This window comes from Staurois parvus, unplaced genomic scaffold, assembly GCF_062004578.1.
Source record: "Staurois parvus isolate SC_StPar_1 unplaced genomic scaffold, SC_StPar_1.0 ptg000014l, whole genome shotgun sequence".
Taxonomy (NCBI): Eukaryota; Metazoa; Chordata; class Amphibia; order Anura; family Ranidae; genus Staurois; species Staurois parvus.
Window position 1 is genome coordinate 2,072,265 of NW_028317810.1, and position 72,089 is coordinate 2,144,353.

Below are 72,089 nucleotides of genomic sequence, written 5' to 3' on the forward strand. Positions count from 1 at the left end.
AGGGATGGCTTGGGTAGATTCTCAGGGCAGTTATTATCTCCCAATTTCCCCTTCCTTTTACCCCCCTTTTTCCTCATCCTTCTCTTTCCCTTCACCCTTCCTTTTCCCTATCAGCCCTCCTGCTCCCTCTCCCTCTCTTCCCCTTTCTTTCCCCTCCACTCCCCTCCTTTCTTTCCATTTTTCCCCTTTTTTCCCTCCCCTCCAGCTCCTTTGTCGATCCATCAGAGGGTTTTTTTTTTTGGGTGGGAAGGAACTTTGGGGAACTTCTGGTTTCTTCTTTTGATACATTGGGGTCAATTCACTAAGAGATAAATACCGCATGAATTTTTGAGTTAAAATAACTAATGCTGTATTTATGTCAAAAGTAGTCAATTCACTAAAAACATGCATTATCAATTTTCACACTGATATTGTATACTTTTCACTTTCTGGCCAGTGCAGAGTTCCTCTAATTGGTATTTTGTACATTTCTAAAATACCGCCAGCAAACACCAGGTGATAAATAATGAATATGTGTGTTTTTTAATGAATTAACTTTAATGATTTAGCTTGTGGTTTTATTGCGGTATTTATCTCACTATTTTAACAAATGTGTGGTATTTACCTCACATTCAATATTTTACTTTGATGAATTGACTCTTATATTATCTCATGTGATATTTCTGAAAAATTAGTCACATGACCTTCATATCGCATGCGGTAACCTTTAGTGAATTTATCCCATTCTGTGATGTGATGTCACTGCTCACTGCATGCATTTATTTGCCTTCTGTATCCTACTTCTGACAACTAAATGCTCATTTAGAATTGTCATGTACAAATGTAATCACCAAACGCACTGTACTGATTGATCTACCGTGCTGGTTATTGTTCTTTTGCTAGTAAACTGCTCATGATGTATTGTCCTTTTTATATAATAAACCTTATTCTATTTAAAAAAAAGTGAGGGTTGGTTACTTCCCTCGGAGAGGTGGTTTCTGTAGAGTAGTGCAGATCGTAATTAATACACTGATGATCAGAGTGTACAAGTGTAAATATGCCAAGTCTTTATTGGGATGGAGGCTTTTGTTTCCCTGACAGAACAGCATAGAAAAGAACTGAATAATTCTTCACATCCTCACTACAAAGATAAAAAGAAACCTCAGAATCTGGAACATCTTAATGTGATCATAGACTGGTAAAATTGCTTGCCAAAACAAAAAGAATGCTGAATAACAACCTCTACCATTCAAGACTGCATTCCAAAGCTCTTCTGTCAGGCACCTTGTCCTACATGGGTGCCAGAATCTTGCCAGTTCGCTTCTCCCCATTACACAAAGAGGGAGGGAAAACTACATGGAGTTGCATTCAATTAGCTGTGCTGGCATGTTAATTGGGGATCAGGCATTCAACTAAGCGCCATCTCCTCCCAACACATTTTGTTCCATCAAGCTGAAAGTGTTACTAAACCCACAACAGTACAAACAGTCTGTATATGCAGTAAAGCATGCTTGTTAGACTCACTGTGGAACCTAAGGGGTTAATCCTCTGCATTGTGTAAAAAGGCTGTTTGATCCTGTCTTCTCTAATCCTCCCTTTCTTCTAATGTCAACAGTCCATATACTGATAGTACAGAGCCCTAGGAGACACTCTGCACATGCTCAGTTTGGTGTGTATTGCTAGAGAGGTTTTTTTTTTTTGGGGGGGGGGGAGGGTGCATATGATCAGCACAAGGCCAATCAGCACTGTCCAGACAGAGGTCAGGAGTTCTGCATCCTCCTACAAGAGTAACCAGTGCTCAGCTGGACACTGACAGAAGTCACAAGACTGCTATATACTGCTGATGAGGAAAGGTATCTAGCAGTTTGTATTTACTAAAATAATTTCCATGTTGTGTGTACTGTGGAAGTTCGAATATAGTGAATGCAGGGTGCTGGGTTTAGTAACACTTTAACCCCATTCTATTTGTTAAGTATAACCCCATTCACAAAACATGCCTATAAACATTTTATTTTTACATATGTCTTGGGCTGTCCATGCATGGACCAATGTTTTTGACCAGTCAGTGGGGAGATCGAAAAACAAACAAATGATTTCCTCCATTCATAAGGCTCCATGAGGCTGTACAAAGTCGCATTAGAAAAACAAGTTTTTTAGCGTTTTTGCATTAGCGTTTAGCAGCGTTTTTCTGCCTTTGGATTTTTTAGACAAAATAAAATACAATTTTGCTGAAAAAACCACCAGAGAATGCCGTTTTTCCGCGGTCTACCACATTTTTCTGTGTTTACCAGCATTAGAGCGTTTACAGCTAAAGTACTCCTCTAGAAACCCACTAGTTCTGGGTTTGTTTTTTTCAGCCAAAAAACATTGATTAAAGCCTATGTGTGCATGGGCACAATAGATAACATGCTGGGGAGCTTAAAAGTAGAAGAAAAAATGCCAAAAACTGCAGCTGTAAAAATGTCCAGTGTGTACAGTTGCAAGAAAAAGTATGTGAACCCCTTGGTTATGTGGAGTTTTGCATGAATTGGGCATAAAACGTGCTCTGAACATCATCTAAGTCACAACAATAGAAGAACACAGTCTGCTGAACATAATACTACACAAACATTAGATGTTGCCATGGTTTAATTGCACATAACATGTAAACATTCACAGTGCAGGGAGGAAAAAGTATGTGAACCTTTGGACTTAATAACTGGTTGACCCTCCTTTGGCAGCAATAACCTCAACCAAACGTTTCCTGTAGTTGCAGATCAGACCTGCACAACGATCTGGAGTCATTTTGGACCACTCCTCTTCACAAAACTGTTTCAGTGTAGCAATATTCTTGGGATGTCTGGTGTGAATCGCTCTCTTAAAGTCATGCCACAGCATTTCAATCGGGTTGAGGTCAGGACTCTGACTGGGCCACTCCAGAAGGTGTATTCTGTGCTGTTGCAGCCATTGTTTTGTTGAATTACTTGTATGCTTTGGGTCATTGTCCTGTTGCATCACCCATCCTCTGCGGAGCTTCAGTTGGCGGACAGATGGTCGTACGTTTTCCTGCAAAATGTCTTGATAAACTCTGGAATTCATTTTCCCATCAATGACAACAATCCGTCCAGGCCCTGAGGCAGCAAAGCAGCCCCAAACCATGATGCTCCCTCCGCCATGTTTTACAGTGGGGATGAGGTTTTGATGTTGGTGTGCTGTGCCTTTTTTTCTCCACACATAGTGTTGTGTGTTCTTCCAAACAACTCAATCTTGGTTTCATCTGTCCACAGTATATTTTGCCAGTAGTGCTGTGGAACATCCAGGTGCTCTTTTGCAAACTTCAAACGTGCTGCAATATTCTTTTTGGACAGCAATGGCTTCCTCCGTGGTGTCCTCCCATGTACTCCATTCTTGTTTAATGTTTTCCTTATTTTAGATGTGTCAACAAAAATGTTAGCATGTGCCAGAGATTTCTGTAGGTCTTTAGCTGACACTCTGGGATTCTTCTTTACCTCATGCAGAATCTGTGCTGTGCTCTTGCAGTCATTTTTACAGGACGACCATGCCTAGGGAGAGTAGCAACAGTGCTAAACTTTCTCCATTTGTAGACAGTCTGTCTTACCGTGGACACATGAACATCAAGGCTTTTGGAGATACTTTTGTAACCCTTTCCAGCTTCATGCAAGTCAACAATTCTTGATCATCGGTCTTCTGAGAGCTCTTTTCTGCGAGGCATGGTTCACATCAGACAGTGCTTCTTGAAACCAGTAAACCCAAAACAGGTGTGTGTTTTTTAAGGGCAGGACAGCTGTCAGCAACACATCCAATATCATCACACTGATTGGAGTCAAGGTTGGCTTACTCCTGGCTCCAATTAGCTCTGGGAGAAGTCATTAAGCTAGGGCCTCACACACTTTTTCCTCCCTGCACTGTGAATGTTTACATGTTATATGCAATTAAACCATGGCAACATCTAATGTTTGTGTAGTATTATGTTCAGCAGACTGTGTTCTTCTATTGTTGTGACTTAGATGACGTTCTGAGCACATTTTATGCCCAATTCATGCAAAACTCCACGTAATCCCAAGGGGTTCACATACTTTTTCTTGCAACTGTATGAGGACTAAAAGCAAGGTGGATGGAAGAATCCTCCCCACTGTGTTATTGTATTCTGACAGTGGGGACTCCTCTGATGTCAGAATACACTGATCATCGTTGCAGCTAATTGCAGCACTGATCTAAGAAAAATTATTCAACAAGTTCAAGAGAAGTTGATCTTTAGACTGACGTATCTGGAACACGAATAGCCTTAGATGGTGTGAAATTTGTCTGGTCCTTGCTGAACTGGCTGAATTTCGATCCATCAATGGTCAGCTTTAGCTTTTGAACAATGTTGAACAGTGAGCCTGTCCCAAGTCTGTCCTCATTAACATACAGTGCAAGAAGCTCAGCCCCTGCACCTTTACATTTTGCTCTTCAAATCTAGTTACAATTACTAATGAAAAACTGCCTGGACAATACAGACATTGAACTATTTATGACATGCACAACTGCCTAGCCCCCTCATAAACAAAGAAAACTGCCTAAGATTTTCCTTGAAAAGGAAACCTTAAGCTGCAATTTTTTTCTTTTTTTAAGTTATGCTATATGAATGGGGACATGTAACAAATATAAAGTACACTATTTTGCCAAAAGAATTGGGACAGGTTCCCAATGCTTCCTAAGATTCAGGTGTTCCAATCACCTCCATGGCCACGGGTGTATAAAATCAAACACATAGGCATGCAGACTGCTTCTACAAACATTTGTGAAAGAATGGGTCGCTCTCAGGAGCTCAGTGAATCCAAGCGTGGTACCATGATAGGTTGCACCTGTGCAATAAGTCCATCCGTGAAATTTCCTTGCTACCAAATATTCCACGGTCAACTGTTAGTGGTATTATAACAAACTGGAAGTGATTGGGAACAGCGACTCAGCCACCAAGTGGTAGGCCGTGTAGAATGACAGAGTGGGGTCAGTGCATGCTGAAGCGCACAGTAGTCGCCAACTGTCTGCAGAGTCAATAGCTAAAGACCTCCAAACTTCATGTGGCCTTCAGATTAGCACAACAACAGCACGTAGAGAGCTTCATGGAATGGGTTTCCATGGCTGAGCAGCTACATCCAAGCATCGCATTGCTAAGTGCAATGCAGAGCGTCCGAAGCAGTGGTGTAAAGCACGCCGCCACTGGACTCTAGAGCAGTGGAGATGTGTTCTCTGGAGTGATGAATCCCGCCTCTCTGGCAATCCAATGGACGTGTCTGGGTTTGGCAGTTGCCAGGAGAACAGTAGTTGCCTGACTGCATTGTGCCAAGTGTAAAGTTTGGTGGAGGGGGGATTATGGTGTGGGGTAGTTTTTCAGGGGTTGGGCTTGGCCCCTTAGTTCCAGTGAAGGGAAATCTTAAGGTGTCAGCATACCAAGACATTTTGGACAATTTCATGCTCCCAACTTTGTGGGAACAGTTTAGGGATGGCCCCTTCCTGTTTCAACATGACTACGCACCAGTGCATAAATCAAGGTCCATAAAGACATGGAGGAGCCAGTTTGGGGCGGAGTAACTTGACTGGCCTGTACAGAGTCCTGACATCAACCCGACAGAACACCTTTGGGATGAATTAGAGTGGAGACTGTGAGCCAGGCCTTCTCGTCCAACATCAGTGCCTGACCTCACAAATGCACTTCTGGAAGAATGGTCAAACATTCCCATAGACACACTCCTAAACCTTGTGGACAGCCTTCCCAGAAGAGTTGAAGCTGTTATAGTTGCAAAGGGTGGGCCAACTCAATATTGAACCCTACGGACTAAGGGATGCCATTAAAGTTCATGTGCGTGTAAAGGCAGGTGTCCCAATACTTTTGGCATTAGTATACTTTCCTTTTCCTGCTGTACTTTTGTCATAGAAATGATCTCTTATTTTGTCTTGGTGCCTCCTAGTGGTTTTTACTATATCCTTCAGGTCCAGCAAGACAGGCTAGGTTCACATCTGAGCGGCTCTGCGAGCCTCGGTTTGTGCGGGCAAGGCAGCTTATTCATTTGAATGGGCTGCCATGCCTCCTGAATAGCAGGGAAAAGGTACCTGCAACATTTTAGAAATCACAGGTCACACGTGGAACCGCAAGTGGTTCCCAGTGCAGCAGCAATTTCCAGTGCATGTGGAGTGCCATTAACATTAATGTCACCCGCACACAGCTCCTATATTTTTCTGTGTGGGTGGTTGCGGTGGTAATCACCTGCACTGATGTGAACCTAGTCTTAATAGTTACATTTCAGTATCTGAGTGTTCAAAAAGTTAACTGTAAGTCTCTTTCCAATCCTCATAGCTTGAAAAAGTATATCAATATATGGTTTTCATCTACATCTATTCAAACCACATCTAACAATAGCCCATACACACTTCCTTTATTATATACACATGCTAAAATCTACATTATTAAGCACTTCAAGTCCGGACACTTTCACCCCCTTCCTGTCCAGGTCAATTTTCAGCTTTCAGCGCTATCACGCTTTGAATGACAATTGCGCGTTCATGCAACACTGTACTCATATGAATTTTTTTAGCATTTTTTTGAGACAGATAAAGATATTTTGGTGGTATTTATTCACCACTGGGAATTTTTTTTTTTGCTATATAAATGAAAACGTCCAAACATTTTGAAAAAAAAGTGTTTTTCTTATAAAATTTTGCAAATAAATAATCTTTCTTTATAAATCTTGGCCAAAATGTATTCAGCTATTTATTTAGTAAAAGAAATAATAACCCAAATTAGTTTATACTTTTTATATTTTTATATTTTTTTTTATATTATTATTTTTGTTTTTTTTAAACATACTGTCACCCTAGCAGTATGTTGTCACCATAGTGCAACTGTAATACTTGTGGGGGGTGATGAAGATTTTTTTGTTTTGTTTTTAAATCTGATTGCTTTTACATCCATAAAGACTGCAAAAGCAATCATTTCTCCTCTCTGGCTGCATTCTTGCAGCCATTGAGAACTTCTTCCTGTCCAAGCCAATTTTCAGCTTTCAGTGCACTTTGAATGACAATTGCACGTTTATGCAACACTGTACCCATATGAATTTTTTAGCATTTTTTGAGACAGATAAAACTTTATTTTGGTGGTATTTATTCACCACTGGGATTTTTTTTTTCTATATAAATTAAAACGTCCAAACATTTTGAAAAAAAAGTGTTTTTCTTATAAAATTTTGCAAATAAATAATCTTTCTTCATAAATCTTGGCCAAAATGTATTTTTTTTTTAACTCTGATTGCTTTTACATCCATAAAGACTCTAAAAGCAATAATTTCTCCTCTCTGGCTGCATTCTTGCAGCCATTGAGAACTACTGCGTGAGCTGTGATTGATCTTGATCATTCACAGATTTCACTAGTAGTAAGCAATGATGTCAGGAAGTGACATTTTGCTTACTACTATTCATGTGATTACTGCTTGGCCAATCAGGGATCACATGATTGGGACCTCACACAGAGGTCCCGTACAGCGATCAGTGTTCTGTGTCCTCTGGACGCAGCAGGCACTGGATCACGGTGCCACGCGCTCCCAGGGAGCACGCACAGGCAGGGAAGCGGGAGGACGTTTATAAACGGCTACCCGCCCATGCACTGGTCCCGTCCGGCCATTTATGTACATGGGCCGGACGAGAAGTGGTTAAAGAATAATTCCAGGCATCAGTATATGATACATAGCTATATTGGTCCAGCTTGGTCCATTGTAAATATGTATAAACCATTCTTGGCCGATACCCTTGGAAGCTGGAAATCATTGAAGCAGACACTGCTACTTCAGTGATCTTCACGTGGTTCTGGATTGCCGTGCTGAGTGATTGGCCTGCTGTATTCTGAACACAGGTGGTCGGCGGCTCAGCAGGGGAACCATTCAGAGAATACTGCATTTTGTGAATGCATGCAAAGCATTTTCTGATTGGATGAGGTAGATAGTGTGATATCACCGCTCTGCTTCTCCATCTCTTATTTGAATGTTACCCATGCCAAGTGGCCAGACACCAGTGTTCACAATGCAGGAGAGCAGTCACTTGGCAGAAGATCCAAAAGCAAGTGGAGATCACTGGAGTAGTGGTGTCTACTTCAATGATTTCCATCTTCCGGGGCATCGGTAAGGTATGGTTAATTCATAGTTACATTGGTCCAAGCTAGACCAATGTAACTATGTATAACATGTCTGGCATTCATATTTAACTTTTTCTCTAGTTACTACAGAACAAAAACTGATAGGAATTTACTAAGACTGGACCAACCAGAATTTGCAGCAGCTGTACATGGCAACCAGCTTCTAAATTTTCAAAGCTTAAAATATTAAAGCAGAACTTCACTCTCTTAATCAACGTTGACTATTTCTAATTCTTATGCTGCTAACATTCGTAAATAGATAGTAAATTATATTATATTTACTTGTTTTACCTTTTTTTTTTGCATTTCTTCATTTACTTCCTGGTTTTCATGCCTAGGCAAATGTTATGCATCCCAGGAGTCTTCAGAAGAGGAAGAGAGGTTTTCAGCTCAGCCAATGCCTGAGCTCAGGGCAGATGGATTCCAGGAAGTAACTGCTACATGAATCATCTGCCTTTACTCAAGATGGCCACGGCCAGACATGATAGGGGCTGTTTTTCAAAATGATTGCTAAGCAAAATAAAGCATGGAGACATGGATGGATGGAGGAGTTTGCTTTGAATATTAACAATGAATTCTTTAGCATTTTTGGTTTGTGGTGCGCAAATCCTGTGTAGTTCCACTTCCAAGCAATACTAAAGATTCACTTTTTTTTTGGAAAATAACAAACATGTTATACTCACTTGCTCCGTGCAGTGGTTGTGCACTGTGCAGCCAAGATCCTCCTCTTCTCGGGTGCCCTGCAGGCGCTCCTGGCTCCTCCTTTCTGCGGGTATCCCCATAGCAAGCGGCTTATGATGGGGGCACCTGAGCAGGCGTATTCTCAATGCTGCTCCGTGTGTCCAGTCACACACGGAGCTGTGGCTTGGCTCCACCCCCTCTCTCCTCATTGGCTGACTGGCTGTGACTGACAGCAGCTGGAGCCAATGGCTCCCGCTTGCTGTCTCAGCCGATGAGGAGGCAGAGACCTGGGACAGCTGAGGCTGTTGTACACATCGATGGATTGTGATGTGGATCAGGTAAGTATTGAGGGGGGGGGGGGGGGGGTGCTGCACACAGTAGTTTCTATGCATGAATGTGAAAAAAAAAAAACTTGATCCTTTACAACCACTTTAAATTTTATATTTTTTTAAAGAGGTTTTAGCAGCTGATTTACAGTAAAGTAGCACTAAAAGCAAAACTTTTTGGAAAGAATTATGCAAACCATACATGGGTCAAATTCCGAACAATTTTTCATCCAAAAATCGAAAATGTTCGCTTGGTAATCCGGTGCCATCAATGATTTTGAAAATCAGCCGACTAAGTCATAAAGTTTACCCCATATAACAGGTGAACCTTCTGTTCTTTCCAGGTCACAGCTCATGCGCATATTCTTTTTGGAAAACAGATTGTACAATTTGACAATTGAGTCGAAAAATTGGTCATTTTTCACAAATTTTCCAACATGTCCAGTCAACAAAAAGGGGAGGAACCATCAAAAACAGCCAGTGTCATTGACCCACTAGCAAAGCGAAAATTGGCCGATTATTCTTCGGTCCGATTTTCAGATGAAAAAATCGGTCGAATTTCGACCCATGTATGGCCAGCATAAGGGAGGGTTATAACCCCTGTCAAATGTTTTATTTATGACAAAACCATTGCACAGGGTGGGCATTTTCTCTGAACAACTTGCATTACATCACTTATGCATTACATAGTCCTCACTCCCACATGGTGCTGCACTCTGTGATGTTGTACACTACCTAATCATGCCCACCGCACTGAAAAAAATTATGTTTCGTGTTTTAAAGTCCTAAGCATCCTGTTCATTGTTGCAATAGTTGGTGGTTTCAATGATGTTGCTTTGGGTAGACTCAGACAAAGCGTCAGCTTTCTAAATGCAGATAAGTATATGTCATGGGAAAGTTTAATATTCTTTAATAATTATTCTTTCACTTGCAGTTAATAAGTGTTTGGGACCCTGGCTCATTAATTAGGGACACTGTGCCATAGTGACAGTGGTATGGGTGTAATGTGTTCAGCAAGCAGGCACAGGTTCTGTTTGTTCGCTCTTCTTTAAAGTATTGCTAAAGGCAATTTTTTCCCCATTTTGAATAGAGTAAGGGCGTGTTATAACCGCTGTAATTTTTTTTCTTTTTTTAATTTGGTCATCTGTGTCCTGTTGGGGAAATTTCCCTTAATTTCCTGTTCCAAACAGGAAGTATGATGAAATCCCTGGTTGTCATCAGAACTAGTGTCCACATTGGAAGATTTTCCCTCTATTCCTGTTCTGGGGAAAACTCAAAATCTGGCATTGTTACCTTCACTTTTGCTGATAACAGTAAACAGGACAAATAGGGTGATTCTCCCTAACAGGCTCACAGACTGCAGTAAAAACTGACAGGTGTTCTAATCTGCCAGCAGTTGATCCACATTTTGCCTTTAGTTATACATGGTCATTCATGTTAGGTGCAACTTGGCAATGCCCACCATTCACCGTAGTGCACTACATGTGCCTAAGAACAATTTTACTTATCCCACATGGTGCCCCAAGTCTACCACAGTCCTAGCGTCACCCCAGCGTACATAATCCCATGTTTTATCGCTTTAAATACACTGCAGAGACAGAAAAATACCATTTGCCCTACCATAAATGCACTCAGCTCAAATATCCACCTTATAAAGGCTAATCATTCTATAGTCCACGAGAACTAAAGCCAGCCATATGGTTCAGCAGCCAATAGATCAGCTTCTGTACATCAAGCCTGTTGTGTTTTTGTTTTCTTACGATCACTGTTGCTAGTTATAGCCACCAGCAGTAATCATTGTAATTAGACAATGGGAGGAATTCTCCCATTAACACTTCCTCTGTTGATGGGGAAATAAAGCAAATTTTCTTTCAAGAGCAAAGAAAGTGTGCAGAGGGCACAGGACAGCTCTGAATTTCTGAAAAGATTACTTTTTTTTTTTAATACACTTATCCAACAAAATGCTTCCCATTGTAGATTAAATAGACCAAAAAAGGGAGCAGCACATATATGAAGTTCATCGATACGGTTTACATAACCTTTAACCGCCTCCCACCCTATAAGGCAGATCTCTTGTTCTGCGAGGACGTCTATGACATCCTCCCACTCTAACCAAAAATGGGCACTGAGCAGTGATGGGCTGTGTCCCTTGGACACGGCAGATCACCGATCCGCAGAAAGAGCCAATGACTTCGGCTCTGTCCTGTGATCAGCTGTGTCCAATCACAGCTGATTGCATGTAAATAAGGAAATGCCAGTGATCAGCGTTTCTCTCCTCATAATCTATCATGGACTAGAGGCGGTAATTGGCATTCCTCAGAGGGGAAATCTACACTTATCAGGGTACAGATGATCAGTGTAGTCCCATCAGTGCCACCTGTCAGTGTTTAACAATGCCACATATCAGTGCCTACCCATGCACATCAATGCTGCAGTGCCCATCAGTGCCACTAATCTGTTCATCAGTGCCATAAATGAGTACTGCCTTTCACTGCCCACAAGTGATGTCTGTAAATGCCCATCAGTGCAGCCTCAATAGCACACATTGGTGAAGGAGAAAAATTACTCATTTACAAAAATTTTATAACCGAAACCAAGGGGGGTGGAGAAGGGGGAAGAAAAAAAAAAATTTACACAAAATCGGGCCTATGGACAAGGAAAGATCTCACAATCATGCACATCACAAATGATTTGGTGCAGACAAAACCCTGTGCATCTCCAGCCAAAAGATGGCATATTCTGGCTTTAGGCATTCATGGTGTGACCCTACTAATTGTCATATGATTTTTAGAGTTTTTTTCCTCCAATGTAAGAGAGCTGTAGAATAGCCAGAGTCAGCCACAGAAAACCAAAACAAAAAAAAGCGGCTTTACAATTTAAACAAAAAAAAAAAAAAAAAAAATTATATAGACATACACCACATTGCCAAAAGTATTGGGACACCCCTCCAAATCATTGGATTCAGCTCTTCCAATCACCTCCATGGCCACAAATTTCTAAACTATCAAGCACCTAGGCATGCAGACTGCTTCTACAAAGAATGGGCTGCTCACAGCTCAGCGAAGTCAAGTGTGGTACCGTGATAGGTTGCCACCTGTAAAATAAGTCCATCTGTGACATTTCCTTGCTAAATATTTCAGTCAATGGTTAGTGGTATTATAACAAAGTGGAAGCGACTGGGAACAGCAACTCAGCCACCAAGTGGTAGGCCACATAAAATAACAGAGTGGGGCCAGTGCATGCAGAAGTCACCAAATGCAGAATCAATAGCTAAAGACCTCCAAAAACTGTGTGGGCTTCAGTTTAGCACAACAATGCATAGAGAGCTTCATGGATTGGGTTTCCATGGCCAAGCAGCTGCATCCAAGCCTTACATCACCAAGTGCAATGCAAAGCATCGGTGTAAAGCATGCCACCACTGTACTAAAGCAGTGGAGATGTGTTTCCTGGAGCGATGAATCACGCTTCTCTGTTTGGCAATCTGATGGCTGTGTCTGGCAGTTACCAGGAGACCAGTACTTGCTGGAGTGCATTGTGCAAAATTTGGTGGAGGATTGTGATGTGGTGTTTTTCAGGGGTTGGGCTTGGCCCTTTAGTTCCAATGAAGGGAACGCTTAAGGCGTCAGTGTACCAATACATTTTGGACAATTTCATGCTCCCAACTTTGTGGGAACCGTTTGGGGATGTCCTACACACTGTTGTAGTAATCTGAAGGTCACACTAAATTTGGAGGTCTTTGACTCTGCAAACAGTTGGTGACTTCTGCACACTGTGTGCTTCAGCATGCCCTGACCCCGCTTTGTCATTTTACATGGCCTATCATTTTGTGACCAAGTTGCTGTTCCCAGTTGCTTCCACTTTGTTATACCACTAACAGTTGAATGTGGAATATTTAGTAACAAGGAAAATTTAATGGATGGACTTATTACACAGGTGACAACCTATCACGGTACCACGCATGAATTCACTGAACTCCTGAGAGGGACCCATTCTTTCACAAATGTTTGTAGAAGCAGTCTGCATGCCTAGGGGCTTGATTTTATTCATCTGTGGCCATGGAGGTGATTGGAAGACCTGAATCTAATGGATTTGGAAGGGTGTCCCAATACTTTTGGCAATATAGTGTATAATGTGGGCTACTTTTAGCCATACCCAAATGTATCCTATACATGCTTCAGGATTGATGCATTCAGAGAGATAGGACCACACTACACATGGGGGCCTTGACGAGGCAGTGTGACCTCCATATATATTTGCAAAAGTTGTACTAATAAAAACACGGTTTATAAACACAATTTATACAGGGTGTTTTCCGGTTTTGGAATTTTTGTATTGCATTTGTTTGGTTATACAAAGAGAACCTATTTTCACCACAGGCTTGAACGTTAATGTTAATTTGGAGAGTGAAGTTCCACTTTTAACTATTTTTAACCCTTATGCTGCTAGAAGTAAATGATACTTCATCTATTTACAGTTTTAAATTTTAACAGTTCAGTCGCTTCCTGCTTTCCAAGCCAAGGCAAATTATGTCACAACTCAGGAGGGGGATTTCTCAGCCAAGCACACCCTCCTGCCTGAGCCAAGGGCAGATTGATACCAGGAAGAAAAAAAAGTGGGTGTGTTAACCCCCCCGTGTCTTTTTTCAAACCAGATTAACTAGAACATAAATCTGCTTTAAGTCAAGATGGTCACGATCGGAAAGGTTTAGGGGGAATGTTTTGCAAAGTGATCTCAGCAAACAAAGCATGGAGAGATGGATAGGTGAGCTTCCTCCGAATAAAAAAATAAAAAATAATACAGAGGTTAGTTTGTGGCGCTCACACAGTGTAGTTCCACTTTAAATTCTTCTCTGCCATAGGAGGCCATTCGATTTTGAGTTGTGGAATCACACTGCCACCTGGTGGGCAAAGCTTTCTTCTTGTTCCAAGGAGAACTTTTCCCATTACTTTCTAGGTTAGTGACAATAGTGCAGCAGGGAAAAAAAAATAAATTCCTGGTACAAAGCATTAAAAAAAAAAAAATAAAATAAAGTAGTGACAGTTATTTGCAAATGGGGAGAAAAAAAATTATAATATATATATATATATATATATATATATATATATATATATATATATATATATATATATAGATAAAAATAATTAAAAAAAAGGGAAGAAATGAAGTTAAAAAAAAAAAACACACAACTTCAATGTCTCAAACATGACATGGAATTTTATTGTGACAATATACTGCAAGTGCTTAGTTCACAACAGAGTAATATGTCACTTTATGCACGGAAATGCTACCTTAGTACAACTACCATAATGGGATAGATGGTGGTCTTTATTACAGTGTTCACTCTTCTACTTGGACATCATTCAATCTCTGAAAGCTATAATAAAGATTTTAGCAGTAAGGCAAATCTTTTATAGAACACAGCCAAACAAGACCATCACAAAATAGAAAACAGTAGCTTTTAGTTAAGTAAAAGGATTAGTATAGACTAGAAATTATACTGTCCTACTGAGAGAATAATTGACATAACTGCTGACTTCACATTTCTTGGTGTATAAAATCCACACTTTGAAAGCAGAACTGCAGAGAGGGTACAACGGTCAGGATTCTTAAGAATTCTTCTGTGGGATTTTAATGGTCACCTGCAAGATGGGAAAAAAAAAAAAAAAGAAAAAAAAAAAAAAAGGTTTAGTTTGGCTTTTTTGGGGCCTTTTTAAAAGCATATTTTGGGTAATTTTTTAACAAACATTTTGCTGTTTTTTTTTCAACACAATTTGAGAAAAATTTTTTTTAGCGATTTTAAAAATTTATATGTGCATTTTGATGCTTTAACATGTATTTTGGCTCATTTACCTGTTTGTGTTTCGGAAACGCATGCAAAATGCATGCCATTTTTGCAGTGCCATTATTTGTTAATGGCACCCAAAAGTGGCTAGCGGATGTGCAGTGTGCCAATATGTATAAAAACCAAAATAAAAATGCACTTTAAAAAGTGCCAAAAACATGGGCTAAGAAAAGTGCCAAAATGTGTGTTACAAACCACACACCAAAATGCATGTTAAAATAAGCAGTGCAAAAATGAGCATTAAAGCACCTAAATGTGCTTAGAAAAGCACTAAAATGCACATAAAAACCCACAGCAAAATGTGTGTTAAAAAATACAGCATGTTAAAAAGCGGCAAAATGCACATAAATGCTAAAATGAGCAATAAAAAAAAAAAAAAAAAAAATACACGTTAAAGTACCAGTGCTCAAAAAAACCATGTAATTACATGAATACAACTTTGGTTTCACAGTTTAAACTCTGATGATCTGCATGTGATCTCAGATCACATGCAGCCCTCCCCCTTCTACACAGATCTCAGCTGTAGAGGAAAAAAAACTTCTCTTCTTGTCCTCTGTCCCCCGGTTTATGAAGCGGAGAACAGAAGATTTTTTTTTTTCCTGAGAAGTGCAGAGAACTGAAATGAGATCAAATTATCGCTGCTTAATAAACATACAGCTGTCTGTCACATCATCAATAAACACCAATGACCCAGTGCCACTGGAAGCCATGCATACCTATGCCATCACACTGCCTCCACCATGTTTTACAGAAGACGTTGTGTGCTTTGGATAATTAGCTGTTACAAGCCTTCTCCACACTTTTCTTCTTTCCGTCATTCTGGTACAGATTCATCTTTTCATCCGTCCAAAGAATGCTTTTCTAGAACTGGTCCGGCTTTTTTTTTTTAAGATTTTTTTGGTGAAGTCTAACCTGGCTTTTCTATTCTTCAGGCTTATGAATGGTTTGCACCTTGTGGTGAGCCCTCTGTATTTACTCTCATGAAGTCTTCTTGATTGTAGACTTTGACAATGATACGCCCATCTTCTGGAGAGTGTCCTTCACTTGTCTGGATGTTGTGAATGGGTTTTTCTTTACCACAGAGAGGATCCTGCAATCATCCACCACCGTTGTCTTCCGTGGACCTCCATGCCATTTTATGTTGCTGAAGCTCACCAGTGTGCTCTTTCCTCAGACTGTACCAAACTGTTTATTTGGCCACTACTAATGTTGCTGCTCTGATAGATTTGTTTTTTGTTTTTGAATCCTTACAATGGCCTGTTTCACTTGCATGGACAGCTCCTTTGAATGCATGATGTAGGTTCACAGCAAGATTCCAAATACCACACTTTGAATCAACTTCAGACCTTTTACCTGCTTAATTGATGAAGAAATAATGGAATAGCACACACCTGGCCATGAAACCGCTTTTGATTCAACTGTCCAATTACTTTGGGGGGGGGGGGAATGGCTACTCTTAAGAGCTGTAATTCCTAAACCCTTCCTCCAATTTGGATGTACATACCCTCAAATTAAACCTGAGAGTGTGCACTCAGTCCATATCCATTATATAAAAAAAAACCCCCACACACTGTAGCTTGAATAGGTTTTGGTAAATACCTGAAAAAAAAAAACTAATTGTGCCAGTGTCCAAATATATATTGGACAAACTGTACATCTCTCTATCCATCAAGCTGACCGTTCTAAGTTGTTTATATCAAAACACACCCACTTTACCCCCATCTTTGCAGCTCTACCCAACACCGCAAAGAATGTCTAGGTAAGAAAAAACAGGCAGATATACAGTCATCAGAAAAGCTGCAGTTGTCAATACCAGAATGAAGTGTGGTGCCACATTAGGGAAAACCAGAGGGCCAAAGAACCACAACTGCCCTCAGGGCATCTGACACCCCCAGCATCAGCTTATCAGGGCACATAACTGGCAAGATACTGTAACCGGTCTGCCCCAATGAGAGAACACACACTTTTGTTGAGATGGTTGCATCTTTTAGATACTTCAGATTTCATGTCAATGTGTGGCATAACGCATACAAATACACCTTGATATACACCAATATATTCACCGATTTAAATTGAAAAACAGTAGGCAAATAAATGCACAAGTGTTAACTGGCCTCCTGAGCCTCGGCTGTCAATGTCTGTAGGTGACCCATAAACATTAGAAGCTCACCAAATCCAGCCAAGGTAATCTGTCTAAAAAATACCAATGGGAATATAAAAACTAGCATACTCTAACCCAAGTGATGATGGCACTACATAGGTTATTTGCCAGTGGACCAGTTAGGATGGACAGAAATCATGGTGTTCAATATTCCTTAATTTCTGAGTGGAGAAATGAGTTGAGGGGGAAAATAAAAAAAAAAAAAAAAAAAAAAAAAGTCTGCAGTGCACTTACATTCTTCACTTCTGTGTATGCCTCCAATCCATATTCTCCCAGCTCTCTACCAACTCCAGAAGCTTTGTACCCTCCAAAAGGTGCTTGGGCTCCGAAGACATCATAGCAGTTGATCCTAAAAAAGAACACATAGGATTGAGAGCAAAATTTGTGTAGCAGGAACAAAGAAATTTGTTAAAGGGAACCTGTCAGGATACATTGATTGCCATGTCTTTTTGAATAGGCAAGCTCCAGAACAGTCAGCCTCAACCTTGTTTGACTAAACTAGTTGCTGTCTTGTAACAAGACATGCAAGGCAATGTCAGGACTAAAAGCCAGCTAAAATTTTTTTTTTTTTTTTTTGAGTAACTCACTAAGCAGTTGACAGCCCATGGAACTTTCACATGTAAAAACCAAGGTGAGAATGACAAAATTACATACATCCCACAATGGAAATTAGGATCAAAAAACACAAGGAGAAACTGACCAAAAGCTGCACCAAAAATGGCGAATTACCACCAGATATGTAAAAGAAGGCAAGTGGACTTGACTAGCCTGTGCAATGTGAGCCATCTGCAGCAGGTAAACAAATTCATGCAGGCACAGCACAGCCTACCTGCTGAGTGCCATTTTCTCAACAAATTATCTTGTTTAGTTGGCTTTACAGTCACCAAATCACTAAAATATTATCTTTTTTTTAAAATGGTCGTAACCGAGTATGTCCATGGTTTCGGCACTTCTCTGCAGTTGAGAGAAAAGATGAACAGCACAGAATATTGTGACATGAGGCTACAATGCCAGCCAGTGCTCTTTTCTGTACATTAAAATTGCCATCAGTTAATTTCATATATAAACCATCCCTGAGCAAGAGTAAGCAGTCAGTTATTTGAAGGATAACTACATATGCACACCAGAGAGTGAGGAAGGCAAGTTATATGGTCCTATATAGGTTTGGCTGTATATGGACTACATGAGATACCAAAGCAGTCATCCTACAAACATCTAGCAATTATGCAATGAGAAAATTTAAACAGAATACTTGTCACCCTGTGACTAAGACCACTGCTATAAAAAAAGGTCTGGCGGATGTCCAGACATGATCATGAGTACTTTGTCAGGAAATAAGCTTGCAGGTCTGGCTCAGTTGAGACTGCCCGTGGTACCCCACTCCTCCCTCTGCATTGACAAAGTTGCACACACACCTTTCTTCAGGCCAGCATGCTAATTGGTCCAGTTATTCTAACTTTTACCAAGATTGTATCTAATGGCTCACTGCCATCACCACAGTGCCATCTGTGGGCCACAAGAAGCAAAACTCCAGCCTCATCTCTTAGGAAACCCCTTTAGCAAGTATACCATGGTTGTTGCAATGTGGCAGGTAGGCCTCCAAGGTGCTCAAAAGCTATACTGGTGGCTGGTATCACCCAACCCCTTCCTCAGGAATCAAACTGTCAAGTACACAACGCCTTGTACCTGGCCTAGCCTGAAAGTGGCATCTGTGAGACCTGTGGAATGCTACAGATGAGGTTGTGTACAGCATCAGAAAATTGCAGGTAGTGGATGCAGCTACTACTATAAAAACATAGTTAATCTGGTTGAAAAAGACAAGTCCATCCAGTTCAACCAAAAACCCATGCAATCTTCTAACATTCTAATCTGCCAGGTTAGTTCATGAATATCCCAATAGTTAAGCTTAAAATTTAATAAGCTGCAAAAGTCACAGTAGTAATCAGTAGGGGGTCTTACCACACGGTTCCAGCCCGCAAAGACTGAGATACATAGTTTGCTTTGTCAATGTCCTTTGTGAACACAGCTGCAGCCAGACCATACTCAGAGCTGTTGGCCCGTTCAATAACATCCTCAATGGTCTTGAATTTTAGGATCTGCATCACTGGTCCAAAAATCTACAAAAAAATATATTTCAGGGAAAACATGCTATAGCAAAATGGGGGGGGGGGGGGGGGAACCGCCCCACACACACACTAGTCCAGGCTGGTATATTTTAGAGTTCCTTTCCATAGTGGTTTAGGGCTCCTTCATACCTCCTCTCTGGCAATGGTCATGTTGTCAGTCACATCTCCAAACACTGTGGGCTGTATAAAGTATCCACGGTCAGCAGCAGCATTCCCACCACACAACAACTTGGCACCTTCTTGTTTTCCAGATTTTATGTAACCTAGGATTTTCTTAAACTGTTCCTCATCCACCTGAAATGAAGAAGTATTCATAAGAGCAACAGGTGCCTGCACTTTGAAAAACAATTGTGTTAGGATCTTGTGAAGGTGTGTCCTGAAAAGCAGACTCCCTTTAATGTGTTGCAGTGGAAGATTCTGGTTGACGAGCATCAGTGTTCTGTCTCCAAATACTTCTGCACAATGCATAACATATTAAGAAAATACTTCCAAATTAAAACTATACTGTTTCAATGGTTTCTTTTTACAATCATCCTCCAGCAGGAGGTCCTATACTCAACAATGGTTCATTTATATAAATGGACTATAAACCCCACCACCGATACCTTCTGCAGTATTTTAGGAAGAACGGGGGTTACCGTTTATGGCACTGGTAGGAGGGAGGAGAACAGAAAAAAAAAAAAAAAAGATTTTTTTTATAAAAGATTAAAAGCAAGCTGGCCATTATTTTCTCTTTCAAATTGTACGGCAGAGATTCTTTAAAAGTATATGTAAATCTCAAAAATGAACTTTTATTTACTCCCTTTTGGTCTCAAATACACTGGAAAAAATAAAAAGGAACACTTTGAAAAACACATCAGATCTCAATGGGGAAAATAGAATACTGGATATCTATACTGATATGGACTGGGTAATGTGTTAGGAACATAAGGACGGTCCATCGTTTGATGGAAATGAAAATCATCACCCTACAGAGGACTGAATTCAAAGACACCCCGAAAATCAAAGTGAAAAAAGATGCCGCAGGCTAGTCCATTTTGCTGAAATCTCATTGCAGCAACTCAAAAAAATGGTACTTAGTTTGTATGGCCCCCACGTGCTTGTATGCATGCCTGACAACGTCGGGGCATGCTCCTATTGAGACAACGGATGGTGTCCTGGGGTATTTCCTCCCAGATCTGGACCAGGGCATCACTGCTCTCCTGGACAGTCTGAGGTGCAACCTGGCAGCGTCGGATGGACCGAAACATATCCCAGAGGTGTTCTATTGGATTTAAGTCAGGCGAGCATGGGGGCCATTCAATGGTATCAATTCCTTCATCCTCCAGGAACTGCCTGCATACTGTCGCCACATGAGGCCGGGCATTGTCGTGCACCAGGAGGAATCTTGGACCCACTGCACCAGCATAGGGTCTGACAATGGGTCCAAGGATGTCATCCCAATACCCAATGGCAGAAGGGGCGTATTTGCCACAAGGCATTTGCCCAGGGTGGCAGTTTTTTTTTTTTTTTTTAAGGGGCAGCACCACCCCCTGGAAGAAGGGACATGTGGCATGGGGACCAGATGGGATCCAAGAGGCTGTGGGATGCTTGGTTGGGTATACAGAGCTCAACTGTCATTCCCATGGATGTCCAGAGCTTCTCCATACCCTTTCACGTCTGTCACATGTGCTCAGGGTGAACCTGCTCTCATCTCTGAAAAGCACAGGGTGCCAGAGGCAGACCAGCCAATTCTGGTGTTCAATGGCAAATGCCAATTGAGCCCTTTCGTGCCAGGCAGCGAGCACAGGGCCCACTCAAGAATGTTGGTGCCCCTGAGGCCACCCTCATGAAGTCAGTTTCTGATTGGTCAGAGACACACTATTGGCCTCCTGGAGGTCATTTTGTAGGGCTCTGGCAGTGCTCATCCTGTTCCTCCTTGCACAAAGGAGCAGATAATCCTGCTGATGGGCTAAAGACCTTCTACGGCCCTATCCAGCTCTCCTAGAGTAACTGCCTGTCTCCTGGAATCTCCTCCATGCTCTTGAGACTGTGCTGGGAGACACAGCAAACCTTCTGGCAATGGCACAGATTGATGTGCCATCCTGGAGGAGTTGGACTGCCTGTGCAACCTCTGTAGGGTCCAGGTATCATCTCATGCTACTGAAAAAAGAAGGGGGGAAGTTATGTCTGCTGACAAGTGCAAAGAAATCCAGTGCTGTTCTGTGTACCTTGCACTTTCCTCAAATGGAAGGTTATCAGAAGTGTCACAACTACAGAACACCTCAGTGTGTTATATTGGAGAAAGGGGGGGCTCTGTAGTTTTATACTAGGGATAAAGGACAGTGAGTGTGGATTATCAACCTATTGCAAGAGGTTATTACTGGCATTATCACCAGGAAATTAACGGTCAAGGAAAAAAAAAAAAGTAATACAGCCACCACATACAAGAACTGTAGTATACTGTATTTTACTGGTGGTTTTAGATACTCTAAAGAGTATAATGCAAAAAAAAAAAAAAAAATACTGCACGCTTCACTCTTTAATAGAGAAAAAAAAAACCCACACACTCATGCAGCACAGACAGGAGATTTAAAACCGGATCATGACTATTGTACCTGAGGTCCTTGTTCAGTTTTGAAATCAAAGGGGTTTCCAACAACCCTGTTTTTGGCCCGATGAACACTTCTCTCCACAAAATCCTTGTAAATATCCTCTTGAACATAGGTACGAGAGCCTGCACAGCAGCATTGTCCTTGATTGAAGAACAGAGCAAAGTGGGCCTGCTCCACAGCCCAGTCCACTGTACACAACACAAGAATGAATACAATGTAAACCAGCTGTCTCTGCAGTGTCACATTACATAAACTGTGTATAAAAGCAAACTGGCTAATGCAAACATTGAAACATCTGATACTCTGGAGCTTTGTTGCAGCCAAATGTGGTATTGCTAGATCTGCTAGCATTAATGTTAATATTCAAATTCTTTTTTTTTGGGGGGGGGGGGGTGAGATGTACTAAAAAATGGTGGACTCCGTCTGCAGCTGTGCATGGTAGCCAGTTTCGAATGTCAACTTGTTCATTTAAGCTTTGGCAATAAAACCTGGAAGCTTGTTTCTATGCACAGCTGCACTCTCCAGTTTTAGCAAAATAACACCCCCCCACTGCATACTCCGGTTTATTCAGTGATTCTGCAAACTGCACAAGGTTTTAAACCTGGCAACCTTGCGCATCATACGGTTCTTTATTCAAAAAACTCACATAACATTGTTCCAGTGGCGACACACACAGACACTAAAACAGCATTCTGTCCTACTGCACAAGGACCCAACATCTATGTACATTTTTTTTTTTTTTTTAAGCCAAGAATGTTGACCAACCAATAAAGAATGTTTTAGGAAATTAAAAAAAAAAAATGTGGCAAGGTCGGGCAGATGGCATAGTCACTGGGAACTCTGTAATGCATTACTTCCAAGAATTGCCCAATATCCAGCATAGAGGAAATATTATTCAATGAAGCATGAACTCTTGCTAAAGTAAACCACTAACTTGATAACGTGTCAAAACCAATAAGTAACCAGCCTACACCCAGAAAAATGTCATTGGAGCAGAAAAAAAAAAAAAAAATACATTACAAACAATCATGCTGTGCCATAAATATAAATACTTACAGTCTGCGTCAGAAAATATGATGTTGGGGCTCTTCCCACCAAGTTCAAGGGTGACTTTCTTCAAGTTACTCTTACCAGCTGCTTGCTGAATCAGACGACCCACCTGAGGCAAAGAGAGGACACAAGTATGCAGGTGTCTCATAGTGGGGTTATTTACTAAAACTGCAAGGTGCAAAACCTGGTGCAGCTCTGCATAGAAACCAGCTTCCAGTTTTTATTGTTAAAGCTTAATTGACCAAGCGGAAGTTAGAATCTGGTGCAGCTGTGCATGGTACCCAGTTTCAGTAAACTCTACCCCAAAACGTGTTCAGATCTTTTTGCAGGCCTAAAGTTAAAGCTCAGGGGTCATCCCTTTAGTCCTGAAGGGGAACACTCTATGCCATTAATCATATCAGACTGGTAAGCATCTGCAGGGTGAATTTTCAAGCACTGCTGCACTTAGTTGCTGTTGGAGATATCCACACTTTGAAGACTTTTTGCACTGTGAAGAGAGACTTTGGCTGCACAAATGTGTGAATCATGCAAAGCACCTTATAGAAGATTTGGATCTTAGCACGTGCACAACATCTTTAGTGTGTTATGAATTTAAGAAAAAAAAACCCACACAACCACAAGCATCCACACTTGTCTATGTGGGTGCAGCATCAGGATGATGCTGCAGCTGTCCAACATCAGCTTTATGAACATAAAATGAGCGATCACATAACGGTTGATCAGTTGGTCTTCATTTAGAAGAGAGCAACCATCACTCACTGCACTCTGCCCCTCCAGTGCTCACTGGGGCACCAAGCTGGGGAAGGGGCAGCACACAGAGGCAGAGCCAGATGCCAGTCAGGCATTTGGCTGTATCCAAATTGCTGAGATACATCCAGAGATTGGCATGGATTAATGATGTCAACCAAAAGTGGGCTATAGCCTAATTTCAGCTGAATCTGGGTCACAGGAGTGCCGAAAAGTGTACTCTTGAGACCCAGAAAACAAGTATGGTCAAAAAACTTTTTAAAAAGGTTTTCAAAGACATTTAAAAGTTAGTTTTCCTAAAGACATGGGAACAAGACTCGGATGAAATGAAGTTTCAGTCAGGTATTAAAACTTGAGGGTTCAGCAGTGTGTCTATAATGACAAGGGCAAATGATATGTTATCAGTTTGAGTTTCCATTATCAATGGACTTCCATTAGAAATCTACTGCATGTGCATAGACCATCCAAGGGACATTCTGTGATTAGGCTGTTCATAAGCTGAGTTTTTTCTTTTGATGCTGCTGAGTGCTGGACAGGTAAGTGGGAGACTTTGAGGACTTGATGGGAGCTTGTATTTAATACTTGCCTACTGGGCACTTATATGCCCTTCCTTACCAGACCAAATTTTCAGATTTCAGCACTGTTGCACTTTGAATGACAATTGTGCAGTCATGTAACATTGTACCCATAAGAAATTTCTATAAATTTTCCACACAAAGCTTTCTTTGGTGGTATTTACTTGCTGCCGAGTGGTTTTTTTTTTTTTGCGCAAAAAAATAAGAGTGTGAGGAAAGTGCAGCCTATAACCAGCAATTACATTACCCGGTGATCAGTATGTCATTGGACATGGCAGATCACGTGGTAAAAAAAAAAAAAAAAGGTCACTGTGATTAGACCATATCCCGTGATTAGCTGTGTCCGTAGGACACAATGATCATAGAGATCGCATTCTGGGAGGACGTCATGACGTCCACCTAGAACTGGCCAGCCGCAATGAAGCCATCATTCGGCTATCTGCAGTCGGCAAGTGGTTAAAGGATATATTTTTACTCATTAGATTATCCATTAAGTTAATGGGCTTAAAATGGCTATTGATTTCTGCACACTAGTTTTTGCAACCCTCACTACACAGAGCAGATCCCCAAATTACCAGTCTGATGTTCTAGCTGATTACTGGGAGAATAAACCTTTTCCTTCAAATGCCAATGAACTAATGGCACCCACAGACATGGGAAATGTGGTCAGAATTTGCAATGCATTTAGTCTTTACTTTAAGATCAGGATTGTGCAGAATTAGGCGCCTTACCTCTGTAGAGCCAGTGAAGGCAACTTTATCTACATCCATGTGAGAAGAGATGGCAGCACCTGCTGTGGGTCCCATTCCTGTAATAATGTTAACAACCCCAGGTGGGAATCCAGCCTGAAAGGAAAAAAAAAAAAAAAAAAAAAAAAAAAAAAAAATTAATATGCCGTTAATTCCCGATTTGTGGGTGGTTTGGTTAATCACCATTATCACAAGACAGCAGTGTGGCTCTGCAATGGTATTTAGACTTTGAATAAGGTCTGATTGTGAAGTGCAAGAGGGAATTCTGTTATTTAAGGAAGATCTCTTCTGCAAGAATACTGTTAGGGATCTCAAAGTCAAAAAGGTGGTCATAAGGTCTCTCCGGTTTGTACAAAGCTTGCAGACTACTGCTTTTGGAGGGTAGAATTAAGAGTCTCTGGCCAGTGTCAGAAGTCTGACTGGGGCCTGTCTCTTCACTCTATGGAGAGATCAAAGGAGGAAGGGCACAGTGGTTGCCATTTAGTCAGGTCTCAGATATGTAGCAGTCAATGTGCAGCTTTACCGACAACTTACATGAGGATCAGGAACGAACCCTTGGCACCATTAGTGACTGGAGGTAATTTTTTGGCTTTTAAACCTTCAAACACTTTAAATGCAAAACAAATACTTCTGGTGAAGAGGTGAACAGAGGATATGCACTGTAAAGGACAAAATAAATCCATGAAGTAATGCTCTGAATACCAGACTCTACCTCTTTCACTAGGCTGGCAACATGAAGAGCAGTGAGAGGAGTCTGTTCAGCCACCTTCATGACGATCACATTTCCAGTTGCCAGGGCAGGACCAAACTTCCAAGCAAGCATCAGCAATGGGAAGTTCCACTGTGACAAGACAGAATGAGTTAAATTCCAACTCTAGAGTAGAAAATTATCAATTCAAAGACCAGTACTGCGAATTACACAAATAACCGGGATGTGTTACATTTAAAAAAAAAAAAAAAAAAAAAAAAAAAAAAAAGGATAAGTTCACCTTTGACAAAAAAACTAATTTTTTTTTTTCCCCCTGCAAAAAGTACTGAATTGTTTGTCCAAAGGAGCCTGTAAAGCAATCAGATTGCTAATGCCATGCAGTTCTCCTGCAGATCTGTCAGAATATCTGCTTGATCGTACATCCTGTACGGCAAGCAGATAATCTGACAGGAAGCTTGAATGAACTACCACGCCTCTCCATAGCGCCGTGGTAGTTCATTGAAAACTACAAGCCGACAGCCGCTTGTTGCATACAACATCCCAAAACCCAAACTACCCCCCCACTTACCTGAAACATGAGGTACTTCTGTCTGCAACTTCTTGTAATTTGAAGGTCAAGGTCTGGGATCACGCGATGGAAAATACTACAAGTCCCATCTGTTACTGCAGCACAGGGACAAATGCAAAGAATGCAGAAACCCCCTTGTCAAACCACACTTCACCTGCACTTCCTACAGCATTCTAACAGGTCTGTATGGACCCAATAGTGGGGAGTACATTGCAAGAGCCTGTTCACTGCAACTGACAAGCTAAAACATGGGTTCAATGCTCTGCAGACTTCTAGTAAAATACACCTGGATCATAAAGTCAATGTTGCTGCATTTACTACTTTTTTTGCAAAAAGTAGACTTTAAAGAAAAAAAAACAAAACAAAACAAAAAAAACAAACCTTTGCCGAGATAAAAATGTACAAGTCAGCGAAACCATTTAAGGAACAAATCAATGCTATTTATAGCGTTGGCAATGTTCAGCAGGAAACTTGCCCCGTATAATTTCTCAACAGTCAAATATGACCAAGTTTGCCAAGACATACCGGGATGATCTGTCCACAGACCCCAACAGGCTCATGTCTGGTGTAGGTGAAATAATCTCCATCGATGGGAATAGTTTTGCCATGGCATTTGTCAGCCCAACCAGCATAGTATCTGAAATATAGAAGAACTGTGTCAGATTTCCAGCCATACTATAAATGTCACTAGTACAGTTCTCCATTTAAAAGAGAAGCATCTTTTACAACCTTTAAAAGTTCCTATTCATGGCAGGCTGAAGGAATTTTGGCAGTGTGGTAGCTCAGACTTAAATTATTGCTCATTAAGTTCCTGTCTGATGCAAGTTTATAAACATCCTTGGACAGGTAGGGCAATATCTCAGTCACTGCTGCAGCAATGATTGAGGGTTCATTTTGTAACCAGCCATTCTGCACAAAGTAAATGTAATCTGAGTGGCTAACGAGCCGCTGGATTACTTTTACAGGCAGCAGCAGTGGGTCCCACCCCCTCCTCCCGCTGTTGCCTTTACTGCTCTGTGAGATCAGAGAGCCTGGCAAGGATGAAACCTGCAGCATCCAGCTCTAGGCACAGTGAGGAATGGATGTCATTCCTCCCACTGTGACTTCAATAACCAGAATAGAGGATGAGATTGTCACCTTTGATGTTTCGGTCCTGTTTACCTGGCAGTTACCAGCTAAATCAAACCAACCTGTCTGAATGGCTGCATTGGGAGGTCAGGAGAGATTTGTGGTCCAATAGACCCCAGATCTCCCAATAAGAAGGAACAACATCCCATGTAATAGCATGGGCCTGTCACGGCCCATCCCATTATAAGGGATAATGTCCATTCCTTGCACTATCTATATAGCAATTTGGCACTGCTCCACATTTGCATTTAAAAAAACCCACTGTGCAAATATCGTGCAGCAAAAATATGCAATGGCCACCATTTTATTCTCTAGGGTCCCCACTTAAGGAAAAAAAAAGAAAAGAAAAAAGGAAGTGGTTAAAGTGGCTTACCTCAGACATTTGAGTACAAGGTCCAAGTCCACTGCATAGGCAATGGCATAGGGCTTCCCATTATCTAGGGTTTCCAAATTCTATTGAATAAAGTAAAAACTAAATTATTTCTAGAAGGTTTATTGAAGAAAAAAAAAAAATAATTCTATATTGCAGCTTACCAGTCCTTCAATTCAGTGGATACGTTTGCTTTTACAGCCCCCATTTTTTTTTTTTACCTGGTGATCCTGCCAGTAGCACATTTCCTGTCCTAGGATTTCAAGGCTAACTTGACTATGCTGTAATTATGGAGGAACAGCATTGTCCCTCTAGACGACTCTCCCTATATGGACTCAAGAACACCTCCTCTACATTACATTTTATAAGATTGATTTCTCCACAAGGCCTATGGTTGCAGATGTGAAGGACCACTTGTTCTCTTGACACTTAATATGTAAATAGTTTGTGTGCATATTCTGGCCTCCAGTCCACTTTTAAGCCAGTTTCCAGCTTCTGTATAGCGGATGACTATAGAGTGGTGTTTTGGTTCCATCCCATAAGGTCCCAAGGAAGGTTTCTCTATACCATCATTTCTCAAATGCATGGGGTATAGGTTTGCAAAAGGCAGCTCGTTTTTTGTGCAGAGAAGTTAACACAGGATCGCTCAGATGAACTGTACAGGGATTGATTACCCTTCCCTCATCTCCAGCCTGGACTACTCCTGTCCCAGCAGCAGAAATGGTGGTGGGGGCGGTAATCAAATCCTGTGCAATGGAAACCAGGTTAAAATTGCAAGGGGGGGGGGGGGGATTCGTTTTAGGATGTAGGACTTGCAGTGTACAGACCACTGAACTCTGCCTGGTACAGTACATTAAGGTGTGCAAAATCAATCACTCACACTGCACAAAAAATGAGCTGCCTTTGGTAGACCCGTATCCTGTGCATCTAGCAAACATGCATGCATTTGCATCTGCTGAAATGCATAGTACCATTGTAAAGATTTTGAATCATACCAACACTTTTTTTGGGCACTTGCAGCGCATAGAGCGGCAACACACACTTTCAGTTTTTTCTTTTAGGTCACTTTTTATTTCATTAAACAAAATCAAAAGCGTTTTGGGAAAAAAAAAAAAAAAAAAGTGCTGTCAATTGACTTTTCTAGAAAAGGAATGATTTATTAGGGCCCATTTATCAGGATCCAACTTCACTTTGATCACAGATGTTAGGATGGTGTATTCACAAGTTTAAAAAAAACACAAAAAAAAAAAAAACCACACCTATCAATAGGGCCAAAGCTATTTTTGGCTATACTTCTCCAGGGGAATTACAAGAGTGCACTTAGTTTCTACTTCTGTGACTAGCTTTCAGCAGAGATCTAAAGTCCGCCGTCAGCTGATGTCACTCAGTTGGTCCAGGCTCTAAAAAGATTGTGACTTTACAGTTGGGTTCCACCCAGGTACCTGGACTGGCAGATGGGAGAATGAGCCAGCCACTCCCACCCCCTTCACAGCCTGACACTCTAGACCAGGGGTGTCAAAACGGCGGCCCTCCAGGGTGTAGAAGAAACAGGTGATCCTTAGGTAGAATCTGAATAAATGAAGAAACCATGAAAGTGTGTACTTGTTATAGAGCAGGGGTGTCAAACTGGTGCCCCTACAGCTGTTGCTGACTACAAGTCCCATCATGCCTCTGCCTTCGAAAGTCATGCTTGTAACTGTCAATCCTGAAATGCCTCATGGGACTTGTAGCTGGAGGGCCACCAGTTTGACCCCTTTGCCTCTAGACTGAATATTGAGAACAGAGGCTGCATGGTTCTTTTTAGTAAATGGTGATGCTTGCACTAGACTGCTTTAGTCCTGGCAAAAGCTGGGCAAGCTTGCTGATGCTCGGTGACTCAAGTATGCATCTCAGACAGATCCCATTATCAAATTAGTTTGGGGGTTAAGGGGGATGGAAACAATGCATTTAAAAATTAAGTTGTCAAATTTCAGGAAAATTAAATTCATTGAATACTGCGACGTGTATTTTACAGATTTGTCAGTGCAGAAAAAAAATATATTGGTCAAAGTTTGGCAAAACAGCCTTATGGGAGATTTGAAGAATCACTTAGGATTCTGAAATTGACCATTTTAGCATGAAAGTTGTAACCATTTTATTTACAATCTACTTACAGCCAGAATAGCCCTGTCCCGTTCAATAAGATCAGCAAGTCTGTTCATCAAAAGTCCCCTTTGAGAGGCATCCATTCTTCTCCATGGTGATCCCAACTTGAACGCATTGTGTGCGGCTTTCACAGCTTTGTCAACATCGGCCTATAAAAAAAAATACCAGTTAAAAGTTAACCTTAGGACAATACTGTAAAAATGAAGCACTATATAACCAAGTACACGGTGCATTTACATGAAAACAATTCTGATAAGATGTTACTTTACATACTGAACAATACTGTTAAAGTCTGAGTAAACATCTTTTGTTGCCACACTATTCATGAAGGTAGCTGTACCAAGCACTGCCAGAAGGGATGGGTTATTAAATGGAATATAATTTGGAACAAATACTTCTGCATAAAAGACTATTGAAAACATGCAATAAATCAGGTTGTCTAGTTAGTTTGCCGACTGGCCAACAGGATTTCTTGCAAAAAATGTTAAGCTATCAATTTTTATATTTCTACATGAAACCACCTACATTTTATCTTTATTGTCCAAAAATAATCTGTATGCATCCACTACTTAATGGCTCCATAATCGAATTTTATAAAATGGTTTGCGTTTCTGCCTCCTTGTAAAATCCTGCATTAACTCCTGGACTTTTCCCATCTCACTTCCGTTTGCAACTAACGTGCACGGCTCCGTTACAGTTCTGTCATTGCTCTATGCACACTACAACATGGAATTTGGAGATTTGATGGAAGTCAAGAGCAATAGAAGGTACTTGGTGTTAAAAATGTACATAGTCTAATAGAAAATTAGAAACTAGAATCTAGTGTCACTTTAAAGCACAACTCGAGTAAACCTGACATTTTTTCCTGAAAAAGCGTGGGGAAATGTTACAACCAATGTCTTGGTTTTATGGTCATATACCCATTGTGGAGGAGATCTCTCAGATTTCCTCTCCAGGTAAGAAGAAAAAAAAAAAAAAAAAAAAAAAAATCTGACATTATCTCCATTTCTTAAAAATAAGTGCTAAAATCTAAATGGAGTCACAATGGCAATCTTAACTTTAACCCTTTCCAAAACTGTCTTTTTTGGAGTTTAGGTGTCAAAATAGAATTTGAGAACTACAACTCCCTCCATGCAGTGAAAGTTATATCTGTTAATGTGCGACAGATCAGGAGCCTCTTGGCCGGTCAAACTTGGACTTCTGTTATGATGGCTGGAGCAGGATGAGCATGGCAGAAAGAAAATTTACATTAGGAATTAAACAACCAGAAAATGCAGTTCTAACTTTCCATCATAACAGGCTATAAAATGTCCATTTCTTCAAGCCATCCGGGTGGGACTGCAGTCACTTGCCACAAGATAAAAAAAAAACCTATTAAAAAAGTGATGTAATGCTTGCAGTCCCTGCAAAAAAAAAAAAAAAAGAAGGAGTATGCGCACCAACTTACATTTTTAACCCAATCGTGCAAGGTGTTAAAAAGATAAATCCTGGCCAACAGTTTAATATCGCCCAACAGAACACCTGTATGCTACTCTCATCTTGCCATTCTGACAAAGATCTAGACATCAGTCATTACTTTCTAGCTACCATCTATGAAGTCTAGAGGTTCCTAGAATAGTATGCTTGAAGCTAATCCAAGCTTAGATGTGCTTTAAATAGTTGATGGAAAACAAAAGCAGCAGAAAAGATGCTTTTGCGATCTATTCACCTACACCATATGGACTGGCAGAAAGCAGATTACAATTAATCAGACACATCTGCAGGTACATTGATAAAGTCTCAGCATCCCCTGCCATTACCAGGTTATCCTGTACTGTTTCCCCATCAGCTGCCAATCCGGGGTAATAGCATTAGAAAAGGTTAACATTTTAATACATCCACTTACACTAATCCATGCTCCTGTGGAAGCCAGTTAGCAAAGCACCTAGAGATACAGATAGTCTCCCCAGTGCATAGCTAGCTGTAAAAAAGTTATTCTGCCAAATTTTCCAAGAAAAATACATCCTGTGTGAAACCAATGGGCAGCTTTTGTTTTTACCAGTGTATTATATAAATAGGGACATTATGAATTATGACCATATAAAAATAGATCACACAAGATCAATTTGGCAAAAAACACACCAAGTTCAATGACCATTTGCAGAGTGCTAAAAGACAGCTGATAGATTTCTGGTCACTGGTTCGGGTGATAATGTACATTTGTTAATTTCACCAGATACATATGTACAGTGTGCTATGGTGTTGTCACTGTCATTTTATCTTGTAGATACATACAGGGAGGGGGATTACAGTAGAAGAGCACACTTCTAGATACATAGCATTCCTGTAACGGTTTCCTTATAGGTAAATTATAAATAGAATGTGTGCCTTCAATAAACTTGCCTTCCATGAATGAAAAGTGACAGATCTTATTTGCATTTTGATAGTGCTGCCAGGGCCTCCTGATTTCCTATGCAAATGTAAACTTGTGAAACCAGGGCATGCTACCCACATCCAACTCACAAACGGCACCCCATGGATGGTGTTACATTGAAAGATGGTGCATGCCTACTCTCCCCATAGTCCAGAAGTCCACCAGCTTTGTCAAGGTGCTTTATTACATAGAAACAAGATCTAGTACTCCGCCATTGAACAGCAGCAGCCATTTTTTACCTAAATGGAAATCTTATCAGCTTTAAATTGATTTTTGTACTGAACATAGACTTTTCTCCAGTAGTGAAGGTGCAGGCTTTGAAATGAACATTTGATTCCCACACAGATGTATAGGAATGTAAAACTTGAAGGCAAATGCAGATCAAAAAGGAGGTAAACTAAAACTACATATGCCTTCTGAAATCCTTTGAAAAGTCTCAAAACAGGTCCCAAACTGACACCTCCAACACAAGCAGCCCAAATTCTAGTAATACAGGCCCCTATTTTGCTTCATTACTTGGTGACCCGATTACCCGAGGTTGTGATGTGACATTCTCTATTACCCAGCTGAACAAGTCTGAATGGAATGGGAGCTCCAGCCACCCAACCGACTATTCCAACTTAGTTGTGCCATTAAATTTAGGGAGGGAGCACAGCAACATCTGGAAGGAACAGCTCTCACTGCAATGCTAATTTCCTCCGACGTTCTGTCCCAAGAAACATTTTTTAGAGTTTTAAGTCTTGCCAGAACACGGTGGATAGCCTATAAAAAACACAAGGCCATTATGGACTTGCCCCCTGAAAGGGCATCACTAGGCACCTCGAATACAGATACAATGGATGTAGAGAACAGTTGAGGACTGCTTACCACTGCAGATAAAAAAAAAAAAAAAAAAAAAAAAAAAAAAGGGAAGAAGAGGATCCCACATTATGTGACCAGCCCGAGTAGCATATTTTGCACCGGTCTTCTGTTGCTGAGAGATTCAGAGCATAGTAATAGTACCAGACAGACCAAAGAACTTCGGATATTCACAAGGGTAACTGAACAGTTCATTCTGAATGAGGGGGTACCTCACCACCCTACAGGATGGTATGATTCTATTGATGTACACAATATAGTGTGACTCTATAGGACACCACAAGAGGAGCTACCCTGAAATAGGAACACTGGAGCAGCAGTCATGGCACCAGCTTAAACTAGAATACAGGCAGGGATTAAAAAGATAAAAAGCTGCATATGCAGAAAGTGATAAAAATCAGCTGCTTGAAGTGGGGAAAAAAAAAAAAAAAAAAAAAAAAAAAAAAGGGTGCAGAAAGAATGTTCAGTTCCTGTTTGCCCAGAGCATACTTAGAAATAAATTTCTTATTTTTATCTTGACAGCAATCAAAAACATTTTTGTTCAGTTTTTCTGCAAAATAGAGGATCACATGAGACCATTTAGAAAGACTAGTGTCTGTAGGGCCCAGAAGCTGCACATTGTTCTTTTCATGTATTCTATACTGTAATACATTTTGGCTTAATAGCAGATAGTCATAACTTAAAAGCAATTCAACTTGCACAAAATATAACATCCACCACATTAAACTAAAAAAAACAAAAAACAAATTAAATGTATTTTTCCCCATTTCCAAAACCATAGTAAGAAGTGTCAAGTTTGGGAAAGAACAGTCAAGTTGGGGGGGAGGTTTGCGTGGAAGAGTTACAGCAGTTGACCGAAACGTTACAAAAAAGGACAGAAAAGAACAAACAAGTTATTTATTCATTACAGCGCTATTAAGTAGTGGATGTGTATGGGTTATTTTTTGGAGAAGGGCAATTAGTTACTGACTGGAGATTAGTTTTTTTTTTTTTATTGTAAAACATCAAAGTTACATCCAAGCACGACATCCACCCCCCCCAAAAAAAATTGAGGCTCCTCACATTTACGCACGTACAAACTTAAAAGCACATGCTACGGTGCTTAGGCATGAAAGCCGTGATTGAGATGCATATCGCCACGCACGTCAGAATGAAAGCAATATTTCTAGCACGAGACCTCCTCCGTACACTATACTGATGACCTATAAAAAAAAGGGGGCTTTAAATGTGCTGCCTAAAGATAATACAGGGTACTGAGGTTAGTTGCCATTTCACAGGTGCATGCAAAATTTAAGATTTGACATGTTGGATATCTAGTTATGCGATGCAATCCAGTTTTAGATTTTTTTTTTTTTTGTAAAAAGGGAGTACTCATTTATGCAGAGCACTGTAGAATTACACAAAAAAAAATGGAACCAATACAGTTTTCATGTAACTGGATTAGATTACACACCTCTTTATATGAAAAAAAGGTGCTCGTCCTATGCCTTTAGGCAGTGCCAAGCTAATCACTTTTTACAAGGAAAGGGAATACAAAATTTTCTACTACTGCAAAACACCAATAAATTTACTCATCTTGTGTAATAAGAAAGTGTAAATAGCAAAACTGTCTGGCAATTGAGCCTGCAAGCTTGGCAGACAAGATAAACCTATGGCCAAAATGGTTGTACAATTCAGTTCTCTTGTACATAGCTTAAGCAAAAGAAAAAAAAAAAAAAAAAAAAGTGAATGGAGGTAGACAATCTAAAAGACATTCAGGGCTTCCATATAATAAACAGAATTGCAGACAGCTATAAGGCCTGGTGAGAAACATAAGCCTCAAACAATCTTGCACTTGACAGCTGAATGTTGCACCACAAGTTTAGAAAGATTGCACAATACTGTAGAACAGCTTGGACTGCTATTGTCTCTACAAGACGTATAGAGGATCCTGCCCGCAGGCAAGCCAGTTTTTTTTTTTTTTTTTTTTTTTTAAACCTGGGTGGGAGATAGCGCTGGAAGAAAACACGCACACGTACCTGCTCTGTGCCATGGTTTGACAGAGCAGCCCCAATCCTCTTTTTTTGGGTCCTCCGCCAGCGCTCCTGGCTCCTCAGCTGCCCAAGTGACCAGTTGGCGCACTTCAGCAGACTCTCCTGTTCACATGCAGAGCATGCCTCAGCCCTGTCCCCTCATTGGCTGTGATGAGCAGCAGGAGCCAATGAGGAGAGAGACCCAGGAAAGCCACAGCTCTCATGCACATTGCTTCATCGAGATGGGGCTCAGATAAGTGTAAAGGGGGGCTGCACACACAAGGCTTTACCTAAATGTATAAAAAAAAAAATCTCCATATAGAACCTCTGGCATGTATTTACTGCAGTCTAATTGCAGATTTAGGAATTATAGGGAAAGTTACTGTTCCTCCACCACCGGACTCCCACACTTTAACGGATCAGAACCATAGCAAAACCTAAGTTGTGGTTAATTCTAGACCTATGCTCTACCAAATACAGGCAAGATACTGGCTGCTTTAGGACAGGAAAGCATTAGACCTTTTAATGTTTAACCATTTTACTGCTGGTGCAAAATGTAATTAAATTTTCCACACGTGCAAATGCACATTTTAGGCTGGAAGATTACCTAAAACTCCCAAATTACAGATTTTCTGAAAACAAACCCTGTGAAACACAGTTTTTCCAGGTGTTTTTTTGTCTATTAAACTCAAGTTAAAAAAAAAAAAAAAAGTTTAAAAATTAAAAAGGATTATTGCCATCACAAGGGGGCTGATAAACAGTGTGGGCGAGAAGTTCTCTTTATGGAGACATAAAAAGGTCCACTAGAACCCCAATGACACCTCTGCGCTCTGTTGAAACACAGACTGACAACTCTTAACGCAGAAGAGTTGAGCACATACAAATGTTCCCTGATCTTCCACCACTCTCCATCCTGACACTTGCCATGGAGGTCCCAGACACCAAGGAGGAAGCGGCAAGCCTGGGACACAAGATGTGTTGGGGGAAATTTGTGAGACCATTCCTAATATACAGAACCAGATCACATCTGTATGAAAGCCAGAAACAAATTTAAAAATCACAGCTACTATAGCTGCTGGCCATTTGTGTACATACTGTGACATGCACCACCTGGACATGAATATTTTAGACCACATATTAAAAATGTGTAAAAATTTCTAAAATCAAGCCAACTACCTTTGTTACCATAGCAAAATGTTAGACTTTCCAGCTGCTGGAGGAACCCAATAACTATTTTTTGCTTTAGCAATTGTCTAGCTTGTTCAGAAGCAATACATTTTTTCAAGCCCCAGTTTCCTCAAAATCTTGTTTGCCGATTGTATTCTTTTTTACAATCCATTAATGTCAGTTCCCATTTTGAGTTCAGTACTAGATACACGTTTAGTTCTATGTTAATGCATGTCTATAGCAAGTCCAACGTCCCCAATATAACTTCTCTCTACTCCAAAAGATTTTATAAGAATGCTGTAAATTTGACTAAAAAAGTCCTCCATGCCTTGGGATGAATTAAAACACGAAGTTATATACAGTTCAGAAACGAAATGCAAGAGCAAAAATCGAAAATTCAGGAATGCACAGATTCTACTTACTTTATCACCCTCTGCAACATGGCAGATGACCTCTCCAGTGGATGGGTTGACTGTGGGGAAGGTTTTCTTGCTGGTTGCATCATGCCATTCATTATTTATGAAAAGCTGAAACAGAGTTGGATATAAAGATTCATCAAATTGTAACTAATCTAATCTCCAATATCCCAACATAATGAGACTCATTTAGAAAATAAATGTGAACAGCAAACATGCTGGCGAAGAAAACAATCAAACCAGCCAATTTTACATAAAGATCCATGGTGATCTCGCCATCAGGTGACTCACTGAGCTTCAGGCAAACTGCTAAAAAGTGTTATAATCTATCTACAAACACTTACCTGCAAAACAATTCTTAATCGTGTTCAGCCAGAGATCTAGGCATGCTGTAAAAAAGTGAGATCACCAATCTGCTTGTAGCCTGTAACTGGACAGATGTAGCACACTGGTCACTTCTGTTACAAGATCACACACACTTACAAAATGCTGTTGATTTTGCCTTGTAAAATGTTAATAAAACAAGACTTTACAAAAGTAGTCGAGCTCCATTTATTACAAGTTGTCACGGACTGCCAGTGACTCTCCCATCCCCCGCCATATCCCTCCACCCCTCCCTTCCCCGTTGCACATTCCGATGTCTGTGGAGCTTCCATGGACAGGGCTAGGCCAGCCGTTGCCGAGGCAACCTAGCTGCGTCCCACATGGTTTTCAAAAGACCTGCACAGGAAGCAGCCCTCCTCTCTGTTCCTGTCCATGCTGCTGGAATCATCTTGCTCCCAGAAAGATGCTGGGAAGCTCGGGTGAGGGGGACCGAGCCTCCCAAGCCATCCCCCTGTGTACTCTGCAGACCCCCAAAAGGTCAGGACCGTAACCCTCTGCAATACCCCAGGGTTGGGAGTCTCCACAGCTCTGCATGAGCTTTCCCCTCAAAGGTCAGACCCCACAGCTGAGACCCTGCCAGCCTGTCTACTGAGCACTCCTGCACCCTGTCCACTGCTGAGTGCCCTGAGAGCAGCTGCTGCGGGGCCCCGCACGCTGTCCGTGGCTGCGTGTCCCTGGAAGCTGTCTGCTGCGGAGTGCCCTGGAGGCTGCTGCTGAGGGACCCTGCACACTGTCTGTGGCTGCGTGTCCCTGGAAGCCGTCCACTGTTGAGTGCCCGGGGAGCTGCTGCTGTCTGCTCATCGCTGGTTGTCCCTGGAACGCTGACTGCTGGTCGTCCCTGTCTGGAGCCGCCTGCCGCTGAGGGTCTGCAAGCTGCTTACCGCGAGTGTCCCGAACTGCCCCCGCTGTGCGCACCGACCACCCGTGTCTCGAACTGCCCCCGCTGTGCACGCCGACCACCCGTGTCCCGAACTGCCCCCGCTGTGCGCGCCGACCACCCGTGTCCCGAACTGCCCCCGCTGTGCGCGCCGACCACCCGTGTCCCGAACTGCCCCCGCTGTGCGCGCCGACCACCCGTGTCCCGAACTGCCCCGCTGTGCGCGCCAACCACTCGTGTCCAGAACTGTCCCTGCTGTGCGCACAGACCACCTGGGTTATGCACTGCCCTACTACACACCTAGACTACCCTTACTTGAACCGCCCCATGGCGTGCCCAGAGTATAGCTTACCTGTGGTGCCCGAGTGCTTGAGCCATCGCTACCCGTTGAGTCCCCGTGAACCCAATGGCTGGGTGGGAGCTGTGCTGAGGCCAGACTCCACAGCTAGAGTCCCGTTGAGTGCCAGAGGCCCCTGCCCAGGGGTAGGTTGCCCGCCTGTTGCCAGAGGCCCCTGCCCAGGGGTAGGTTGCCCGCCTGTTGCCAGAGGCCCCTGCCCAGGGGTAGGTTGCCCGCCTGTTGCCAGAGGCCCCTGCCCAGGGGTAGGTTGCCCGCCTGTTGCCAGAGGCCCCTGCCCAGGGGTAGGTTGCCCGCCTGTTGCCAGAGGCCCCTGCCCAGGGGTAGGTTGCCCGCCTGTTGCCAGAGGCCCCTGCCCAGGGGTAGGTTGCCCGCCTGTTGCCAGAGGCCCCTGCCCAGGGGTAGGTTGCCCAAGTCCAGTCATGGAGGGAGCTCGGCTGAGGCCCCAAGCCTAGGGGGGAGATTGCCTGCCAGTCGCCGAAGACCCCCCGTGCCTGGAATCATCCCTGGTTTGCGCACACATCACCCTCCCTGCCATTTCCCCATTGAGTGTCATTTTGTTGCTTCGATAAAGCTGTGTGTTCCCCATCCTCTCCGTGTGTTATGTCCTACCTACGCTTCCGTTACACAGGAATTTATATAGCTCCATCAATTTACACATATTGTACATTCACATCAGTCCCTAACCCTCAAATGGCGTACAATCTAAAGTCCCTGACTTGCATTTATACATACACATACTAGGGCCTGTTAGGGAAGGCCTGCCCATAGTGCAGGTGACGTTCCAAGGTACACAAATATGCGGGCATGCACCTGTCAATGCTGGCACCAAAAGGGCTATTTAACCACTAGCCTACAGGGCACTTATACCCCCTTCCTGTCCAGGCCAATTTCCAGCTTTCAGTGCGGTCATGCTGTTTGAATGACAATTGCACGGTCATGCAACACTGTACCCATATGAAATTTTTATAATTTTTTGTGACAGATAGAGCTTTATTTTGGTGGTATTTAATCACCTCTGGGGTTTTTTTTTTTATTTTTTCTTAAACCAAAAACCACAGAAAATTTTTGGAAAAAAAAAAAAAAAAAAAGTTTGTTATAAAATTTTGTAAATAAGGGATTTTTCTCCTTCTCGGATGTGCGCTAGTGAGGCTGTAGTGATGGGCACTGATGGACCCCACCGTGCCCCCGCTGTCTCACCATCAGAGTCCTTGAGTTGTACGGAAAGCCTGCCTCTTCACGTCAGACTCACTATCCAGGTACGTGACAGGGCCAATTTAGACAGGAGCCAAATAACTATCAGCATGTCTTTGCAGTGTAGGAGGGAACCAGAGGAAACACGCAGGCACAGGGAGAAAATGCAAACTCCAGGCAGGTAGTGCCGTGGTTGGGATTCGAACCAACAAACCGCCTAAAGTGTGCTTTGATACCCATTCTCAGGCTACAGTAACTGCAGGGGATTAAGCTGGTGGTACAGGTTGGGCTATTTTTGCTATTCACCACTTAGAGATAAACCTTTTTATATATTTAGCTTGTGCTTTTTTTGTGCAGCACTTCACTCTCTCACCAAGGAGAGAATGACGTTTGTCTGCAATTCTGGCCAGGGGGCTTTGGGTCCTGGCAAAGCCCTCCAGCACATCTGTGCATGCACCAGACTTAAAAAGCAATTCAATATTGCAAATTAGATTTTTAAATGGTTAGTTTCAGTTCAAAGAGAAAAAAACAAAAAAAAAAAAACAAAAAAGTAGTCTCAGTACTGTGCACAGACTATTTTGATTTCTTTCTCCAGCAGGATGCCATACTGAGACCTTGTCAAACCAGGTAATGTAGGCACTGAGATCGCACTAGAACATAGTTCTGAATTGCAGAGACTTTAAAGAAAGCATGCTTAACAGGATGCCTGCTGAAACATGGTGCTCATCTTTTTACTATAGCGAGCCATTTCAAGTCAAGTGGTGGCATAAAAGCAAACCTGCATATATAAGCACACAAGGTTACAATCAAATGAAATGCCTAAAACAGTTCTCTAAACTGTGGCCCAGGGGCCCAATGTGGCCTTTGGCTTGCCTTTTTCTGGCCCTTGGAGCACTATGCCACCAACTGATGCCTTTGACGGGGCACCATCAATGGGGCACTCTACTTCCAATTGATACAAATGGGAATTCCTGCCACTCAAACAAAATGATAAAGCATTGTTTATGCCCATTGATGCCAGGACATTTTATACTACAACTGGTCACAGTCCGGCCCTCCTAACATCTAAAAAACAGTAAACTGGCCCTTTGCTTAGGAAGTTTGGAGATCCCTGGCCTAGAATAAACAAACCACATCTTAATGAATCTAGAAGGCCTAGACTACACTTATCAATTGTCGACCAAAAACTCCATAAATCCACACTAAACAGAACCATGTTCAGGATCTTCAGAACAGTACAGACCCAACTTCAGAAGCTTTATCCATCCTTAAAGTGATATTAATGGCAAACCAAAAAAAACAAACATGTCATACCTTACCTGCTCAGTGGTTTTGCACAGAGCAGCCCCAATCCTCCTATCGTCAAGTCCTCCACTGGTGCTCCAGGTTCTTCCCTCCAAACTGCTTGCTATGGGGCATCTGAGTGGGCTCGCTCCTGATCCGCTGCCCTGTGTTACAAAGGGCAGTGGCTTGGCCCCACCCCCTTCTCATTGGCTCACTGGCTGTGGTTAACAGCTGGAGCCGGTGGCTCCTGCTGCTGTCTCAGCCAATGAGGGAAATTTTGCGGAGAGCCAAGGCTCTTATGCACATTGCTGGATCGCGATGGGGCTCAGGTAAGTATTGGGGGAGCTGCACACAGACGGCTTACTTTTATGCGTAGAATTCATGAAGGTAAAAAGCCTCAAGTACCCAAGTGGGTTCGATCCCCAGCTGGCCTGTATACATCCATGGACGCACACTACATGGCTTGGGCCCACCCCTCACATGATTTTACTAACAGCAGCAGGAGTAAATGGCTCTGCCGCCAATGTGTGACAATTACGTCAGTTTTAAAAACATGCTACGCTCGCCACTCATAGAAGCATGAGCGTTTTGGGCGACAAACACAGGGCAGCCCATGAACTGCCCTCAGTACAACACACAAAGCCGAGTGCAAATTACTCAACCAAAATCATAAGCGGGAACGCTTGTTCCCACTACACAAAAGTGAATGCGGCCTAAAGTCAGAGATCCGCCTCTACCTCTATTTCCCTAGGACTAAATTGGCAAAATAATTTTGGATATTTCTATAAAAACAGGCCCCTATCAGTGATGTGAACGTCCCCAATTACAGACTGATAACTGGTGGCTAGTGGGCCTGTTAAACATAATGGCCTGCATAAATGGCTCTTTTCTGCTTTAAAAAAAAGTTATGACTGTACTGGTGTGCTAATAATTCAGTAAACGCAGAGAATTTGCCCCATATGCTTGTGAATGGCAGAAGCCCATCAGAGTGGCCTGGTCACACCAAGTAGCAGGTCTTCTAGCAGAGCTGGACAATTGTTTAATCTGGATAGTTTTAGGAATATTTGAATAATTACATGCACTGGTGTCTGTTGGTGCCAATAAATTCAGTTAAAAAGAAGAAACATTTACAGAATGAGCATATCTCTGAAGCCATTACATAAAATATACAATGCAGCTTTCTACAGATATGTTAAGGCATTTATTTTTTTTTTGTTTCGAAGTTCAAACGCTCTACATTGGGAAGGGGGTAAAGAGGGTATAAAATGCAAAAAACCATAGTTTGCCAACTTGGAAAGACCACATATCTAGAACATGTTCTTGTGCCCAAGCAGTATCCTCAAAATGTCCTGCACTTCTTTTGAATAGAAGTACACTTCTAGTGCCTTGAGCTTACAGCTGTAAACCTGCAGGGTTCCTAAGGCACTACTGCCTCTGACTGCTAGTCTCAGGAGATCTAAAGTGAGATTTGGTGAAGCCACTACTTTGCTGCTCATTGTTATCATTGCTGGAGAGGAAGCTGTACTCCAAGAACTTCACTGCAAGGAGCTCTCGTTTCTGCTTCATACAGTCCATGACTGGTTCTCCCTGCACCTCTCCCATTTCATGATTACCTACCCAGTTAGAGCACTAGACATCAAGAAGGAAGCTCTGACATAAGGAAGCAAAGCCCTGCCTCTTCCAAGATGGACTGCAAAGAAGGATGAACAAAGTATGGTAAGTCAGTGAAGGGTAAAAAGTGAGCAGGCGTTACTGGTGACTTGACCTCTGCCTGAAGTTCTTTTTTTGAGCACATCTTTCACAGCACAGACATCTATCCAGTGCAAATTTTGGCTGCAGATCAGTGATGACTGAAAATGCCATCTCTTTTCCCAACTTAGCAACCTCCCTTCATCATGCAAAGTCTGCAATTACATGTAAATGGTACAAGTACTATGCAACATCAGCACATTTGGAAAGAACCATCATTTGGGCAGGTAAACGAACATGGTCCAATCTGTATTGTTCCTCCTGCAATAACCCGTCCTTTCTTTGCTTCCTGCTCTATCCCCAGATCTTCATTGAGAAAATACAACATTGGCAGACCATGGTTGTGTATGAAAGGCATCTGTGCTCTGTTAGACATGGCATATTTGTGATGAGATGGGCAATGGAGAGGTCTAGGACCAGTATGATAAAGAGGTACTTGTCTAGGTGTACACATACAGTTGAGATCAAAATAATAGCAGTCAGACATCACTAACCTGATCACTTTTTGGTAGAAATGATATTTCTACGTGGCAAATAATTTACTAGCAGGTGTAGTAGAGTAATAGAAATCCAACAGACCCAACAGTCATGACATACATGCTGCTGATTCTGTGTAATTGAATCACTAATTGAAAGGGGCATGTTCAAAATAATAGCAGTGTGGAGTTCTATTAGTGAGGTCATTCATTCTTTGAAAAACAGGTGGCAATTATTGCCCTTATTTAAGGAAGGAAGGCAGCAAATGTTGTACATGCTGGTTACAGTGCATTTCTCTCTGATATTCTGAGGAAAATGGGTCGTTCCAGACATTGTTCAGAAGAACAGCGTACCTTGATTAAAAAGTTGATTGGAGAGGGGAAAACAAAGAAGTGCAGAAAATGATAGGCTGCTCAGCTAAAATGGTCACAAATGCTTTAAAATGGCAACCAAAACCTGAAAGTCATGGAAGAAAGCGAAAAACTACCAAATCAAATGGATAGAAGAATAGCCAAAATGGCAAGGACTCAGCCAACAATCAGCTCCAGGAAGATCAAAGAAGGTCTAAAGTTACCTGTGAGTACTGTTACAATTAGATGCCTATGTGAAGCCAAGCTATCTGCAAGAAGCCCCCGCAAAGTTCCACTGTTGGAAAAAAAAAACAAAAAAAAAAAAAAAAAAAAAAAAAAAACACATGCGCTGAAGAGGTTACAATTTGCCAAAGAGCACATTGACTGGCCTAAAGAGAAATGGCGCAACATTTTGTGGACTGATGAAAGCAAGATTGTTCTTTTTGGGTCTAGTGGCCGGAGACAGTTTGTCAGATAACCCCCAAACACTGAATTCAAACCACAGTACACTGTGAAGACATTGACGCATGGTTGCGCAAGTATCATGATATGGGGATGTTTCTCATACTACGGTGTTGGGCCTATTTAATCGCATACCAGGGATCATGGATCAGTTTGAATACATCAGAATACTTGAAGAGGTCATGCTGCCTTATGTTGAAGAGGAAATGCCCTTGAAATGGGTGTTCCAACAAGACAACGACCCCAAACACACCAGTAAATGTGCAACATCTTGGTTCCAGACCAACAAGATTGACGTTATGGAGTGGCCAGCCCAATCCCCGGATCTTAATCCAATAGAAAACTTGTGGGGTGACATCAAAAATGCAGTTTGAGGCAAAACCAAGAAATAGAGAAGAACTGTGGAATGTAGTCCAATCATCCTGGGCTGGAATACCTGTTCACAGGTGCCAGAAGTTGGTTGACTTCTCCCATATGCTGTAATGTTATTGTTTCAGTTGAATAAATCTATTTAAATTGTTATTAAGGGAATGATTATTTTTCTCCTTCCTAAGTACAACAGAAAAGTTGTCCAAATATGAATGATTAACCTATTAAACTGGGGATAAAAAAATTAATATGAAAAGTTGTTATTCTAAAAATCTTCATCTACTTGCATATTAAAGTTATACCAGCAAGAATTAGTCTATGTAGAAACTATGATTTAAATCAAATCCACCCTGCAACTAAATATTAAGTGATTCAAAGGAAAGCAAAATCTTCAAACATTTTTCAGTTTATATAGTGAATGTTTGAGTTTGTAAAGAAGAATACAAGCACTGCTATTTTTTTGAACAGTCTAATATTCACTTTTCTTCAATTTTTTTTTTAGAGGAACACCACAAATTTGATATATTTTTCTTCATGTTTTGATTTGGAATAGAATGTGTAGTGTTCCCAATGCATTTTGTGCGTATGGAAATAAAAGCTATTAGAAGGATTTTGAGCTTTATTCACTTTTGTCAACACACTGCTATTTTGAACACAACTGTACAAGGTGCCTGAAAGCACAGAGGATATTTCCAGCATTTCCTACGAAGCTTAGACACCTAAAGTTCTGCTACCTCCATCCTTCACCATCCACAAACCCAAAAAAAAAAAAAAAGTGCAAGCGACAGCCATTGTAGAGGGAGTGGTATCACTGCAGGCAGCAGGCTGTGGAATGGGCTCCACGTGCCAAGAGTCAAGTGAACAGAATATGCCTCTGCTGCTAGTACTTGCAATCTTAGGGAAGGCCAACCTGCCTCATTGGACACAGCAGTACCTCCAAACTCAGCCACCCTTCATCCACCTCACCCTCATTTCACCCCCTCACCCCCCCCCCCCCCCCCAAGTCACAGCACCTAACTTAAGGCTCAACTACCCCCCCCCCCCCCCAGCCTCTCCCTATCCTTCCCCACATAAAGAGAAAGGAAAGAAGTACAGTGGCACAAAATGACAGGTGCAATCGAGGCTCAGAACTGCATATTTCACAAGTAAATAAAACTGTGCTATACATTATATTTTCAAACCCTCCTGTTTTTTATATACTCGGCTGTATATTACATACTCGGCTGTATATTACATACTCGGCTGTATATTACATACTCCTGACCACCGCACTCTGCCAGTTGTGCTGTAAATGAAAGTGTTACTAAACCCAGGGCCCTGCAATCACTAGATCTAGTCTCCCCCATGAAAGTAGTAAATATAAATTGCTGAATACCTTCTCTCATCAGCAGTTTTGTGACTTCTATCAGTCAGAAGCAGAGCACATGTTAAAGCTTGTAGGAGGAGTTTTTTATTTTGCTCTAGAAGGATACAGGGCCCCTGACCCTTTGTCTGGACAGTCTTGATTGGCCCTGTGCTGATCACATGCACTCTCCCAAAAAAAAACCCCCCACCTCTCTAGCAATACACACCAAACTGAGCATGTGCAGATTGACTCCACACGGTATCAGGAGATAAGGAGGCCACTGGAAGATGGCGAGGATCAGGGAAGGCAGGATCAAACATCCTTTTTACACAATGTAGAGGATTAACCCCTTAGGTTCCACAGTGAGTATAACAAGCATGCTTTACTGCACATACAGACTTATTTTACTGTTGTGGGTTCAGTAACACTTTAAATATGCCTGACTGCTGAATTCTGTTCGATGAGATGTGCTTTGCATGCTCAAGACTGCTTCACCCCCCACATACAAAAGGTCAAGATTATGCAATAAATAAATATATATATCCCCCTGTATACATAGTGCAGTGGTCAGGAATATGCAACAGATCCCAGCATGCAAAGTGCAGTGGTAAAGCGTATGTAATGTGCAGTCCAGCATATGGAGGGCAGGGGTCAGGATTATTTAATGTAAACCTCATTGTACAGTGTGTAGTAGTCAGGATTATTATTCAGGGGCCCTTAATATGTGACACAATTGTATTACAAAAAGAGTATGTAATGTATAGCAGTTCTAAGTAGGTAATGTACAAGGTGTATTACAAGATCCTCACTATTGCAGACAGCACGCTATACATTACATACTCGTGTCCACCCCTCACCTCTGAACCACAGCCAGCTTATCTCCATGGCTCTCATCCCGGCACAAATAACCCCTCTCAGCTCTGCAACAAACCCTCAACTGTCTTTGTACAACCCTCCCCTTCACCCCCCAGGTCTATCACCACTCACAAATACAGAATGCAGCTGACATCATTCTATTTGGTATTCCCAGGTGTGTTTTTTTTTTTTTTTTTTTTTTTTTTTGTTTAGCACAGTGCCACTGACAGAGCTATGACTATCACAACTGCAGCACAGAGCCGAGGAGGAGTTTCCCAGCACTTCACTTGGCTCCGTGCTACAAAGTTCTGATGGGTGGGGAAAGTAGCCACCTCCAGAATCCCTAAATGAAAAACCAATGTGGAGGGTTGTGACACCAGGACCCGGGGCACCCAACAACAAATGTAGTGCATGCTCCCTGAGTGCCTGGCAATAGCTGGTGGAGGAAGCAACTGGGGAAACATCCTCTATCAGCTTCTGTGTGAAGAACAAGCAGGCAGGGCTGCTGCAGGTGGAACAGTTCTGAAACAGCAAAAAAAAAAAAAGTCCTGGTTATAAGCATTAGCATGACAGTAGTGTGCCCATTCCCGTACTCCAGTACCAGTGGGGTGGCCCTTTGTACTTTGACCCAGGGTGGATTTGATTTAAATCACTAGTGAAAAGGCTCGATTTAAATCATTTTTAAAGAGCAACTCTCACCTCTATCTCACAGCGGATCCTCCTTTGACCCACTGTTGACTCACCAACAGTCCCATTCACTTTAATGGGATGGCTGGTGATGCGGCAGTGACAAAAATGGCGGCAGCAGGTGAGAGGATGCCTGCTAACAGGCGCTGCCATGATGGGTCTAAAATGACAGGTGCTCTTTAAATGTAAGGAATCCGACTCATTCTTGCTGGTAGAGTCTTTAATATTTGCAAACCAGATGAATGTTTCCATTTTAGAATAATAAGCGGTTAATAAAACAGAACAGATTTTATGTTAATAGGTTAATCACACATAGCTGGAGAACTACTCAAATTAATGTTTTTCTCATGGTTACCGAAAAGTTGTGTGAATGCATCAATGCAGTGCGTGTTCTCAGCTTGCATTCACTGAATGAGTTTACCAAAAACAAATATTGCACAATGTACAGCCTCATGCTACATAACCAAGATCCATTTCATGCTGAACTAAATTATTAATGCATCTTAAATAGAAAAAACTCTTTAGATAGATTTTTCACTCCAAAAGCATTTTATTAAAAAAAAAAAAAAAACCCACCACACAAAACAAATTTTTTTCAAAATCGATTTAGATTCACCCTACTTTGACCCCTCCAACTGTTCTCCTGTGTTACCAGAGCTACCCTGGACTTCATTGTGAAAGACTCAGTCTACAACAATAAATCACAAGTAACCGGGTTCTGAACTATTTTACCAAAGTAGCGATTCTAACAGAAACTCTGCTATGCGATGCAACCACATTACCCTAACAGAGCCAAAAAGAATCCATGTGTGTGCGACCTTCATGGTCCATTTTGTACTATTCTGCAGGGTACAAGTTTGTACCCGTTTAGTAAACTGCAAGTTACAGTCACTCCGTCTGATCATTCCACTGATTATTCTGTTTTATTGCGTGTAAAACTTGATGGCACTTTTACTACTGAAAAATCTTTTATTTGTCTTCATCCTAGTAAACATGTGACTCAGGAAATTTTTACAATACAAAATGTCTTTCTACAATACAGCTAGAAAGTAAAAAACAGGAAGTCTTGTGAAGGGAAAAAAAAAACCCACACACAAATTATGGGATGACCCCTGTACTGTGGTGGGCTGTGCCAATCTTCATTTCTGATGTTTAGATACATCATTTAACTTTGAAGCCAAGTTAGGGATACAACTGATACGGTTTCACAGCCATTCAATGGTTTTTAAGTAGATTAAAAACAAAGTAAAACCATGACGTTTCTGCTCTCTGCACATAGTGCAGGAGAACTAGGTGGAATTCTTGACTGCCCCTCTACTAGCTTTAGGTGCTGCGCCGCCAGACGACCCCCCTCCCCCACCTGCTGCACCGCCAGACGACCCCCTCCACCGCCAGACGACCCCCCCCCTCCCACCAACGCCGGCTGCGCCGCCAGGCGACCCCCTCCACCAACGCCGGCTGCGCCGCCAGGCGACCCCCTCCACCAACGCCGGCTGCGCCGCCAGGCGACCCCCTCCAACGCCAGACGACCCCCTCCAACAACACCGGCTGCGCCGCCAGACGACCCCCTCCAACGCCAGATGACCCCCTCCACCAAACGCCGGCTCCGACGCCAGACCACCCCCTCCACCAACGCCAGACCACCCCCTCCACCAACGCCGGCTCCGACGCCAGACCACCCCCTCCACCAACGCCGGCTCCGACGCCAGACCACCCCCTCCACCAACGCCGGCTCCGACGCCAGACCACCCCCTCCACCAACGCCAGATGACCCCCTCCACCAACGCCGGCTGCGCCGCCAGACGACCCCCTCATACAAACCCCTCCACCACCAGCTGCTGCACCACCACACAGCCCCCTACCCCTCGGACGACCCCCTCCACTGCCGGCTGCTGCACCCCACCAGACAAGCCCTCCAAGGCTAGCTCCTGCACCACCAGGTGAGCCCACATTTCGATATGCCCCACCATCACAGATGGGCCCTTTGTCAGATAGTTACAAGCAGCATTCTTGCATTGGAATGGCCTTCAGGGCGTTTAGCTGCAGAAGCTGCATATCCTGGAAATGGCGAGTGTCACAGATTGGATTACCTGGTTAAAGTGCACGTCTGGTTTAGGATTGGGCGCAGGAATGGCAGCGGCAGAGAACCTGCTGATCTGTGTCCCCAGAGGCACACAGGAGACCCTGGAGCAGAGGTTTCCTATGGCAGCCCGGAGCATGGTGACAACGCAGAATCCAGACCAGCCCGTCCACACAGCAACTCCAGCGACCCAACGAACTACTTCCAACACGGGGAGAAAACTTCAACAAACTGCAACTGGCTTTCTAAGGCTGGAAGCCCCGCCCTCCTGTCACTCTGCTGGGAAGTACAAAGTGCTGACCAATCAAATTGAAGACAAGCCTTCTGATTGTCCAACCAGATACAGAGGATTAGGATCCCCCTCCCTGCGTGAGCCCAGAGGGAGCGAGGAAGAGAGAGTGTGCTGATCGGCTGGCTGTCAGCCTCTGCTAACCTCTGAGCTATTAACAGGCTTGGCGGAGATCTTGTTTAAAGCTCTATTAATCAGGAGACATTAGTGTGTGAGTCCTACTGACCGAGAGGTGAGAGGCATTCCTTCATGATGGCCACAATGGCAGCACTTTGACCGCAGCCTCAGCCTGCTCCAGCTGTCATTTCTAGGGCAGGATTCCAATGTCTGTATATTGAGCCAGGATTTGTATCTAGACAATACACATCATTTCTGCACCCTCACTTCTGATCACATTCTATAGCTGACGGCTCATTCACACATGCAGCAACCCTTACCTCCCCTCAGTTGATGCACAGCTGAGATGCAATAATAATGTGTTAACCCTGAAAAACCCCACACTACAGCGCCACAATGCATGCAGGGTATATGATCAGGGCTGTCTGCATGCATGGGCACTGCCCAGGGGCCCCAGGTGCATTGGGGCCCCCATGATAATTTTGCTTTACATTATACTTGCCAACTGTCCTGAATTTGGCGGGACAGTCATGCTTATAACTAAGCTGGATGTGTCCCAGAACCTGTACTGTGCCCTCCTGATCCCAGAATTGTGCCCTCCTGTTTCCCCCATATTATGCCCTTTTGCCTCCCTCCTGTACTGTGTCCTCCTGATCCCGGTATTGTGCCCTCCTGTTTCCCCATATTGTACCCTTCTGCCTCCCTCCTGTACTGTGTCCTCCTGATCCCAGTATTGTGCCCTCCTGTTTCCCCATATTGTACCCTTCTGCCTCCCTCCTGTACTGTGTCCTCCTGATCCCAGTATTGTGCCCTCCTGTTTCCCCATATTGTACCCTTCTGCCTCCCTCCTGTACTGTGTCCTCCTGATCCCAGAATTGTGCCCCCGTTTCCCCCATATTATGCCCTTCTGCCTCCCTCCTGTACTGTGTCCTCCTGATCCCAGAATTGTGCACTCCTGTTTCCCCCATATTATGCCCTTCTGCCTCCCTCCTGTACTGTGTCCTCCTGATCCCAGAATTGTGCCCTCCTGTTTCCCCCGTATTATGCCCTTCTGCCTCCCACCTGTACTGTGTCCTCCTGATCCCAGAATTGTGCCCTCCTGTTTCCCCGTATTGTACCCTTCTGCCTCCCTCCTGTACTGTGTCCTCCTGATCCCAGAATTGTGCCCTCCTGTTTCCCCCATATTATGCCCTTCTGCCTCCCTCCTGTACTGTGTCCTCCTGATCCCAGAATTGTGCCCTCCTGTTTCCCCGTATTGTACCCTTCTGCCTCCCTCCTGTACTGTGTCCTCCTGATCCCAGAATTGTGCCCTCCTGTTTCCCCCATATTATGCCCTTCTGTCTCCCTCCTGTACTGTGTCGTCTTGATCCCAGTATTGTGCCCTCCTGTTTCCCCGTATTGTACCCTTCTGCCTCCCTCCTGTACTGTGTCCTCCTGATCCCAGAGTTGTGCCCTCCTGTTTCCCCCATATTATGCCCTTCTGCCTCCCTCCTGTACTGTGTCATCCTGATCCCAGTGTTGTGCCCTCCTGTTTCCCCCATATTATGCCCTTCTGCCTCCCTCCTGATCCCAGTATTGTGCCCTCCTGTTTCCCCCATATTATGCCCTTCTGCCTCCCTCCTGATCCCAGTATTGTGTCCTCCTGTTTCCTCGATATTATGCCCTTCTGCCTCCCTCCTGTACTGTGTCCTCCTGATCCCAGAATTGTGCCCTCCTGTTTCCCCGCATTGTGCCCTTCTGCCTCCCTCCTGTACTGTGTCCTCCTGATCCCAGAATTGTGCCCTCCTGTTTCCCCGCATTGTGCCCTTCTGCCTCCCTCCTGTACTGTGTCCTCCTGATCCCAGAATTGTGCCCTCCTGTTTCCCCGTATTGTACCCTTCTGCCTCCCTCCTGTACTGTGTCCTCCTGATCCCAGAATTGTGCCCTCCTGTTTCCTCGCATTGTGCCCTTCTGCCTCCCTCCTGTACTGTGTCCTCCTAATTGTCAGGGCAGGAGCTGAGGAACGGACAGGCAGGCCTAACAATGTAACGCACTGGCTGACGACAACCACCACCCACAGACCGAAGTCCCTCAGGGCGCGGAGTCTAAGTCCCAGGCTGCCCTTCACCAGGGCCCCTGATGGTGGGGATGGACTTGACGCAGCCAGGAACCAGGTCGCGGCCCCCGAGACACCTCAGCTGCGGTAATGGCCGCCGCCAATGGCGTGTAGCTGGTGGAAGAGACAAAAGAGTAGTCAGACAAGCCGGGGTCAACAACAACAGGACAGAACAGTACAGGACAGCAGACGAGAATCACAGGTCACGAGCCGGGTTCAGCAACAGAGGGTCAGATCAAAGGAGAATACAAAGAATAGTCAAGACAAGCCGAATCAGATACCAGGAGAGTCACGAGAGTCAGAACAGAGTAACAGGAACACCAAGACACAAGGCACAAGTGCAAAGAGCATGTGCGGGCCACAGGCTTATATGTCATCAGCCACACCCCTCTGGAGGATGGACCACAGAAACCTGAAGGCATAAAAGGGCTCCCATCATGCACAGCAGAATCCAAGATGGACACCAGCACATGAAGTAACATAACCACAGGGAAAAGGTAGGACCTTGACAGTACCTCCCCCTCAAGGGCCCCTCCCCCTCCGCGGCTCAACAAAAGGTTTCTGAGGAAAGCGGGTATGAAAAGCGCGGAGGAGGGCAGGAGCATGGACATCCGCGGAAGGAACCCAGGAACGCTCCTCGGGACCATAACCGCGCCAATGAACCAGGAACTGTAATTGACCGCGCACCAATCGAGAGTCCAGGATCCGGCTCACCTCATACTCCTCATGACCGTCAACCCGGACAGGACGGGGCCGAGGAAGAGAAGTAGTGAAGCGATTGCAGATCAGAGGTTTCAACAGGGAAACATGAAAGATATTGGAGATCCGCATCCCAGACGGAAGGGCAAGTGCATAGGCCACCGGATTCACTTTGCGGAGAATGCGGAAAGGACCGACAAAACGGGGAGCCAGTTTGGGTGTGGGCACCCGAAGATTGAGGTTGCGAGTAGACAACCACACCCGATCGCCGACCTGGTATGAAGGAGCGGGCAACCGTCTGCGATCAGCCTGGAACTTCTGGCGCTGAGCTGAGTCCCTCAAGGCCCTCTGGATCTGCCCCCAAGAAGAACGCAGGGCAGCAAGATGGTTCTCCACAGCCGGAATGTCCTGTGGTGAGAACCTCTCAGGTAATACCGCGGGTTGAAACCCATAGTTGGCCATGAAGGGAGACATCCCGGTGGAGGAGTTGACCGCCGAGTTCCTGGCAAACTCTGCCCACGGCAGGAGATCGGCCCAATCATCCTGATGGTCTGAAATATAACACCGAAGGAATTGTTCTAAGGCCTGATTGGAACGCTCCGCAGCCCCATTGGACTGCGGGTGGTAGGCTGATGAAAAGGAGAGACTAATACCCAACTGGGAGCAGAAGGCACGCCAGAATCTGGACACGAACTGACTCCCGCGGTCTGAGACAATCACCTTAGGTAACCCATGCAGGCGAAAAATCTCCCTGGAAAAGACCGTGGCCAGTTCCTGCGCTGTGGGTAATTTCCTGAGTGGAATGCAATGGCACATCTTGGAAAACCGATCGACGATCATGAGGATGACCGTATGACCCCGAGACACCGGGAGGTCTACAATAAAGTCCATCCCTAGATGTGACCAAGGACGCTCCCCATTGGGAATGGGTTGCAGAAGACCCAAAGGGAGATGCTGTGGAGACTTATTCTGGGCACAGATCGAACATGCCGCTACATAAGAGGCAATGTCGGCACGGAGGGTTGGCCACCAGAATAAGCGAGAGACGACCCAACACAGCTGGTTCTTCCCTGGATGCCCGGCAGTTTTGGCGTTATGGTAGGTACGCAGCAGGCGGGTGCGCAATCCCTCGGGTACGAAACATCTACCCTCCGGCCTCCCGGGAGGAGCATCAGTTTGAGCTGCCAAAATCTGCTCCCCAAGGGGAGAGGTCAGACTGGTGCGAATGGCAGCCAGGATCTGATCTGGAGGTATAAGTGAGATTGGCTCAGAGTCCTCCCTGGACAACTCAGAGTATTGCCGTGATAACGCATCAGCCCTGACATTCTTGGAACCAGGCAAATATGAAACCACATAGTTGAAGCGTGACAAGAACAGAGCCCATCTGGCCTGGCGGGGTGTCAATCTCCTGGCCTCCGAAAGATAAGTCAGGTTCTTGTGATCGGTAAGAATGAGGACCGGAACCGCGGAACCCTCGAGCAGGTGCCTCCATTCCTTGAGAGCCAGAATGATGACCAACAACTCCCGATCTCCAATCTGGTAGTTGCACTCAGCCGAGGAAAGCTTCCTGGAGTAGAACCCGCAGGGAAGTAGGGGTCCATCGGGTGACCGACGCTGAGACAGGAGAGCCCCTACTCCCGTCTCGGAAGCATCAACTTCGAGGACGAAGGGCAACCCAGGATTGGGATGTGAAAGAATCGGAGCCGAAGCAAAGGCAGCTTTCAGAGCCTCGAAAGCTCTGATGGCCTCGGATGGCCACTCGTGAGGGTTACTCCCCTTCTTGGTTAGGTCAGAGAGAGGCTTTGCCAATGTGGAGAAGTTCCTGATGAACTTCCGATAGTAGTTGGCAAAACCCAGAAAGCGCTGAATGGGCCGAAGACCATTGGGACGAGGCCACTGCAGAACTGCCGCAACCTTCTGAGGGTCCATGGAAAATCCCTCCGCGGAAATTATGTAGCCCAAAAAGGCAACCTGGGATCGATGGAACTCGCACTTCTCGAGTTTACAAAAGAGTCCGTTCTCACGCAATCGTTGCAGCACCTGCTTAACATCCTGGACATGGGACTCCATGGAGGTAGAGTAAACCAAGATGTCATCCAGGTAAACCACTACGCATTGCTGCAACAAATCACGAAGGACATCGTTTATGAATTCCTGAAAGACCGCGGGCGCGTTACACAATCCGAAGGGCATCACCAGGTATTCGTAGTGCCCAGTTCTGGTGTTAAACGCGGTCTTCCACTCATCCCCCTGTCTGATCCGTACGAGGTTGTACGCCGCCCTAAGGTCGAGTTTGGTAAAGACCGTTGCTCCCTTAAGGCGGTCGAATAACTCAGAAATCAAAGGAATTGGATATGCATTTTTAATGGTAATCCGATTGAGACCCCTATAATCGATGCAGGGCCTCAATTCCCCACCTTTCTTCTTTACGAAAAAAAACCCCGCTCCTGCTGGGGAAGTAGACTTACGAATGTGCCCCCGGGAAAGCGCATCCACCACGTACTCCTCCATGGCCTTATTCTCCGCAACCGAGAGAGGGTACACCTTGCCACGTGGAGGAGTGGCCCTGGGTTGCAGGGATATGGCGCAGTCGTAAGGACGATGCGGTGGTAAGGTACCAGCGCGTACCTTATCGAACACGTCCCGGTATTCCCCATAGTCGGTGGGCAACGCAGAGTCCGAGGAGGCACACAATACCTTAACCGGCCCCCGGATGCACCCGGCCCCACACTGTGGAGACCATGAGAGAATCTCGGCTGTTTGCCAATTGAAGGTTGGATTGTGCCTCTGGAGCCAGGGATACCCCAAAACCACCGAATAGTGTGGGGAAGAAATCACCTGAAAACAGGCCAACTCCCTGTGAACAGCCCCAATGGCTACCTCTATTGGCAGGGTCTCGTGGGTAACCTGCGGCGGCTGCAGGGGCCTGCCATCTATTGCTTCGAGAACCAATGGGGCAGCACGAGCCTGCAGGGGAATGGAGTGCTGCGCAGCAAACGAGCTGTCCAAGAACAACCCACCGGCCCCAGAGTCTACCAACGCCTGGGCCGTCACCGAGCCCCCTGTCCAAGAAAGGACCACGGTGATCAGTGGCTTATCCTTGCGGAACGCCGGGGACGAGGAAACTCCACCCAAGATCTGTCCCCGACATGATCTCAGGTGCGAGCGTTTCCCGGACGGACCGGACAAGACAGCCGAAAGTGCCCACCGAGGCCACAGTACAGGCAGCGACCCTCCCGACGCCGAGCGGCCCGCTCCCCCTCGGAAAGGCGAGCAAACCCCAGCTGCATGGGTTCCCCACCAGACAAGCTATCCCCAGGAGGCGTGGGAGGAGAGGGAGGAACGGGTGGGACAGAAAACGCAGGTGCCAGTCGATTGGAAGGCCTCCGCAGGCGTTCCTTGAGTGAAGGCCTCTCCCTGAGCCTGGTGTCAATCAGGATCAGGAAAGAGATGAGCTCCTCCAACACCACAGGCAGTTCCTTAGCTGCAATCTCGTCCTTCAATGAGTCAGAAAGACCATGGGAAAACGCAGCCACCAGAGCCTCATTGTTCCAACCGACCTCTGCCGCCAGGGTACGAAACTCTATAGCGTACTCGGCCACGGTCCGTGAACCCTGATGTATGGTCATGAGCAGCTTGGCCGCCGAGGCGGAACGAGCCGGTACGTCGAATACCCTACGGAAGGCATCGACAAAACCAGAAAAATCTTGAATCACCGGCTCGTTCCTCTCCCATAAGGGATTTGCCCAGGCCAAGGCCTTGTCTGAGAGTAGTGAGATGAGGAACCCCACCTTTGACCTCTCAGACGGAAAGGCGTGGGGTATTAATTCAAAATAAATACCCACCTGGTTGAGGAACCCACGACACTGACTCGGCTCACCCCCAAAGCGCTGTGGAAGAGGGGCTGAACCGGTCATACCTCTGGACACCGCGGGTGCCGCATCAGCCGCGGCGGTAGGCACAGCAAGCGGAACAGCAGCGGAAGCGACCACCGGAGCGACAACCGGCCTAATAACACCAGGAGTAAGGTGCGCGGTGCGTGCAAGCAGAGTTTGCAACGCCTGAGCGAACTGATCCAACAGGTGATCCTGTTGATCGAGTCTGGCGACTAGCATTGGGAGCGAAGGCGTGCCTGCACCGTCAGGGTTCATGGCACTTGTGTAATGTCAGGGCAGGAGCTGAGGAACGGACAGGCAGGCCTAACAATGTAACGCACTGGCTGACAACAACCACCACCCACAGACCGAAGTCCCTCAGGGCGCGGAGTCTAAGTCCCAGGCTGCCCTTCACCAGGGCCCCTGATGGTGGGGATGGACTTGACGCAGCCAGGAACCAGGTCGCGGCCCCCGAGACACCTCAGCTGCGGTAATGGCCGCCGCCAATGGCGTGTAGCTGGTGGAAGAGACAAAAGAGTAGTCAGACAAGCCGGGGTCAACAACAACAGGACAGAACAGTACAGGACAGCAGACGAGAATCACAGGTCACGAGCCGGGTTCAGCAACAGAGGGTCAGATCAAAGGAGAATACAAAGAATAGTCAAGACAAGCCGAATCAGATACCAGGAGAGTCACGAGAGTCAGAACAGAGTAACAGCAACACCAAGACACAAGGCACAAGTGCAAAGAGCATGTGCGGGCCACAGGCTTATATGTCATCAGCCACACCCCTCTGGAGGATGGACCACAGAAACCTGAAGGCATAAAAGGGCTCCCATCATGCACAGCAGAATCCAAGATGGACACCAGCACATGAAGTAACATAACCACAGGGAAAAGGTAGGACCTTGACACTAATCCCAGTATTGTGCCCTTCTGCCTCCCTCCTGTACTGTGTCCTCCTGATCCCAGTATTGTGCCCTCCTGTTTCCCCCATATTGTGTCCTCCTGATCCCAGTATTGTGCCCTCCTGTTTCCCCCATATTGTGCCCTTCTGACTCCCTCCTGTACTGTGTCCTCCTGATCCCAGTATTGTGCCCTCCTGTTTCCCCATATTGCGTCCTTCTGCCTCCCTGTCAGGGCTCCCGGGTGTGCCCAGAGGTGTGTAACTGACGCAGGGAAACGCAGACTTCAGATATGTTATAAACAATGTAATTTATTAACACTAACCATACAAACATAAACGCAGTGCAATACTAAAACATAACACAGTGCAAACAAACCAACCAACCACCCACAGATAACAGTACATACAATGCAAGCGTCGTCAGGCAGGCCGGGTCAATATCAGTCGGGCAGGTAGGTACAGGGGGAGCAAGCGGAGAATGGTCGGGGTCACAGGCCAGGTTCAGCAGGTAGCGGGCAGCGTGGTACAGAGGGTCAGGCAGAGGAGAATGGTCAGACAAGCCAGGGATCAGAGCAGGGTCAGCAGAGAATCAGAGAGGAACAGAGAGCAGGAACAGGATACAGGGCCCAAGAGAAACACAACACCAAGGCAGAGTCTGCAGGTCTGAATGTCCCTTAAATACACCAGTATAATTAGTTCCAGGTGTTTGACTGGCTGCAAGGTTGAGTCTCTGATTGCTGGGAGCACCCGCTGGCCAGCCCTGGTACTGCAGCTCATAAGGCAGCTGAGTCCCACTATTGCTGGCCAGTCCATTCCTGACACTCCCTCCTGTACTGTGTCCTGATCCCAGTATTGTTCCCTCCTGTTTCCCCCATATTGTGCCCTTCTGATCCCAGTATTGTGCCCTCCTGTTTCCCCGCATTGTGCCCTTCTGCCTCCCTCCTGTACTGTGTCCTCCTGATCCCAGAATTGTGCCCTCCTGTTTCCCCGTATTGTACCCTTCTGCCTCCCTCCTGTACTGTGTCCTCCTGATCCCAGTATTGTGCCCTCCTGTTTCTCCCATATTGTGCCCTTCTGCCTCCCTCCTGTACTGTGCCTCCTGATCCCAGTATTGTGCCCTTCTGTTTCCCCCGTATTGTGACCTCCTGATCCCAGTATTGTGCCCTCCTGATTCCCCCGTATTGTGCCCTCCTGATCCCAGTATTGTGCCCTTCTGTCTCCCTCCTGTGCTGTGCCCTCCTGTTTCCCCCGTATTGTGACCTCCTGATCCCAGTATTGTGCCCTTCTGTTTCCCCTGTATTGTATCCTTCTGATCCCAGTATTGTGCCCTCCTGTTTCCCCCGTATTGTGCCCTTCTGCCTCTCTCCTGTACTGTACCCTTTGTGTTTATTAGTCTTTGATTTATGGTACATTTTCTTACTGTTTAACCACTTTTGGGCCACCCGCCTGCAAGAAATGTAGATATCTTACCACATGGAGATTTGAAGGAATTAATGCCTAGATGAAGGCTAGCTGAAAAGGGAACGGTATAGAAACTTTTTCTTTGACATGGCAAGAGAAGGGTTTGATCCACCATATTTGTATTGCTAAGTTCCCTTTGAGAAAGGTTTACTTCCTGACCTCATGAAAACTCCAAAAATTCATTTTGTTGCCACCACTACACTTCATGCCGCAAGACACCTACATTCCTGGCCAGTGGAGAACTGAGAACTTTTGGCCTGTGAGATATACACAACCAGCTGGCCTTTTCATGGCAGGGACAATGTCCTATGGGCTAAACAAATTGCATTATACAAAGTGTGCCACGATGCTGCAGTTATTAATGGCTATGATGATAGGTGGGAATGGACTTAGAGAACATGGTTGAATATAACACACCTTTTCAAATATAAGCTAAAAAGGGGAATGTAATGCATACATTTCAAACAATTAAGTTTTTTTATGAAAAGAACAAGATGACTGCAGCTTTGTGACAGATAAAAGCACACCTAAATAAAATACTATAGCATGATCACTAATAATTCCTCTTACTCAGCTTCCATTAAAAAAGTTATCATCAAAAATATTTGAAAAGCAATTACCTGCAGTCTGTCTCCTACCTTTGCTCCATTGAGGCACTCTATCAGCATTTGACATTTTTGAGGGAGAAAGATGCAGGACTGGATTATGAGGATCGTGGTCTTGATGCTGAGGATTTTGGTGGGTACTTTTATGGGAAGCAGTGGTGGCAGAAGAGCAGATTTAGGAGTGGCAGGAATATGACAATATGATGCAAGTAACCTCATATCCCAGCTCTCCTCTTACTGGCCGCCCTCCTGTGTTTTCTGTGCTGGCATGCGCCCAAACTTGAAAGGGCTCAGCCGCCCAGGCAGTACACTAGGGAAGCCTGGCATTTGATTTGCCAAGCTTCCGTAAGGGCCGGGATTTGCCATGAAGTGAAAGCATGCATCCCAACTTTTAAACTTGAGAATAAGGAACACTTGAGGGAGGCAGAGACCAGGGCAAAAAGTGGGTGTGGCCAAATGTTGCAGTGGGAGGGGCTTAAGGGGCATGGTTAAACAAAACTCAGGCTTTAGATATGTGCTGGAGGGGTATCTTTTTGGGAGGGTAGAGAACTTGTGCTAGAAGTTGGGGTGAAGGGGGGTCAGATCTGTACTGGGGAGGACACTTTGGGACGGGAGAGGATATCTGCTAAAAAGATGGGATGTGAGGGTCAGATATGTGCTGGGGAAGGGGCACTTTGGGAGGGGAGAAGACGTGCTAGATGGTAGGGTGGGAGGGTCAGATATGTACTAGGGGGATGCTTTGGGAAGGGAGAAGACCTGTGTTGGGGGGTCAGATGTGTACTGAGGGGGGCACTTTATGAGTGGTGTGGACTTGCGCTGGGGGAGGTCAAATACATATTGGGGTATGCTTTGGGAGGGAAGAGGACTTGTGCTAGAAGGGGGGGCATGTGGGATTTCAAGTCCAACCCATTCTGCTAGCACAGGTCCTCTCCCCTACAAAGTGCCCTCCAGCACATATCCTCTTAACAACCCCTCCCCAGATCATTTCTATGTAGCGCTACCCCCGAAGGAGCCACTTGTATGTTTTCCACGGGCTCACCTTGCAGCCAGGCAGTGTATTTCTGCAGCCAAATACACTCACACACACTTCCGCTCATTGTCTTCAATGACTAATCTAGGGGATGTTTTGTTTTGGAGTTTTATTGTAGAACTGGGTACAGGGATGGGGAATTGCAGTAGGATACACTATTCACACTGATCTAGCTGATCTCTTAGTTGAACACTTATGAAGTCTTGGCTGACAGTAGATAGCAGACTTCTCTTGTAACATATAGCAGTAGGTAGTTTTAGGAGTGAGCAAAGCCCCTTTTTGCAGTAGTAGTAGTTACAGGACTGAGCTCCTCAGGTATAAGCCAGTTACGACAGAATGCGACAGCTCAAAGGCTGAGCAAAGTCCCTTTGGAGTAGCAACACTCGGACAAGCTCTTCAGAACACTAGTCAGTGTTCCCTTTGCTTTTTAGACCCATGCTGACTATCAAGCACCAGAGGGGTAGCAAGCACATAGAGTCCCCAATACCTCTCAGAGTCTGTACTCACAAGTCCAAGGACTGAATGATTGCCTCCTTCCATTCTTCCAAGCGACTCTTTCCAGTGATACCAGACAGATCTTTGGCAAACAGCTCCCCTCAGTCAGCTTACTAAAGAACCAGGGTCACTCTCTCTAACTTCAGGCCCTCATGTCGACCCACCTGAAGCCACATGGCAGTAAGTGCCAGGCGAGGCAGCCTGTCCCCAGCCTGGGTTGGTGCAATCCACTCCCAGGAAAGACACTGAACCCATGTGCTCTCAAAATATAAATACCACTCCCAGCATTCAGTGGGGCAACCCTTCTCTGCAATTAGCCAGGGCTGTATCCATATTCATGCTGTGCATTTCCCTAGCCCCTACCCATGTTCTGGAAGGCACTCATAGTTTCCTGGAGGCTGGCAGAGCATAATGAGCAGACCTGACTAATCAATCACAGCACTCTCAAGCAGAATACCACACTGAATTTACCTGACAGCCTCTCTGGTAAGCAGAGAAACACAGCTATGCGTAACCTAACTATACTGTCAGGGAATGGGAAGATCGCCTCGGCGATCAAATCTGCACATGCGTAGAATCCTGACAAGACATACAGGCAGGCAGGCACTAGGACCCAGGCGCGCCTGTCACCGATGACGGCGCCGGGCAGGCACTAGGACCCAGGAGCGCCTGTCAGGAGTTGGGCGGCCTATTTAAACCCAGCTCTTGCAATGCTCAAGTGCCATATGGTCTTACCTGTTACCTGTGTTCCTGTTTGATCCAGTGTTCCTGAATACCTTGTTGCCGACCCAGCCTGTTCCTGATACTGCTGTCTTCTCCTGCTCTGATCCCTGGCTTGTCTGACCATTCTCCTGCTTAACCCTGCACGTTCTGATCTCCTGTTAACGAACCCGGCTTGTGACCTGTTTATTCCTCTGCCTGCTGATTTTGTACCACGCTGCCACCACTGTTACCGACCCAGCCTGCCTGACGCTGCTCTTGTGACCTCCTCACATCAGACTCTCACCTGCTATACACCTCCAACGGTGCTTCTACCACAGCTGGGTGAACTCAGGGGCCGCGACCTGGTCTCGGCCTGCTCCAAGTCCATCCCCACCATCAGGGGCCCTGGTGAACAAGCAGGTAGGGACTTAGATTCCGCGCCTTGGGGGAATCCGGTCTGTGGAGTGCTAGAGGCTACCGCTGTAGGATCCCTGACAGAACCATACGGCCCATGACAGAGTCTGGAGGAGGACCTTCACCCTGGGAAGAGATGTGCCAACATCTGGCAGCACTCACACGAGCGGTGAAGACCCTGGAAGAGGGATACAAGCACCTGGAGGGACAGGTTCAGAGCCTGGCCACACCAACACCCACAACATTGGGCTCAGTGGGAACACCTCCCGCCACGGGTTCAGCAGGGCCTTCCACTGGAGCAGCATTTACAATTCCTCCGCCAGAACCAAGAGTACCAACCCCTGAGCGGTTCAGTGGGGATCGAGGGAAGTTCAGGGCCTTCCAAAACTCCTGCCAGCTATACTTTGACCTGCAACCCCGGACCTTCTCTTCAGAATCGGTGAAGGTGGGATTTGTTATATCCCTGTTGCAGGGCGAACCTCAGGGATGGGCCCATCGCCTGATGGAGGCCCACCACCCACATTTGAACACTGTGGCCACCTTCTTTAAGGCAATGGCACAGCTGTACGATGACCCGCATCGAGCTGCCTCGGCTGAGGCAGCCCTCTATTCTCTACAACAGGGACGCTGGGCTGCAGAGGATTATGCTGCGGAGTTTAGGCGCTGGAGTGGAGATACACAATGGAACGACGCAGCCTTGCGCCACCAGTTCCGGTTGGGACTGTCGGAACCACTGAAGGACGAGTTGGCAAGAATAGGGGTTCCAGACTCCTTGGAAGGTCTAATAGATCGTGCGATCCAAATCGATCGCAGACTGCGGGAAAGGAGACAGGAGAGGTCCAGCCAGGGGCAAAGAACCTCATGGATGCTGCCAAGAGTACCAGTCATGCCAAGGGTCAGTGTCGGCAATCGGGGCCCAGAGCCGTCAGAGGGAGCCGAACCTATGCAACCCGGCTTGATGCGGCCTTCCCTTTCTACTGAGGAACGACAGAGGCGTCGGGCAAACAACCTGTGTCTGTACTGCGGAGCAGCGGGTCATATGGTGCGCTCCTGTCCGGAGAAATACTGTAAGTCCTCTATTTTCTCTAATATATCTACTGTGTGCACAGGCAACCCCACTCACTTGGCTGTACCTGTGTCTTTTCAGCTCCCAGGAGGAAGCATACAGGTGACGGCTATTATTGACTCCGGGGCATGTAGCTGCTTTGTTGATCTCAGTTTTGCTACCCAGCATCAGATACCGTTACTCACCAAAGAACATGGGTTGAATATTTTCTTGGCAGATGGGTCTCAAATAAAATCGGGGACGGTAGATCGGGAGACTCCTCCCATACACACCACAGTGGCGGGACATCACCAGGAGTTCCTCCATTTGGACGCCATCGCGTCCCCTCTATTTCCAGTTATTCTGGGGCTCCCCTGGCTACGAGCTCACGACCCCCAGATTGACTGGAAGACCGGGTCAGTCCAGTTTCCCTCACAATACTGTCAGGAACATTGTTTATCTAAGTTATCATTAAATACACAGGCCCTACTGGCTGTAAGCCCTGATGCCGAGTTAGCCCAAATTGTGCCTGCGGCCTACCACCAATTCTTCGATGTATTTAGTCCACGGGGGGCAGAGGTTCTTCCCCCACATCGAGCATATGATTGCCCCATTGACCTGCTCCCAGGTTCAGAAATCCCTTTTGGCCGCATTTTTCCACTATCTGAGCGAGAACTAGGGGCACTAAAAGAATACATTGATGAGAGCCTCCGTAAGGGATTTATCCGCCCTTCCACATCACCGGCCGGGGCAGGGATTTTCTTTGTCGAGAAAAAGGACGGATCCCTGAGACCTTGTGTTGACTACAGGGACCTCAACAAGATTACGGTCAAAAACCGCTACCCCCTTCCTTTGGTTCCAGAGTTGTTTCAGAGGTTAAAATCAGCATCCATTTTTTCTAAACTGGATCTCAGGGGTGCCTATAACTTGGTAAGGATACGTGAGGGGGATGAGTGGAAAACGGCGTTTCGCACTCGGTTCGGGCATTTTGAGTGTCTAGTCATGCCTTTCGGGTTATGTAATGCACCAGCCACCTTCCAGCACTTTGTCAACGACATTTTCAGGGACTTCCTTGACATTTTTGTAATCGTCTACTTGGACGATATCTTGATATTCTCCTCGTCTTTGGAAGCACATCGGGGACATGTTAGGAGTGTGCTAGAACGTCTCCGTCAGCATGGACTCTACGCTAAAGCTGAGAAATGCTGTTTTGAACAGAAAAGCATCTAATTTCTTGGTCTAATTATCTCCACCATGGGGATCGCTATGGACCCTCAAAAGATCTCGGCCATCCTGGAATGGCCTGCCCCCACGGATAAGAAGGGTGTCCAGAGGTTTATTGGGTTTGCCAATTTTTATAGAAAATTTATAAAGAACTTTTCAGGCCTGGTAGCACCCATTACTCAGCTCACCAAAGTGGGAGTACGTTACCAATGGACCCCAGCAGCACAGGCAGCTTTTGAGGCATTGAAAAAGCTATTCACAACGGCTCCCATTCTGAACCATCCTGATGCATCATTGCCCTACATACTAGAGGTAGATGCATCGGAAGTGGCTGTAGGAGCAGTGTTATCACAGAGGGTAGGGGCCAAGGAGCTGATGCACCCAGTGGCTTTCTTTTCTAGGAAGCTCTCCCCTTCGGAAAGGAATTATGATATTGGGGATCGGGAATTACTGGCCATTAAGACCGCTCTGGAGGAATGGCGACATCTGCTAGAGGGGGCCCCACATCCCATTCTGGTCTATACCGACCACAAAAACCTCGAGTACTTGAAAACCGCTAAACGCCTCCGTCCACGCCAGGCCAGATGGGCATTGTTTTTTGCAAGGTTTAACCTCCACATAACGTATCGTCCTGGGTCAAAAAACACTAAGCCAGATGCTCTTTCCCGGATGTTTGAGGACCCTGGAGAGAACCCCCAGCCAGACACCATCCTGCCAGCAGGTAGCTTCCTACTGCTTCAATCTGAGCTGTTGTCTAAATTGCAGGCTGCTTCCACCCGGGTCTCTGACCTGCCTGGAGTCTCCCTACTGAATAAGGAGGGACTCTTCTGGAAGGGGGAACAAATCATGGTACCCAAGGAGGTCCAGTCCCTGGTGTTAGGTTACTGCCATGACCATCCCCTAGCGGGGCACTTTGGGATACATAAGACTATAGATCTGGCACGACGCACATTTTGGTGGCCAAACATGGCCAAGGATGGTGAAGCGTACGTGAGATCTTGCCCCATCTGCAACCGGAATAAACCTACCAGAGACAAGGCCTGGGGCCTATTGAGACCTTTACCAATACCTGACCGTCCCTGGAGTATGATCTCCTTAGATTTTATTGTAGAATTGCCACCCTCGCAAGATCACACCGTGATCTTTGTGGTAGTGGATCGCCTTTCTAAAATGGCCCATTTCCTTCCACTAGCCAAGACACCATCTGCCTCCGAAACAGCCCAAGTGTTCATTAGAGAGATTGTGAGGCTTCACGGAGTGCCAAGAGAGATTGTCTCAGACCGGGGGGTGCAATTTACGTCCAAATTCTGGAAAGCGCTATGTGAGGGGCTGGAGATTAAGTTATCTTTTTCGTCAGCATATCACCCCCAGACAAACGGGCAGACAGAAGAAACCAATCAGACTCTCGAGCAATATCTGAGATGCTACACATCATTCCTGCAGAATGACTGGCTGACACTTCTACCAATGGCAGAATTTGCATATAATAATGCGAATCATTACGCCACCAACCAATCCCCATTCTTTGCCAATTATGGGTTCCATCCTACCTTCCTGCCAGACCTGGTTCCTGAGAACTCAGTCCCGGCAGCCCAGGACACCTTAGAGTTCTTTACTACCAATAACAAGGTATTACAGAAAACAATGGCTAAGGCCCAAGAAGACAGTAAGAGGTTCTGTGACGGGAGGAGGAAGGGAGAATTGGTCATACACCCTGGGGATCGGGTTTGGTTGTCAACAGCCAACCTAAAACTGACATGCCCATCCAGAAAATTGGCACCCAAATTTGTGGGGCCTTTCCCAGTAGAACGCAAGGTTAATGAAGTGGCATTTAAACTGACTCTCCCCGAGTCCCTCAAAATACATCCAGTCTTCCACGTATCATTATTAAAACCTGCAGTTCCAGACCCCTTTTTAGACCGCAGGTCTAGACCTCCAGAAGCTATAGATATCAACGGGGAGGAGGAATTCGAGGTGGAGGCAATTTTGGATTGTAGGAAGAGGGGTGGTCAGGTACAATACCTGATCAAGTGGAAAGGCTTTGGGCCGGAGGAGAACTCGTGGGAACCAGCCCAGAATGTCCATGCCCCCAGATTAGTACGAGAATTCCGTCATAGCCAGCCACAAAGGAGGAATTGGGTGGGCATCCGGAGGCTGCCCGTAAGGGGGGGGCAATGTCAGGGAATGGGAAGATCGCCTCGGCGATCGAATCTGCACATGCGTAGAATCCTGACAAGACATACAGGCAGGCAGGCACTAGGACCCAGGCGCGCCTGTCACCGATGACGGCGCCGGGCAGGCACTAGGACCCAGGAGCGCCTGTCAGGAGTTGGGCGGCCTATTTAAACCCAGCTCTTGCAATGCTCAAGTGCCGTATGGTCTTACCTGTTACCTGTGTTCCTGTTTGATCCAGTGTTCCTGAATACCTTGTTGCTGACCCAGCCTGTTCCTGATACTGCTGTCTTCTCCTGCTCTGATCCCTGGCTTGTCTGACCATTCTCCTGCTTAACCCTGCACGTTCTGATCTCCTGTTAACGAACCCGGCTTGTGACCTGTTTATTCCTCTGCCTGCTGATTTTGTACCACGCTGCCACCACTGTTACCGACCCAGCCTGCCTGACGCTGCTCTTGTGACCTCCTCACATCAGACTCTCACCTGCTATACACCTCCAACGGTGCTTCTACCACAGCTGGGTGAACTCAGGGGCCGCAACCTGGTCTCGGCCTGCTCCAAGTCCATCCCCACCATCAGGGGCCCTGGTGAACAAGCAGGTAGGGACTTAGATTCCGCGCCTTGGGGGAATCCGGTCTGTGGAGTGCTAGAGGCTACCGCTGTAGGATCCCTGACATATACACATCCAGGCACCTAACTAGGAGGGTGCTATATTTATAAGCAGGGGTGGACTGACCATTTGAGCACTTGGGCACTACCCGGGGGTCCGGGGTTAGTAGGGGGCCCCATGAGATGCCCCTGGTACCTTTTTATAGGCTTTTTTGGGTGTGGGGGAGGACACGGGGGTCCCATGAGTTGTCAGTCCGCCGCTGTCTGTAAGTGTACATCTTTGGTAACTTAACCCCCCTCAAATTATGCCGAAATTTGATTTTTTATTTTTTGTTTACTGTATATGTTTTATAGCAATAAGTCAAAAATAGTTTTTTTTTTCAAAATTGTCTGTCTTTTGTTTATAGCAACCGCACAGGTGATCAAAAACCACTGAAAGAAAACTCTATTTGAGGGGAAAAAAAGGACATGAATTTCATTTACAGACAATGTTGCATGAGCACGCAATTGTCACGCAGTGCCTTATCGCAATAAATGGCCTGGTCTGGAAGGGGGGTAAAACCTCTTGAGGGCAAGTGGTTAGAAAAATAAAAAATTTGCTTGCACATGATTTACTACATTTACTAAGCTCTGATTAGATTGCATGGGAAAAGGGGGGGCAATAAATCTGAATCTCAAGCTACTTGATGGGGATTCAGATTTTTTTCTGTAGTCCCGTGGAGTGGGCTGGCAAGCAGGTGCGCTCCTTCTCTCTGTGTGGCTGAGCAATGTGCAAGAAGGGAGGGTGAGGTGCGAAATGCACCTTCTCCTATGTAGACAAAAATCCTTGCACCGGCCCTGCAAACTTTCTTCAACACATTTTGTGTTCACGCTAGATTGCAAAACCATAAATAGACAGGCTCTTGCTCAGTATGGCTCCAACATAAAACATATAAATCAAAAAACAATATATGTGTATCAATACAGTGCATTCCCAACACCACATTAAATAGTAAGAGTCCTATAAAAGGGTGTTATATAAGTCCAAAATAGTGAATGGATAAGAGTCCTATAGAAGGGTATCACATTGGTCCAGAAAGGTCTTCTTCACCACTTGTGAGTAATAAGAATTTCCCACTCACCAGAAGGTGTTGACACCCATAATGGATGGTCAAATACCACTTGGATGATCAAATAACATTTGGATTCCCAACTGTAAGCTCTCATATGGTGGGTCTCCAGGCTCCCCTTCTCTCAATAGTGGGTCCTATTCTGTACAGCCAATGTAGAGATAGCATATCTCTCTAACGATCGGCAGCGTGCTTTCCAAGCCTCATGTTGTTGGGACAGACGTGACATCATGCAGGACCCGGAAGTGACGGAATCACGCTTCTACGTACATTTCACCTGGCGGCGACTTTAGGAAGTGACATACTGCCATTTCCAGAACGATGTGCCAATCATACAGATGCTTATTTTTTCTTATACTGGCTGCAAAGACTGCTGCGGTTCACAAATAATAATGATTAATCACACCTAAAATAAAACTAGGTTTGATAGAAAAGAACTCTTACCCATAAAAACATGTTATAGACATAAAAAGAAATGAAAATAAAATTAAAATAAATAATGGCTACAAAATACATGAAACATAATATACAAAAATAAAAAGACAGAAAATTTTTTTAAAAGATGTACATATTAAAATTTGTTAGTTCAGTAGGCCAAAATAGTATAAATGTCTCCTGTTCAATCCAGAAGTAGATGAATAAATTACATCCCCAATTGCCATAATATGTATAATGAAATTATGACAATCTAAATCTATGTCCTATAGATCAGGCAATGAATGGATGTTCATATTTTTCAAAGCTAACTCCAAATCAAATGCAAACAAAAAGAGAAGTAGATGACAACCTTAATAAAGGAACAATTGAGATCTATATATTGGTTTACCCCATACAAACAGAAAAGAAGATGACAACCCTAATAGTCAATAAACAATTGAGGCCTATGTCTTGGTTTAACCCAATGGGGTCCAGTGTCTGTAGTTTGAATATCCATTGAGTTTCCATTTGTGAAACCTTTTTTGTCATATCTGTGCCCCTCCAATGTTTAGAGATGCTGTCTATTCCCCAGAAGCTTAATAACCTGCGGTCCCGATTGTGTTTCAATAGTAAATGGTTAGACACACTGTGCTGTCTATAACCATTTTTTATATTCGTTAAATGTTTCCCTATTCTAGTAGACAATTTTCCGATGGTTCTGCTGATGTACTATAACTTACATCGGCATGTAAATAGATATGTAACGTACCTAGAATCACATGTGATAAATTTTCTAATATCATACTTTTTTCCAGTTACACTTGATGAAAACTTTTCAGTACTTTTCTTTTTTTTTTCTCCATTTATTCCACAGTCTTTGCACCTCCCACATCTAAAAAAAAAACCTGTGGCATCTAGGAATGTGGGGCCTTTTGGAAGGCACCACCACATTCTTGGAAATAATATTGCTAAGGCCAAAGCCCTTCCTATAGATGAATTTGGGTCGATTTGGGAGGATCTGTATGAGGGTTTGATCCCTCAATAGGATAGGCCAGTGTCTATGAATACTCTTCTCCACCTCCCTGTATTGTAGATTGCAACCTGTCACAAATGCCAATTGTGAGTTATATGTTTTTTAGGTCTGGGCACCAGTAATGTGTCTCTGTCCATATTCATTACCTTATCCGTCGTCCTCTCTAATTGTGATTTTTTTATATCCTTTTCCAGAAATCTATGGATCAATCTATCAGATTGTGTCATGATTTCCATTTCTGTTAGTGTCCTTAAAATATGTACTAGTACCCAGGCCTTTCCCGTTTTTGAAGGTTTCTAAATCCAAAAACTGAATTACCTCCTTATGCATTGTGCTTGTGAATTTAATATGGTATAGCTTATTATTCTTATGTATCAAGAGGGTTTCCAGTTCTTGCAAATCCCCTTCCCAAATCATAAAAATATCGACTATGTATCTTCTATACATTTTTAATTCTAGTCATTCTAAGGTAAAGATCTCCTCTTCCTCCCACTTGTTGAGAAAGATGTTGGCGGTACTCGGGGCATACCTTGCTCCCATTGCCACCCCTTTTATTTGGATAAAAAAAAAAATCACCATTGTACCAAAAGTCATTATTGGCCATCGCCATTTCCAAAGCCTCTAAAATTAATTTACTCTGGGAGGGTGGTACATCTGAATATCTGTGGAATGCCCATTCAGCTACATTTAAGGCATCTAGTCGCTTGATATTTGTATTTAGGGATTCAACATCCACCGTAACTAATATAGTTTTTTCAGTAATGTTCATCCTTTTCAGCATATTAATAAGGTCTCTGCTGTCTTTAAGGTATGCCTTCCCTTTCATTGCTAATGACTGCAGGAAATAATCAAGATATTCCCCCACCCTAGAATATAGTGAGTTAATCCCTTTTATAATAGATTTTCCAGGGGGGTGGTTTATTTTTTTTAATTTTTGGGACTTGATACATGAATGGTATTTTAAGAACTTTTGGTAGCAAATATTTGGCCTCTTTTTTATTTAAAGTTCTCTTTTGGGTCCCTCTCTTCACTAATTTTTCCAGCCTTCCCTTCAGTTTATTTGTAGGGTCTCCTCCCAATTTTTTTTATATGTATTGGTATCATGCAATATCCATTGCATCTCCTTTTCATAATGTGTAAAATGACCAGACCCCCCTCATGTCGGTGGGTCTAATTACTATTTTTTTAAGTTGCTTCCAATGATTTAATGGCTTCCCATGAGCATTTGGAGTTTCTCTTGACATTTTTGTGTGCGATGTTATATATGTCCCCCTGGACCACTGTTCTACTGTATGTATTGGTATGAGGTGGTTTTTGGACTGCAAGCAGATTTCTTTTTGAGCCATGTATGTACAAATTCACTGGTAATTACTTGGTCACCCTTATGGCGATTTTCTGCAAAACATTTCTTGATAATGAGCTTTCTAGCTGATTTGTCCATGTCAATACATGCCTCAAATTTATCAAGATGTTTGGCCAGGGCAAACTTGAGTCCCTCATTTAGAATAGCCAATTCTTCAGGAGTAAACTGTATATTGGTGAGATTAAAGATTCCCGATTCTATGTCTCTCTTTTTCTTTCTCCCCCTCTCTGAATACCCCCCTCCTTTTGTGTGTGTTTCAGCAATCTTTGCAGCCAGTATAAGAAAAAATAAGCATGTCTATGATTGGCACATCGGGCTTTTTTGGTGTAGCTGCCCAATCAAAACATCCAAGACCCTATAAAACATAGCCTGGAAATGGCGGTATGTTACTTCCTGAAGACGGCGTCAGGTGAAACATACGTAGAAGCGTGATTCCGTCACTTATGGGTCCTGCATGGCGTCACATCCGGCCTGTCAACATGAGGCTTGAAATGCACCCCGGCAATCCTTAGAGAGATATGCTATCTCTACATTGGCTGTACAGACTGGTGCCAGGGTTTAGGAACCATACAATGTGAGTGTGCTTTTTATCTATTTTATGATCCATGGTTCTCAATAAATACTACATTTAGAATACATTTTATGGATATCCGCTTTTTATTTTGAGTTCCTCTGAGAGCCACTATTGAGAGAAGGGGAGCCTGGAGGCCCACCATGTGAGAGCTTACAATTGGGAATCCAAATGTTATTTGATCATCCAAGTGGTATGTGACCATCCGTTATGGGGATCAACACCTTCTGGTGAGTGGGAAATTCGTATATTACTCACAAGTGGTGGAGAAGACCCTTCTGGACCTTCTATAGGATTCTCATCCACTCATTTTGGATTTATAGGACATCCTTTTATATTGGTTCTTTATGTTTTTTGATTTATGTGTTTTATGTTGGAGCCATACTGAGCAAGAACCTGTCTATTTATGGTTTTGCAATCTAGAGTGTGATTTCACTTAATAGGGGCAGCTGCCACCACTGCCTTTCGGCAGATTTTACAGGATTGATCACAGCACGGTCACTAACAGGCTTTATAGGCACCACGATGATGTTTTTTTTCTTTCTATTTTTTGTTCACTTCAGCTGCAGTGGTTTTAGGGTAAATATTCAGGTACCTAAAGGGTTAGT

The 72,089-nt window shown here is 44.5% G+C and overlaps 1 protein-coding gene across 1 annotated transcript; it reads right to left on the bottom strand.

Moving 5' to 3' along the window:
* Positions 1-14,344: 14,344 nt before the first annotated feature.
* On the bottom strand, positions 14,345-49,488 carry ALDH2 (aldehyde dehydrogenase 2 family member). The gene is made up of 13 exons (XM_089676746.1): positions 49,259-49,488; positions 36,787-36,891; positions 29,923-30,063; positions 27,773-27,852; positions 26,797-26,908; positions 25,707-25,835; positions 24,977-25,090; positions 22,930-23,032; positions 21,877-22,061; positions 19,409-19,573; positions 19,113-19,270; positions 17,388-17,502; positions 14,345-14,789 (listed from the first exon to the last, which is right to left on the bottom strand). Exons 1-13 carry the CDS (start codon positions 49,385-49,387, stop codon positions 14,757-14,759), a joined length of 1,569 nt encoding a protein of 522 aa, XP_089532872.1. The 5' UTR covers positions 49,388-49,488; the 3' UTR covers positions 14,345-14,756.
* Positions 49,489-72,089: the final 22,601 nt, after the last annotated feature.

Excerpts from the sequence above, each read along its gene's own strand:
- ALDH2 (XM_089676746.1), bottom strand. The coding sequence starts at position 49,387 with ATGCTCCGGGCTGCCATAGGAAACCTCTGCTCCAGGGTCTCCTGTGTG. Across the intron at positions 30,064-36,786 it reads ATGTTGCAGAGGGTGATAAA|GCCGATGTTGACAAAGCTGT; the intron begins GTAAGTAGAATC and ends TTTTTTTTATAG. Across the intron at positions 14,790-17,387 it reads CATACACAGAAGTGAAGAAT|GTGACCATTAAAATCCCACA; the intron begins GTAAGTGCACTG and ends CCCATCTTGCAG.